This window comes from Panthera uncia, chromosome C2 (genome assembly GCF_023721935.1).
Source record: "Panthera uncia isolate 11264 chromosome C2, Puncia_PCG_1.0, whole genome shotgun sequence".
NCBI lineage: Eukaryota > Metazoa > Chordata > Mammalia > Carnivora > Felidae > Panthera > Panthera uncia.
In genome coordinates, this window is record NC_064810.1 from 123,256,991 (window position 1) to 123,314,474 (window position 57,484).

Sequence of the window (57,484 nt, forward strand, 5' to 3'; positions counted from 1 at the left end):
ATCCCACTTAAGCTCTGGCTTAGCCCTCATCTCAAGAAAAGCCCAGATCCCAGACTAGAGTTGATACTAAGAGGAAAGGGTCTTCCAAGAGGCATAGAGACCCCAAAAAGGTGGGTCTGAGGACAATGGGTAGAGACTGAAGAGTCTGACATTCTTTCAAAAGAAATGTGAGTCCTGGGTGTGATCTGGCTGAGAGTTTTTTTCATCACTTGCCCAAGAGGGTGTACACTGATGGTTCCAGTTTCAAACAACATGCACAAGGGCCCAGGGAGGACACAACAGGCATGTGGAGGGGACATTCTCATTGCTCCACCAGATCCTCTTGGATCTCTTTCACCATTTCTGTATACCTCTCTCCTGGCTTCACCATGCTTTTGCCCTAATGGCCAGCAATCCACTTCTGGAATTCAGACCCTTCACATGGAGGTCAGTTTACAAGTCCTAGGCAGTACTGAATGCTGAGAAAGAGTCTTAGATATTTTCCAGAGCTTGACCCAGACCATCAGAATTCTCTCTTGCCTATAATTCATGTGTACCAGCACTCTCTAACCCTCTCACCTCTTTGGGAATACCATGACCCAACTGGCTGCCTGACAATCAGTGAACCATATTTATGCTGCCTTCTACATGACACTAGGCATAAAATGGTTAAATCAGGAACCCTAGTATCCCCACCACAACCCCACCACCCACACCCTCTTCCTTACCCTCAACTGCTAGGGCCTGGAAGCATATTTAATGGTGTCAATCACACAGAAAGTGCCATGATACCTGTGTTTTGTCCCAGACCCAAGATGAAGACTCTTCTATCCAATGTAATATTAAATGCCCCTCCCATTGTAGATTGTAGCAGCAGAGAACACTAAGCAAGGCAAGGTACCCAACATCCAGGCCCCAAAAACAGGCTGAGTGCTCAGGTTCAGGTACAGAGGCCAAGAAATGAGAGAGAACAAGAAAATAAGAGAATGGGAGTGAGCATGACACACACAACCCCTCCACTCACCCTTCTTGTCAGGCTGGCAACCATTCATTCCACAGTGTCCTGAAGTTAAGAACCCTGCATTCACTCATTTGAAAATGGAGTAATTGCCTATGTGCCTATCCACAGAAATTAGCAAATAAAAATTCAATATTTACAGATTCACTTTGAGTATGTACAGATACAAAGGAGCTTTCTGCCAACAGTAAAAGTAACTAGGTCCAATGTGAGTCCAAAATTGAACAAATTATACCAACTACCTCTTGGTCCACTGGATAAGGATAGCTCATTACCTTGGGGCCCTTGGGGGACCCTTCTTGTTATGCAAATTAAGGCCATATATATTTGGAAAGAGGATGCTAAGACCCCATGGGGATATAAGGTATATAGTACCTCATCGTATAATGCCCTAGAGGAGTGTAGCAGGGCTATATGGTGCAGTGAAGGCAATACCCCTGCTAGTGCCCCTAGATCTGCAGGAAGATGAACTCACCAGGGTAGTTAGAAACATTAAAGCAAGAGGATAGAGTTTTTATTTCAAGTTGGTAATCAGGCTCAAACGTAAAACTCTTAAAACAAAAAATCAATCTTCCAGTCTAAATAGAGTGGATCATGAAAGAGGCCTGGCACAGGCTGGAAGAGAGAATAAAGACTATTTTATTGGTAAACCATTCTAGGGGGATCTACCAGTTCCCCCAAGAACTTTCTACCAGCCCTATACCCATTGTCCTTAGAGGTCGACTGAGACCGCATTCCAGAGTGCCAACCCACGCCTCCACTTCCTCTTAGCCCCGGCATAAGGTCCTAGATTGAAGAGCTACCCCACATAAGTTTAATACTGATTCAGTCAAGCTTCTTCAATCCAGAATAGCAACCACTTGGCAGCCCCTCTTCCCCAACTTCCCCCAGGACTGAGGGGGAATGCTCCTCCGAGTCTGGTCTTCTCTTGCATCTGGGGAAGAGGAGCAATTCGTGGCTGCTGAGAACGAACTGAGAGAATGCCTGGCACTCCGTGGCAGTCCTGGGTCCCTGGCTGTCCCCATAGCACCCTCCCCCCCCCCCCCCCGCCCTCTCTTCAGCGCTGTGAAGCGACCATCTCTGCTGCGCCAAGCCCCACAATTCACACAGGAACCCACGTCGCAATCCGGGGCACAGCATCAGTCGGTCTGCATTACCTCTCCATAATAATCTCATATATCAAATCTGGGAGACCCCGGCTCTGCCTGTGAGCGACTCCGTTAGACGCTGAATATCATTATCAGAGCCCCTCGCTCCCTCGGCTTCGTATGCAAACTCCTGAGCTCCCTGGAGTCCTTCCCGAAGAAAGTGCCCTGCTCCACGGAGGACATTTGTTATTTTGCGGGAGAGGTCGCTGAGGCTCCACGGAGACCGAACGAAATTAACGGCAGCCGCCAGTTGGCGGCAACCAAAACCTACAATGACACCTAGTGGCCTCTCTGGGAACTGCAGCCGCTCTGGCGGGTTGCTTGGAAAGCCGCTCCGAAAGCTGAACAATGCCACTGGTCTAGATATTCACTAATACCCAGAAAGAGGACTGAGTGAGAAACAAATATTCACTTTTCAACACCCCTTTGGTGATAGATAAACCCACCTTTAATGCTAAATATCTTAACTTGTCAAACCGCGCGGGGGGGGGGGGGGGGGTTGGGTGGGCATATATTGAAGCCATAACTCTTTCATCCCATCTCAGGATAAAGCCAGGTCATTGAGAAAGAGAAATGGAGGAATTGAATCAAATGCATAAGTGGAATCCATCTTTACATTGCACATCTCTGTGACTTAGAAATCAGTCCTACACATACTCACACAAATGTGCAAAGATAGCCATCGCATCAGTGTTTGGAATAAATGAATGAATGAATGAGAAAGAGAGAAAATAACCTAACGGCGCCATGTATATATGTTAACAATATGTATGTAACAATATGTACAATATACATGACAAGTCATACATATATACACATTGTACGTGATATGGCATTTTTTTTGTTATCATTACCAAATTCAATTTTACCTTTATTTGGAGTCTCCATTGCTCCTGATAGCAGAAAATGTAATCATGGTCTGTCCTGGAAGAAGTCAGGCATTTTATATTTCAACTTAGTCAATGCAGTTTTCTTTCCTTACCTTGGCTCTTAAATTTAGGGGCCTATTTCATCACATTTTAAGGGGAAGGTGTCTGTTCCCCAAATCTCCAAATGGAGGTTTATCACTGACCCCTCAGTCCCTGAGTCCCCAAACTTGATCTGAAGAGTTCTATAACCCCCTCATATATGATATCTAACCTCCAGGGGAGGGCACATAAGGCTTCCCTTTTAGACACCCTAACTTTTTCGTTACTTCTTCCCCATCTTTCCTCTTCCTCCTCCTCAGCTTGATCTAGTCTGGGGATGGGAGGAGGGGGGAAAACTGTCAATATATAATCTTCTCTATCTTTTCTATTTTATAACTAAGATGAGAACTTTCTAGCTTAAAATCCAAGAATTTGGCATATTTCATCTGATTCCACTGTGACAGCTTCCTTAGAACGAGTATCTCCCATCTACCTTCTTAAATCCTGAGTGGAGGAGGGATCCAGAGTAAAGGCAGTATGGAGTGGGAGAACCATAACTGGTGATACTGCATGTATCATCCCATCTCAGAGAGAAAAGGATCTAGAAGGAGACACACCACATATTAACAGAACTTCACTGCCTCTTCTAGAAGACCTGAATCAGTGGGGCCCCAAACACTGAGACAGGTTGCAACACTTAGAAAACCTCCTGGAGTGAGCCCCTACTGTGTGCTGTACCATGTGTCTGAGCCCTAAATAAGAAGTGCCTCAAGTTCATCACAAGCTACAGAAGGAGGAGAAGCAGCAGAAAGTCTTCTCCCCCTCCCCAATGGAAAAAAAAAAAAAAGACTTGTTTAATCAGTTTACAGAGAAAGAAGAAAATTGTAGAAGGTTATGGAGACTCCAGTCACATGTCCCCTATTCTCCTACCCTGAACCAAGGAAGGCAGGAGACTCTTATAACCCAGATGTTTCCTTTGATAGGAATATAATCTGGTGCAACACTGTTTCACAACTTCACTGATACTTGATCTCCTTTTCCTGTTCCCAGTGGGGCACGGTGCTGCTTGGGAGAGATTGTTTGTTTTTTACTACTTTACCTTCATCACAATCTGTGTACTTTTCAAACTGGAATTTTATTGCAATTATAGAAATGCTTCAGCCATTCCCTCTCCTACGTTCTCACTAGTTTTCTCATTCAGGAACTCTTCTTGGATGTGTGTTGGAATTTCTCAACTACCTTCTGTGACTAAACATCTTATGCATATTTTTCATATTTTTATCTTCTGATGGTATATTATATGAAATTTCTATCTTTTGATTTACTCGTCTCTCATCAGTTATTCTAGCCTGTTCTTTATCCTATTTATTGTAGTTTTTTTACTTCCAATAGCAGTGTTTTTCATAATATTCATGTTTCATAATCCCCTGGTCTCCTTGCAGAGATGCTATTCCCTCCTTACCTCTTCAATATATAACATGATGCTAAACTTAAAAGTAATATTCAAATATTATAACTCACCCATTGACAGGATATAAAAGGGTTGAGTTGTTGGACATTTTAAAGGATTTGTGAGGAAGATGTCTCTGAAGTGCTCCGAGTTTCATTGCCCCCAGGGGAGGGTGAAAGGGGAGCAGTTTATCTCTAAATCCCAACTTTAGGGTTCCATGCAGAGAACCCAATATGTGCTCCTTGCTGTTGGGGAATAAAGGGGATGGGTGCCTGGATCAATTTGAGGAGGCCAAGGGCCTGCGAATGCTGAGTAGATGGCAGCATCTGGGAAAACCAGACACCAAGGAGGAAAACACAGCTGTGTACTAGTTCGGGTTCTCCAGAAAAACAGAATGAGAGAGAGAGAGAGAGAGATTATAAGGAATCAGTTTACATGATTATGTAGGATGAAAAGTCCCAAGATCTGCAGACTGGAGACTGGCAAACTGGAGACTCAGGAGAGCAATGGTACAAGTTTCAGTCTGAGTCCCAGTCTGAAGGCAGAAGACTGATATTCCAGCTTGATGACAAGTGAAGAAAGAATTCTTTCTTACTCAGCTTTCTTATTCTATTCAGGCCTTCAGTGGATTAGATGAGGCTCACATACTTTGAAGAGGGCAATCTGCTTTACTCACTGCACCAGTTAATCAAATGTTAATCTCATCCAGAAACATCTTCACAAACACACCCAGAACAATGTTTTTCCACATGTCTGGGTATCCCATGGCCCAGTCAAGCTGATGCAAAATTAACCATCACAAGTCCACCCCTTGCCAATTTGGCTTTCACATGCCTCTCCTTAAAACATGCTTTATCTCCAGGGGTGCCGGGATGGCTCAGTCCATTGGGCATCCAACTTCAGCTCAGGTCATGATCTCACGGTTTGTGAGTTCAAGACCCATGTGAGGCTCTGTGCTGACAGCTCAGAACCTGGAGCCTGCTTCAGATTCTGTGTCTCCCGTTCTCTCCGCCCCTCCTCTGCTCACGCTCTCCCTCTCTCTGTCTCTTTCTCTCAAAATAAATAAACATTAAAAAAATTTTAAACATGCTTCATCTCCAAATAAAGATAATAAAAGGTCATAATGCCATCCAACATGATATAACTATTCTGCATATAAACAAAACCACACTCTTTCCCCAGAAGAGATAAAGTCCTTGAGTAATGTTTACTTCTCTTTGATATCCCATAACTTAAAATACTATGGGATATAAGGTTAACATTATTTTAATACTGATATACATGATATAAGGTCAGTATATCTTACGTTGCATGATAAAGGAATAAGAGAGGGAAGATTAAAGATATTTCTTTTATATATTCACACACCTATAAACATTCATAACAATAAGGAGGAATAATTGTGATAGACTCCTCATTGCTGTATCTGGTCATGTGGTCATAGCTGGTATTTACAACTACCTTCTTCCGCTACCCATTTCCTTTGCTTTGTTCTTTACCTGCTGAGGTGACTCAAACCCTCATTCCTAAAAGGTCTGGACTGTTAGTGGTCCTGACTGGACTGGATTGTTGTGGTTTTCCATTGAGTTCAATCATAGCACATGGTAACAATAGGAAACACCCTAAGGGATCTCCTATATTCCATACATTTCCTTACCTCCACTGTGGAGTAGGAGTGTAATTTCCTCTGGTAGTCAAAATCAATCACCCAGCATCACAGTAACTCCTTTTTTTGCCTGTTGATTCAGAGGCATGAGGACTATAGAGTAGCCAGGTGGCAGGCTTAACTTCCAGGTCAAGAGTCATTGTTTTATCTCTTGGTGGAGGCTTTCCTCCTGCTGTAACTAAGACCTCTAGGCCAGCAGAGCATAACGTCATGAGAACAGGAAGCCCAAAAATTTTGCAAGTGGGTCACTAGAGGTGATAATGAGTGGTGCCACTGCCATTTCCATCTCTTGATTCTTGGACCTGTGAGCCTCGGCTATGGGAAGAAGGGTACTACTTTATACTGGATATTGACTCAAAGCATAAAGTCTTATGAAGAACACTGTCCTAGCCTTGCAAAGGTATTGCCATCTAGATGGTACCATAACTGAGTCTTTAAAAGACCATTCCATAGTTCCATCAAGCCATGTGCTTTGAAATGGTAGGAAACATGGTAAGATCAATGAATTCCACATAAGCATGGGTTCATTGTGGCATTTCTTTTGCTGTGAAGTTCCTTGATCAGAAGTAATTCTGTCTGTGTGGAATATTATGATAGCAGATAAGGTGTTCTGTAAGCCCATGGGTGGTGGTTTTGGCAGAATCACTGTATACAGGGAAGGCAAATCCAAATCCAGAATAAGTGTCTATTCCAGTAAGAAAAAAGCTCTGCCCCTTTCATAATGAAAATGATCCAATATAATCAACCTGCCACCAGGTCACAAGCTAACCACCCCAGGGAATAGTGCCATCTGGGGACTCAATGTTGATCTCTGCTGCAAAATTGGGCACTAGCAGTGGCCACAGCAAGGCTGGACTTGGTGAGTGGAAACTCATGTTATTGAGCCTATGCATAACCTGTATCTCTGCCACCATGGCCACCTCATACATGAGTCCATTGAGTGAAGACAGAAGTGACTGGGGAAAGAGAACAGAACCCACAGAATGGATCATCCTATTAACTTGATTATTAAAATCCTTCTCTTCAAAAAAAAAAAAATCCTCCTCTTCCAAAGGCACCCTTTGTTGAGCATTCAATGGGACACAAATATCTTCATGTTTTTTGTCCATTCAGAAGAATCTAACCACAGAGCTCTTCCCCCAAATTTTTTGTCATCAATTTTTCTTTTTTTTTATTTAAAGTTTATTTATTTTTGAGAAAGAGAGAGAGAGAGAGCACAAGCAAGGGAGGGGCAGAGACAGAGGGGGAGAGAGGATCCAAAGCAGGCTCCGTGCTAACAGCAGAGAGCCTGATGCGGGGCTTGAACCCACGAAATAGTGAGATCATGACCTGAACCAAAGTCAGGTGCTTAACCGACTGAGCCACCCACATGCCCCTGTCACCAATTTTTCAATCATGTTCCTTCCAAGTCCCTGACCATCCAGCCAAACCATTGGCTACAGCCCATAAATCAGCATATAATCGCACATCTGGCCATTTCTCCTGCCAAGCAAAGTGAACCACCAGGCACATTGCTCAAAGTTCTGCCCACTGGGAGAGTTTCCCTCCACCACTGTCCATCAGGGATGTCCCAGAGAGGAGTAATAGTGCCACAGCTGTCCATTTTTGTATGGTACCTACATAATTATAAACCAGGCTCATGTCTTCACTTCCTCTGTCAACTGATCACAGGAAACTCCTCATAAGGCCAAAGGTTCAGGCTAAAAGGGAGAAGTCAATGTTCCAAGAGTGGGGATCATGGACACTTGGGCTACTTCCTCATATAACTCACTTGTGACGTTAGGGCCTGCTCAGGCCCAATCACATGTATATGCTACTTCCATTTCATGATGGAGTGCTGTTGTGTCCAACTTTATGGCTTGGTGTGTCAAATGATGCCCAGTTCGTGACTGACAGTTCAGGTCACATGGTAACTTTGTTGCCCATGGTTAAGCATTCTGTCTCTACTAAATCCCAGAGCAGGCCAAGAGCTCCTTCTCAAAAAGAATGTAGTTATCTGCTGAAGATGCCAGAGCTTTGCTACAGAATCCTAAGGGCCTATGCAACGATTCACCTGTAGGGGCATGCCCAAGGCTCCAAACAGCATACTTACCTGCCACTGACAGTGCAAGCCCCATTGGATCTGCTGAAGCATATGGTCCAAGCAGCTGAGGGGCTCACATAGCAGCCTGGACCTGTTGCAGAGCTGTCTCTCATCTGGGCCCAACTCATAACTAGCAGCTTCTTGGGCCACTTGGTAAATGGGCTAGAGTAACACACTCTATGAAGAATATGTTACCTCCAAAATACAAAGAGGTCCACTAGGGAGGTGCCTGGGTGGCTCAGTCGGTTGGGCGTCCGACTTCGGCTCAGGTCATGATCTCGCGGTCCGTGAGTTCGAGCTCCGTGTCGGGCTCTGTGCTGACAGCTCAGAGCCTGAAGCCTGTTTCAGATTCTGTGTCTCCCTCTTTCTCTGGCCTTCCCCCATTCATGCTGTGTCTCTCTCTGTCTCAAAAATGAATAAACGTTAAAAAAAAATTTTTTTTTAAAAACAAAGAGGCCCGCTAGGCATTATGCCACAATTATGGTTGTAGGAGAGGCCAGATGCAACAATTTTACCCTTCACCTTGGAAAAGATATCTCAACAGACCCTGTACTACTGGGCCCCTAGAAATTTCACTGAGATAGAAGGCCCCTGAATTTTAATCAGATTTATTTACCACCCTCTAATACATACATATTTTACCACTAAATTTAGAGTAGTTGCTCCTTCTTGTTCACCAGATCCAATCAGCATCATGTTATCAATGTAATGGACCAGTGCAATATCTTGTGGAAGAGAAAGGTGGTCAAGATCCCTATGAACTTCCTTTCCTGGTTGTGGCACTAAGCGGTGAGGAGGTCTTCTCTACATTCACAGCCACAGTGTCCATGCAGGTCTTTAGATGCAAGAAGATGGCCATAGCACTGGTGCACTGCTAATGGAGCAATGGCCTCATCAAGTTGAATGGACAGCCCCTGGAGATGATATAGTCTCACACACTGCAATACAAGCTACTGGACCTTGTTCTGCTTCTGGAAAAGGTGCACTTTGCCAGAGTAGACATCTGAGTCCAAGTAAAGGGTGGTGGTTACATGGCCCAGATGGATTTACATAATCCACCTCCAAAGCCTCAGTGGCCTATTATCAGAAGTACATGGATGAGGCTTCCAAGAAGAAGATCAAAGACATCCTCATCCAGTACCACCAGACCCTGTTGCTAAGTGATCCCCAGCACTGTGAATCCAGAAAGTTTGGCAGTCCTGGTGGCCATGCTCACTATCAGAAATCCTACCGATAAGCCCATCATGAGAATCAGGGTTCAACTTTATAACAAACAACTGTCACAGGGGAAAACAAATCTCTGTGAACTAAATTATGACACAGGGCTGGAAAGTTGATATACCCTTGAGGTAGGATAGTGAAGGTGTATTGCTGGCCTTGTCAGGCAAAAACAAACTGCTTTGGTGATCTTTACTAACAGGTATTGAGAAAAAAGCAATGGGCAGATTAACAGCTATACACCAGGTACCAGGGGATGGGTTGAGTTACTAAAGCAATGAAAACACCTCTGGTACAGCAGCTGCAACTGGAGTTACCACCTGGTTAAGCTTATGATAATCCATAATCCACTGTCATTCCCCAAGATCCATCTGTCTTCCAAATAGGTCAAATAGGTGAGTAAAATGGGGCTATAGAAGGAATCACCACCCCCGCATCTTTCAAGTCCTTGATGGTAGCACTAACCTCTGCAATCCCTCCAGGTACTTGGTATTGCTTTTAATTTACTGTTTTCCTAAGTAAGAACAGTTCTACTTGGCCTTTCCCATCCTAATAGCCCCCATTCCACCAATGATGGAACCAGTGTGGGGATTCTGCCAGCTGCTAAGTATATGTATTCCAATTATGCATTCTAGAACAAGGGAAATAAACACAGGATGTGTTCATGGACCCAATGGGCCCACTATGAGTCAAATCTAAATTAAACCTCCATTAGTCACATGACCTCCATAACTCCCTACCCTTGACTGGTAGGACACAATGACATTTTGGGTCTCCTGGAGTTAATTCAGAGTCAGTATCCAGTATCCTGGGTCAATTCAGAGTCAGTATCCAGTAATCCCCAAAGCCCTGATTATTTCCTTTCTCCAGTGCACAGTTGCCCTCCCAGAGGCTATAATTCCCTTTGGGGAAGGCTGGGAGGAAGACGAGTAGTATAAATTTTTGGTTGTATACCAAAGTCCTTCCTAGAGGGGATCTAGCCTCCCCTTCATTCACAGGGTTCTGGGTTTATAAACTGGCTCACATTTGGGAATTGATTGAGGAGCTGTGACTCTGTTTTTATAATTCAGGTTAAACTTGTTCACTTAAAACTTTTCTTATACAGATCAAGTAAACATTTAGTAGGCTTCCCACCTACTTCTAGGAATACCACGAGCAAATAGCCAATGCCAGAGGTCAGTACGAGTTGGACTGTTCTGATTGCTGCTTTGACTCTGCTGTCCACTACAGTAACCACACTCACCTTGCCTTTGGCAGTTGAGCACCACCACTTCACCCCTGCCACCCCAAGATCCAATTACTCCCACTGTATTTAGGTTTCCCAATTTCATGACTACAGCTCTCACTAGGCCTGGTCTACAGAGAAGAGCAATCACAGAGTTCTACAGCAAAATGTATGTCTTCTGTACCTTCCCAGTGTGAGTGAGTAAATCTTAAATGACAGATCCACTCTAACATTCTAATCTCCCCAAGCTTTTGAATCCCTTTACGTTAAGCCAAGACAGGTCAGTCATTTCTAATTTGCTCACTGTGGGCCGCCTTTTGGTCCGTTTATGTCAACCAAACAGTTACAGCCCTTCCTAACTCCTTGAGCTGCAACATAAATGCAGTATCTCTGCTTAGTGCACCTGTATCAATAAATCCCACATGATCCAAATTAATGTTCCTTCCACTATTACCTCACACCCTCCATTCCCACACACATTCCCCAGATTTCTGTCTACACAAATTAGAAAACTCAAGTAGTTCTTTTGGAGTATAGTGCATCTCCTTATGGGTCACACTTTGCACCTCATCTTTAGGGACTGGTGGGATTTGAGTCTAGTTATAGGTCTAGACACAAAGAAGGGAGGTGGAGGTGGGGCCTAAGGAAACTCACCATTGTCACCATTGTCTGGCAACTGCCTCAGGGGAGGGGAGGCCATTATAGTTTCCTCAGACAAGGCAAAGTTAATTCTCTCAGTAGGGAATCTCTACCACTAGAGGTGGGAAGGCAGCTTCTACTGGGGGGCAGGGAGGCCTCTTCCACAGGCAAAAAAGATTCATCAAAATTTAGGGGCTCAGGGTGCCTGGACGGCTCAGTCCATTAAGCGTCTGACTTCGGCTCAGGTCATGATTTCGCAGTTTGTGAGTTCCAGCCCAGCACTGGGCTCTGTGCTGACAGCTCAGATCCTGGAACCTGCTTTGGATTCGGTGTCTCCCTCTCTCTCTGCCCCTCCCTGTGCGTGCGCACCTGCTCGCTCACTCTCAAGCTCTGTCTCTGTCTCTCTCTCTGTCTCTCTCTCTCTCAAAAATAAATAAACATTTTTTTTAATTTTTCAAAAAATAATTTAGGGGCTCAAATTCCCCAGCTTCATCAGGGACTTCATCCCACACACCTCCAACCCAACTTACAGGATCCCATTCTTTCCCAGTATGCCCTCACTTTAATACCCTGCAAGGCTGGGAGTTCAATTTACATTATAATTCAGCCAATTGCAGGGTAATATTCTGCATTTGATTTTCAGCAATTTCAACTCTTCAGCTATAGTAGATAAGAGTCTCCTTCATGGCACACATAGAAGTTTTCAGGTGATTTACGTGGCATTTGAGCTGGGGATTCAAATCCCTGAGTTCATCCTTTTCTTTTGCCACTTTGTCCAGCAACATTAGAAGCAACCAGCCAATCTCATTAGATTTGTTATTTTTCAAAAAATGTTAGAAAGTATTATATACACAGTTACCCAGTTCCTTGATTAGTGGATGATTAAGAGCATCCAATAAAGATATTTTGTATATCTTTATTGCCAACTATGCCATGAATTATCAGTGTTCTCTTTACTAGAGGAAATAAAGTCATTAGCATCTTTAAATCTAATCAGATTAGAGAACCAATTCCAGAAACCCCAGAACCAATTCAGAAAACTCATCCTTAAAATTCTTTTCTTCTAGAACCACTCTATCAAAATCTGTATTGGTCTGGGAGATAGATGGGTGAATAGATACATAATAAGGAATTGGCTCATGTGATTATGGAGACTAAGAAGTCCCAAGATCTGTACTTGGCAAACTGGACACCCAGGACAGCACTGGTGTAAATTCCAGTCTGAGTCTGAAGGCAAGAGAAAACTGTTATCTCTGCTTGAAAACAGGCAGAGAGAGAATTCTTTCTTACTCAGCCTTCTTATTCTATTTAGGCCTTCACTGGATTGGATGAGGCTCACCCACATTGGGGATGCCAATCTGCTTTACTCAGTCTACCAATTCAAACGTTAATCTCACTCAGAAAAACCTTCACGGACACACCCAGAATAATGCCTATCCAAATATCTGGGCACTCCCATGGCCCAGTCAAGTTGACATATAAAAGTAACCATCTAAAGCTGGAAAAATAAAATTAATTGCCTACATCATGGAGTTACAATCTGAAAACTTCAACAGAAAAGCTTACAAAGAGCTCACAAAAGTGCCCATAGAGAAAGAGTTTAGCTTTAAACCTCAGCCAGTCCCAGGGAATCAAACCCAGCTTTCAACTGTTCCAATCATGTAAACCCTTCCCTGAGCCCCTTCTTGAAATCCAGTATCAGACAGGCCCACAATGGCAGCAGGAGAAGGAGGAAGAAGTAAAAAAAGAGAGATGGAAACAGACCACATACTTCCCTGAAGTAAGGGACCCCACCTGCTAAAGACAAAAGAAGGTTTCACCCTCATATATGTTCAAAGTTTTTATTACTATCTGGGAATAGGTGATTTTAGTTATGAACTGAATTAAAGTGATTGAATTAAAGTAACGATAGAGCTTTCTATCACCGAAGAGTGACCAAAAATGTCATCGATTGACAAGGAAAAAAACTGCCCCCACTAGATAAATTTTAAAAGAGGGTGGGGGACACTCCATGAGTCAGTAGATTTTCAAAGCGATTAATTCCATCTCTTGTGTTATGAATTTTTCTGTTTGCTGAGTCTGTGAAATATGCCTCATAATGGATTCCATCATGTCCTTTGTCATTTTTCTTCTATAGCTCATTCTGCATGGGAGTGTTTTCCTCGAACAAGTCATTCCACGGTAGGTACTTTTGCAGCTGCCTTAGCCCATTCTTCCCAGTTTGCACACCTGGGACCAGGTCTTATGTTCTGGAGTTTCAAGTGTTTGCTCTCAGCCAACAAAATTCCTGGTGCCACACTCCTGTGCAGAACCAGCCAGTTCTCATTTTTTAACAAAGATGTCCCTTTTTCTTCCTGCACCCTGGGCAATAGCACATTTCTGGAGTGTTTTCAGTCACCATTCACTAAGTAGACAAGACAACCAGCCCCAGACCCATGCAGTGAGCACAGGTCCACTCTCCTGCCAAGTGTGAGGTACACTCATTTCCATTCCCACATGAGCTTTGAAGCCCAACCTATGTATACCCAGTTCCTTATACACTTGGGCTACACTTCATCAGCTTACTCCATAGATTTATTCTTCACTATTGGTCCACAAAGACCAAGTGTGTGCGTGCATGCATGTGTGTGTGTGTGTGTGTGTGTGAGAGAGAGAGAGACAGAGAGAGAGAGAGAGACAGAGAAAGATAGAGAGTCCTCTGTGTTTGGAGGAGGTTACAGAGAGGGTTTGTGTGCTCACTCTGCCAACTTGATTATATTTCTTCAAGTCATGCCTCAGACACTGCTGAGCTACTAGACAAGCAGGTTGTATATCCCAGCCCAAGTCACCTCAGTTCAGCAATATAGCAGACAAGCCCATTTCTACAAGTAACTACATTTTGCCTTAGTGATGGGAGGCACTTGCTTATTACTGGCTTTGGCAGAAATCCCTCCCTCTCTTGTCCTGCCTGCTCAGAAGAGCGGACGCCTCTCCATGACAGCTGATATAGGACAGGCTGTTCCACATTCTGGAGAAACACAGTGCCAGAAGCTCCCCCAAGCCCTCCCACGCACAATAAGGAACTTCAGAGGTGACTCAGAACTTTCAGGTAAAATCTCAGATGCAGACGCTGATACCACATAGGTCGGCTGGCTACTCCAACAAGCTCGGAAGGCTCTGAGCCTCCAATGCTCTCACCAGGCTCCTATTCTTTCCTGCAGCTGCACCATCAGCCCAGCCTGGCTCAGCCTGGCTGATCAGCCCAAGCCTTGAAGCTCCAACAAACAGGGTAAGAAAGACAAGAAGAGGGGCCTGAGCACTCCCACTGGAGCAGGTAGAGAGTCCAGACCCAGAGAGGCAACATGGATGCCTCAGGAACCACATCTGCTTGACATAGAATCAGCCCATGGAGTCACACCCCTCAGGCCTCAGCAGCCATACACACCTTCTTTGAGAGCAGAGCAACTGGCCAATCAGCAAGAAGTTCAGCTGACTGGAATCACGGAGTACCAACTATCCACCAGACATTGCACTAAAAATTTTACATATATTTTCTCATTTACTATCTACCCACCATGATTGGGGAGGTAATGTTAGCTCCATTTTCCAGATGAGTAACTGAAGCTCAGAGAGGTTAAGTAACTTGCCCAAGATCACACAGCTATTAAGTGATAAGAGTCATAATTCAAACCCAGGGAGTCTGAAGCCAAAGCAGTGCTACTGGTCCCTCTGCTCTCACTGCCTCTGGCAGTGGGGTTCTCCAGGATGTTGAGCTAGTGCACCCCACATCAGTTCTCACGGAGAGGTGTCTGCTCCTCTGGGAGGGACAAGAAGACACTGGGCCTCTGTCTAGGCAATAGGGAGTAAAGGAAGGCTGCACCATGGAAAGCGAGAGACATTCTCCAACCGTACAGAGTCAGAGCAACAGGACCCCCAAGGATCCCATTTACCCTGGGGTCCCAATGTTCACCTGCAATCAAGGCTCCCAGGTGTCTCATGTTGGAGGGCACCCCAAAGGTCCAGTGCAGCCCTACCCTTGCAAGGCAGTCCAGATGCCCCCAGCTCTGCCTTCAGGGGGAATATGGGCATTTGTGCCATTTAGGGCTTGGAATTAGGCAAGATGCCAGGTAACCCCAGTGGCCTGCTTCTGTGACCCAGTCTCTCCCATAGCTGCCTGGTTGCAGGTCCCTGGCTTCTCTGACCTGCACTGCTGGCAAATGCACAGCCTGCATTGTGCCAGGCAGCCTTTGCCCACAAAGGCACTCCGGACCTTTTGGGTTCAGCCCAGTCCCAAAAACCTACATGGCCCCTGATGTGGAGAGTGCACACTCCCTGAAAATCTTTCCTAGGTGGTAGCTTTATACCAGTGACAGTCAGTCCCCACTTGGAATGGCTACCTGATGTTGTTCTGGGTTTCTCCAGCAAGCAGGTGTCTGTCACCGGAGGGTACCCGAGCAGCCCATGTGCGCCACCACCCCCCCCCCACAGGCAAAACAGTCCACATGCCTCCAGCTCCACCCCCAGGGGGGAATTATGCACATTTGTGCAGGTGAAGGCCTGGAATTTGGCAGATGCCAAGTAGTCCCCCAAATCCTGTCCTGTAAGCCAGCCTCACCTAACGTTGTTCTGTCCCAGGACCTGGCTCCCCCGTCCTGTCCGCGCATGCACAATCACAGACCACAAACGGCACCTTGTTAGCAGACCCAGCACTTGAAGGGGGCACCCCTAGACCCGTGGGTCTCCAGCAGGACCCCACCAACTAAATGGCTTCAGGGTGTAGACAGCCCACAGCCTGAAGATATTTCTGAGGCGCCATTTGAAACTGAGGACTGCCAGTCCCTGCTCGGACCAGCTGCCTGACAGTGTCCTCGACTCTTCCGGCATTTAAGGCCCCCCAAGTGTCTCTTATTGGAGATTAATCTGACCTTCCCACGTGGCCCCACCGTGGCAAGGAAGCCCACAAGCCTCCAGCTCTGTTCCCAGGGGAGCTTGGAGCCTTGTACCCTCCACAGCCCCCAGCAACCTTGACTGGGCCTACGCGACACTTGCCCTGTACCAGGACTCCCCTGACGCGCACGGCTCACACATGCCCAGTAAGCACCGGTCAGCTTGCCCAGAGCAGCCCCGCCCCTCGAGGCCTGTGGAGCTCAGGTCGGTCCCAAACCAGGGTAAAGGGAGCCCAACTCCGCAAAACTTCTCTGGGGCAGCTGCTTTAAAGGAACAACAGCCAGTCCCCATTTGGACTGGCTGCCTGCTAAGGTCCCCGGCTTACCAGTCATCAAGGCTCCCAGATGTCTTTCAGGGAATGGTACCTCGGGCAGCCTGGTCAAGCACTCTAGCCTCCTCCAGCTTCTCTTTCAGGGGAATATGTGCATTTCCGTAGGCTGAGGCTTGGAATTAGGCAGATGCCAGGTAACCCCAGTAGCTCCATCAGGTAACTCAGCTTCTCTCTACAGCTGCCATGTTTCCGGTGCCTGCCTTCCTGCACCTGTGCAGCTCCCGCATGCGCAGTACACAACCCATCAGCCCACCCAGCGCAGCCAGGGCCCTCCAGGCGTATGGAGCCCAGACAAGCCCCAAACCACCTGCGCAGACTCCTGCGTGGAGGGATCCCACCCCCGAACATCTATCAGAGGCAGCAGCCTTAAACTTGCAACAGTCTGACCCATTTGGACTGCCTGATGGGGTCTAGGAGTTTGGCCACAATCAAGGCTCCCAGATATGTCTTATTGGAGGGTACCCCAACTGTCCAGAACAGCCCCCACCCTGGCAAGCAGTCCAGATGCCTCCAGCTCTGCCTTCAGGGGATATATATGCACACTTGTGTAGGTTAAGGCTTGGAATAAGGTAGATGTCACATACCCCCAAGCACCTGCTCCTGTGATCTGGCCTTTCTCTACAGCTGCCCTATTCCAGATGCTTGGCTCCCCTGACCTGCAAGGCCTGGCATACTCATTTCAATCCCATCAGCTTTGGGTAGTCTGGGCACTCCAGGCCTGTAGCACTAGGCCAATCCCCAAACCCCTGTGTCCAAGGTCATACAGCAAGGAACCAGCTACATCATCAGGACAAAAATGTATCTCTAAACAGGAGCAGGCTCCAGTTTAGTGTTTCTGAATCCTAGGCACCTTCTCAATAGTTACAGTCTTTTGTTTTCCCTTTACTTTGTTGTTGTTTGCTTGTGTACTGAACAGCAGATTAGCAACCTCCCGTCCTCCCCCACCCCTCCAACCTTCCCCAGGAAATCCTTCTTCAAGTCATCCAAGGACCCCGCATCTGTCCTTTTTAACATTCCCCCAAGTGACTCTAGCATTCTGGGATCTGCTACTCCAGCCGCTCTTGCTCTCCTTGATTCTTTCCTCCTGTACCCATGCTTTTGGAAGGAATGGGCTGCCTCTTCTACTCTTTCCAGCTCCCTTCAGAGTTCCAGGCAGTGGGGCCTTCAACCCCCACATTTAACACAGCCCTCCTGCCAGACCCATTGGCCTCTTCTCTCCACAGCACAGGATGCTGACAACCACCCTCTCCTTACAGTTCACCTCCCTCAACTTCTAGAAAACTACAAAGATAGAGAGAACGAACTGACCACCTCAGTTCTCTGCTCACACCTCTTAACCTCCCTGTACACAGACAGCCCCTCCCGCTGCAGGGATGGGCTCTGTGTCCTGTGACTGCTGCTCTCACTGCCTCCTGGACACATGGCACCCCAAACCTAATCCCAAAACAAACTCATCATCCCTGCCCCAAGCACAGGCCATTCCACCTTCCCTCTGTCATTCTTCCAGTTTCTTAGACCCTGGACTCGTGTAATTATTCTTCCTTCCTCTGTCTCTTTCATTGGCTAAGCCCATTGACTATAAGTAGGACCAAATACATAGTTTGTGGGTCTCCTGGTGCCTGAAGCAGAAAAAAGTCATTAAAGGCACATAAGAAGCTTTTTGCTTTCTTCTGTGATATTTTTCTATGCTTGTCCTAGTGGTTTTTATTTGCTGTTTAATGTGTTCTAAGTAAAAAAATATTATAATTTTTAAATATTAGCCAAATTTTACTGTTCATTTTTACATCGCAAATACCAGAGCATTTACCTCTTGCATGGAATCACCGAAATGACACAATTCCTCTTTCCTGGCTTGTCCCCAGACAGTGCCAGGAGCTGGCCAGAAGAGGCAGACTCAGGAAGTTTGGAAGGACAGGATCCATTAAACCTCAACTCCTAAAAGCATTAATCTTATGGGTCTTTTTAATACATGAGTATAATCAAAGATACTTTAATTGGAGTTTGATATTTTATGTGGCCTTGTCTGACTCAGGGTTTCAATTGGCAGGGTCAATCCACTTATGTTGTCCTTGAAACATAAAATTCTTTCTAACTGAGGTATTCTTGTGTATGCATTTCTGTTTACTTCATCTATGCAATAGAGAAGACAGTAATACCAACATAATACACTTTTTTAATCTTCTCTTAGACTCCATTATTTAAATGCACTCTGCATACCATTTTAGACTCATGGCTTCTCAGATTTACCCTATGTCAACTTGGCTTGCTCTATGACAGTAAGCCGACACTCTTATTTCTGATGTTCAAGTTGTCTTAACTTTGCCAGTGGAAGCCCCTTTTAGATTGGCTCCAATGTCCTTTTGATTCCATTAATTTATTTAAACTCTCCTGCTTCCTGGTCTTGTTGTTCAGTTGTTCAGGTTCACCTTGAACTTTCAAAGTACAGAATCCGCCATTTCTCCCAAGGTGTTTTGGAGGGAAAAGAGAACTACAGACCAGAATGTGGAAGCTGAGATGCATTGTTGGGTGACATGTCTCCCTGGCCACTTCAGACAAAGAGACAAAAGGGTGTATTTTTAGTTTACTATTTTTATTCTTTTAAAAGCATGAGTTCATATTGATTTTTCCAGCTCAGTTCTAACAATAAAGTATTCCTACTCAAATCCTTTATTCTACAATTGTATATCCTTTCTTTTATGCTAAAAAAAAGTCTAGATTCCTAAAAAAATTAATATAATTGCTTATTTTCTTTGAAAAGAAAATAATTCTAAAATAACTTTACAACATTAATGTAAATTATCAAATTACCTAATAAAGTTCAACTTTTCTAATGCTTATTTTTTTGCTTGTTTTTAGGCCACATTCCACTAAAGATTTGCAAAAAACAAAAAAAAATGTTTGCTCTAGAGTCATTTATAATCTCTCACTCTATTTGGCTTTGTGAGTCCTGGCATAGAGCTTTGATGCAACCATTTTCCTTCATTTTCTCTCTCTTTTTTTTTTTAATGTTTATCTATTTTTGAGAGAGAGAGAGAGACAGAGCACGAGCAGGGGAAGGGCAGAAAGAGAGGGAGACACAGAATCCAAAGAAGGCTTCAGGCTCCAAGCTGCCAGCACAGAGGCTGACGTGGGGCTCAAACCCATGAACCGCAAGACCATGACCCAAGCTGAAGTCAGACACCCAACCAAATGGGCCACCCAGGCGCCCCCATTTTCCTTCATTTTCAATCTGAGAGCCCTAGCATTAGATTAGCCCACAGACCAAAGCTCTTAGTAGGTGGAGACTGGTAGCCACAAGGAGAAAGAATGTCCTCTGTAACACAAGATGATGGAGACACCTCTAGCAGTGTAGTAGCCAGAATTCTGCACAATGATTGCATTTCACCATTGTCTGTCCATCTACAATGGCTTACCCCATAGGGATAATATCAAGACTGGTACACATGATTTCTGGCTGAAAGAACCAATTCTGCCTCCTGTTAACTAACCTATCCAATCTACATTATTTTCACACATTTTGTTGTTTCTTTTTCTTTTCTTGTAAAGTCCTGTTCTAATCTCCTAAGCTTTTTAATTTATCTTGCTCCTTTTATGAGCTACAAGCTCTCACTTCTTTTATAATGTTCAACGTTCCCTTACCAACCTAATACACGGTGTTATGTATTGTTACCTCAAGGTTTGCAGTGAAGAATCAAAACCAATTAGCGGTGTCTTAAGCCCAGAACTAGTCAAAGCTTTTAATTTTCTCGCAAAAGGATCGAGTTCTTTATGATTATCCAAGAACAGTACCTGTAAATGCAGAATCTTGAGATTTTACCTGAAATCCTTTTTGACTTATGGATCAAAATTCAGACTTTATTTCATATACATTATTATTGTCCTTATTTGAATTATTAATCAACATAGAGTAGAACTCCAAATTCTCCAAAGTCTTTGGAAAACACAGTTACCAATTACCTTCATTCTATACAAAATCCAAATTTGCCAAAGCCAAATAAGAACGTCATGAAATACAACTAGATATAGTTCAATAAAGTTTCAATTAAAAAATACATAGCCAGATATATCAAATTATATCACAATTTTTTGATGACTGAAACAACAGATTATTTCACCTTTAAACCATTCTCAAAAAGTTTAAGTGGAAACTTTTTACAAATTAATAAAATTTCCAGATTGTGTAGATTCTCATAGAACCCATTCATAAAAGATATCACTGTTTAGAAATGATACCACAGGGGCGCCTGGGTGGCTCAGCTGGTTGAGTATTCTACTCTTGATTTCGGCTCAGGTCATGACCCCAGGATGGAGCCCCTCATCAGGCCCTGTGGAGCCTACTTAAGATTCTCTCATCCTCTCCCCCTGTTCCCCTCTCCCCCACTTGCATGCTGTCTCTAAAAAAATAAAATTAAAATCATTAAAAAAAGAAATTATAGCACACTGCTCCATAGGACATTAACTAGTTAATGTTAGAGGAGACATCAAAATTCTGCCCAGAATCAAATATGTCATGCCCCAGATTCCTGACTTTGTAATCTGTAGGAGGGACTTCAAGTGAATCACAAATTCTTTGAATTTAGGATAAAAAGATTGATTATCTGGTTTCAGTTATCAATATTGTTGATTCCTCTTTCAAGTTTTGAATGGTATTTAATTTAAAAAAATGATTTTGGAATAAATGTGTTTTTTTTGGGGGGAGGGGTGATTTTTTTAAATGAATCATTAGCCAAAGGAAAGAACCGGCCCCACTTCTGGCATACACCCTGCTGATACCATACATGTCTCCAGAACCTAGGTTTTTTGCTTTTAGGCAGCAGGGTTAGAACCATCCCTCAGATCCAGCTGTTGCCTATCAGTTCTTCAATTTGCAGCTTGTCTTTGCTAACCCCAAATTAAGCTTCTTCTGCAGAGTTTAAAACTTTGTTAGAAAAAGGAATAAAAGAAAGAAAGGGAAGGAGGGAAAGAGGGAGGAAAGGAAGAAGGAAAAAGATGAGGAGGAGGGAAAGGAAGAAAGGAGGCAAATCCTTATATCTGACAAACAGCTTATCTCATAATTTAAAACTGAACTGCTTACAGTCACCCATATTTAAATTTATAGCATCTACTTGCTGCCATCTATCTGCTAACTTAAAACTCTTCACTTAAAATACAGTAATTCTTCACCCCATTGGCAATCCTCCACAATCTAGGCTTAATCTGAGGAGAGGGCGCTATTCCATTTTTATCTATTTCCAATTGCAAAACTCAGACGTGAAGGTGAGAGAGTGGAGAGGGAGAGTTAACTTCATGACATGAGCCTCACCTGGGAAGGCCCTTCAGCCTTGTTAATGTAGGTGGGATGACCTCAGAGGGTCCTAGTTCTGGGGGATGATTTCCTAAGGCTAGAAACCAAAGATGATGTTTATAGACTTAATCTTACACTGAGGCATCTCCAGGAAATGTGGAGACTTGGGGCCACTTCATAGATGACTGGTCTAAAGGACAGGAGCAAAGTGTAGATGTTATTGAGGTTTGTGCCAGGATTTTTAAAGTAGTCATTATAAATTTCCACAAGGGAGTCCAATGGAGGGACCAGGGACAAGTATCTCCTCCACAGTAAGAGGATTTGTGTTTTTGCTCTTGGGACTTTTTTGCAGGTACCCAAGAAGGTTACTGCTCAGTTTTTCCTCCATGGTCCTTAACCGGGTTTTACAACCTCTCCTGGGCTTGCAACCTCTCACAGGGAGGCAGGAAGGCCTGCATCTTCCTTTTGGGAGCATCCTGCTCTCACATGTACATGCTCCCAGTTCAGGCAAGAGTGGGTTTTCCAGGACTTGAAGGTCCCTGGAACCCACAAGACAAACTGTAATTTGGGGTCAATTCTTGTATGCCAGTTTCAAATTTCACAGACTAGGTGTCACAGTAGTTTAACATGGCCTCACGGGGGCGCCTGGGTTGCTCAATCGGTTAAGCGTCCAACTTCGGCTCAGGTCATGACCTCACAGTCCATGAGTTCAGTGTTGGGCTCTGTGCTGTCAGCCCGGAGCCTGGAGCCTGCTTCAGATTCTGTGTCTCCCTTTCTCTCTGCCCTTCCCCTACTCGCACTCTGTCTCTCTCTCTGTCTCTGTCTCTCTCTTTCTCTCTCAATATAAAATTAACATTAAAACATTTTAAAAATAACATGAGCTCATGAACAATGGCCTGAGGAACACTTAAGAAAGTCAGTCTAATTTAGGGATAGGCTAGAAACAGGACACACAGAAGAAGAAACAAAAACAAAACAAAACAAAACAAAACAAAAATCTCTTTTTTTTAAGAGATAGGGAAGGACAGCATAGAAGAAAGAGGGACACCCAAGTAGGGAAGGGAATGCCACATGGGCAGAGAGAAGCCCCTAATGACATGCCGGAGACAGAGCCCCAGTGAGGAGATGGCGTCCACTATATTCTGAATCAACTAATGACAGCGGAGGTTTGTTAGAGGCCAAGCCCATGAAGTTTTGTAACTGAGTTCTCATTCTGGGAAACTTGTCTGAGTTTTCCTTTCTCAATCCAGGAAACTCTAGGCGGTTGGCTGAGTGGGAACACAAGAAGAAATTTTTCCAGAACTCAACACAAGGTGGCGCCAGACACCCGTGAACTTAATGAGGTCCCCTTCCAAGAGGGCTCCAGAAGCTTTGCAAAAGTTCCTGGAAGGGATCAATCAATTCAGACCAGATTCAAAGGAAACTAAGAGCTCTGCACCCACAGAGAGCCTAAGAATAAAATGAGGCATATAGAAAATAAGAAAAAGTATACACATATATATTATACATAGAGGATATGTATATTATATATATACATAACACATATAAAAGATAGGGAAGAGGCTAGACAAACTGAATCTACAAAGCCTCTGTAAAAGGAAAATAAAGGCATGTCACTGGGAATCCCTGGCAGGACAGGAAACAGGCAAGATGGAGGACTGGAAATGGAGAGCAGCCAGTGAAGAGGCTGTTGCAGATGTCCAGGCAGAAGAGAGTTGTGGCTTGGGCCAGGGATTGGTGGTGTTGGAGAAAAATGCCTTCTGACTGAGGTATTTACATTTACTAGTATTCTTCATTGATATGGTGAGTCAATAAGCCCAACATGACTACATAACAAGACTCAACTGAAATGCATTCTATTCATCTTTTTTTGAGAATTCACTGTATTAGCTTTGCTTTTTTTATGTGTTATTATGGACTCATGACATTTCAACTCTGCCAACTGATGTCAGCCAATATTCTCATTCTGATGCTCACACTGTCCCAACTTTGGCTGGTGGCGGCCCTTTTAGATTTCAAACGACCTAGTTATTTAAAGCCAGAAGAAATCTGGCCCAACAAGGTGATAAGTGTTCTGAGATTGCCTCATACTCTTCTGCCCCAGACCAGACATGAAATCAGACATTGTTCCAAGAAACCCTGGCTCCTTTGGGGAGAAAAATAGCATTAAAAACCATAATGCAGGCATTAGTGTGCATTATGGGGTAACATTGCTACTGGGCCATTTTGATGGGGAAAAAGCCAGAAAAGAAAGAAATTTGGGGGCCCCTGCCGGCTCGGTCAGTTAAGCATCCTACCCTTGATTTGGGCTCAGATCAAGATCTCACAGTTTGTGGGCTCGAGCTCACATCAGGCGTCATGCTGACAGCCCAGACCCTGCTTGGGATTCTCTCTCTCCCTCTCTCTTCCCCTCCCCCCGCTCTTGCACATGTGCACACACGTGTGCACTCTCTCAAGATAAAAACTTACAAAAAGAGAAATATATTTTTAATAAAGTGTTTTACAAAGGCATGACTGTGTATTGATATGTTCAATTCAGTTCTAACAATACATTGCTCCTACTCAAATTTTTGAGTCTACAATTGGCTTTCTCTTTCACCAATCCTGAAATCTAGGTTCCTATCAAAATAAATATAACTATCTACTTGCTGTATCTGACAACTTAAGAGAATATCTCCAAAAACAAACCAAAAAAACAAAAAAAAACAAAAAAAAACCACTATCAATACAAACAGTACAAATACTAAATAAAGTTTTCGTTTTGGAGAGGATACTCCTCAAGAGTTCTTCCCAAATTACTCCGTTCTAGAACTAATGGTAATCTCCCTCCCCTGCCCACCCCCCACCCCTGGCTATGTAAGGATGTAACTAACAGTTGTGGTTCAGTTGTTTCCATTCACTTTGATTTAGAGGAGGCTGCAACTTGCCCCCATCCCCATTTTCTGCTCTACCTTTTCATTTTTCATTAGACTTCCACACCCCCAATATGCCAGATAAGTCACTTAAAAATAATAATTACTATCATTACTTGATTTTGTATTATCTTATTATTCGTCTTTCCCCCTTCCCCTGTGGAAATGTAAACTTCATGGAGCGGTGGGTTTTGTTCACTGGACTCTGGCATTTCCCTGAGGGCAGGGTAAGAAAGCTGGGTTTGGGGGCACGTGGGTGGCTCAGTCGGTTAATTGTCTGACTTCGGCTCAGGTCATGATCTCAGTTTGTGAGTTTGAGCCCCAAGTCGGGCTTTCTGCTGTCAGAGCCCGCTGGAGCGTGCCCTCTCTCTCAAACAAAAATAAACATTTAAAAGAAAAAAAAAGAAAGAAAGCTGGGCTTGATTCTGGGGATAGGGGCATTCCATGGGGTTGAGAAACACCAAGGACTGCAGATGGTCAGTCTTCCTGTTCTGTTGTAGTTATAAACTGTGCCCTTTTCACTTCTTAAAGTTTTTTGTTTTTTGTTTTTTTTTTTTTAATTTTAAAGGGAGAGAGAGAGTAAGCAGGGGAGAGGGACAGAAGGAGACAGAATCTTGTTTAAAAAAATTTTTTTTAATGTTTATTTTTGAAGGAGGGACAGAGCGTGAGTAGGGGAGGAGCAGAGAGAGAGAGGGAGACACAGAATCCAAAGCAGGTTCCAGGCTCTGAGCTGTCAGCACAGAGCCCGACGCGGGGTTCAAACTCACTAACCGTGAGATCATGAGCTGAGCCAAAGTCTGTGAGCCGAAAGAAGTCAGACACTTAACCAACTGAGCCACCCAGCCTTTTATTTTAATCTTTTTATTTTAATTTTTTTTTTTTAATTTTTTTAAGTTTTTAAATATTTTTTTTTAAGTTGGGGCACTTGGGTGACTCAGTCGGTTAAGCGTCTGACTTAGCTCAGGTCATGATCTCGTGGTCTGTGAGCCCTGCGTCTGGCTCTGTGCTGACAGCTCGGAGCCTGGAGCCTGTTTTGGATCCTGTGTCTCCCTCTCTCTCTGCCCCTCCCCCACTCATGCTCTGTCTCTCTCTCTCAAAAATGAAAAAAAATTTTTAAAAATTTTAATATAATAAAATTTAATATAATATAATAATAATTTTAATATAATAAGTTTATTTATTTTGAGAGAGAGAGGGAGAGCAAGCATGCATAGTGGGAAAGAGTAGAGAGAAGGAGAGAAAATCTCAAGCAGGCTCTGTACTGTCGTCACAGAGCCTGACATGGGCTTGAACTCATGAACCATGAGATCATGCACTGAGCCCAAATCAAGAGTCAGATGCTTAACCAACTGAGCCACCCAGGGGCCCCAAAGAGAGAGAGAGAAAGAGAGAGAGAGAGATTGAGAGTTCCACCACTCTCAGCGCAGAGCCCAATGCAGCACTTGATTCCATGACCCTGGGATCATGATTGGAGCTGAAATCAAAAGTCTGTTGCTCAACCCACTGAGCCACACAGGCAGGCCCAAAGATTTTTTTTTATTTTTAAGTAATCTCTATACCCAATGCAGGGCTCAAACTTACAGCACAGAGATCAAGAGTCGCAGGCTCTACTGACTCAGCCAGCCAGGTGCCCCTCTTTTCACTCCTTAAAGTGTCACAGTTCAAAGAACCAGGTGATGGGGGTAAATGGATTGGAGGGGAGGAGAGGAGGCCTCAGGAGTCAGGATATAAGAACTCCAGGGGAGAGGGAATGACCAGCTACAGAGGAGGCAAGCCCTCTCCTATTGGGGACTAGCTCAATGTCTAGTGCATGATTGCAATAACCTCAGGGGGTGCATGTTTGGGAACTGGAAAGACAACAGAATAATCAGGAGAAATTTCTCTATACATATACGTGCCAGCAGGAATGGATACGCACTGGGACAAATTGTGAGAGGGACTCAAGCAGAGGGAAATCTTAACTGATTTCTGGATTCTAGTCCTGGACAGGTGACAGAGGGACAGCAGCCCCAGGGTGGAAGCAGGAGGAAGGAGAGTGATGACCAGTAGAGTAAGATGGCCTTTATTTTTACAAACTGAAAATATGTCTCCAATTTAGGCTAAATATAAAATCAACACATACTCTTCATGAAAGAGTCAAACAACACAGAAGCATATAAATGGTACAAAGGAAAAGATCTTCTGTAATGTCATCTTTCTGGAGAGTCCACCTCTAGCTACTTGAGACCCCACCGGGTGGAGAGGGAGTTGTAGGCCTCTATCTTGTAGGGGAAGCTATCTGGTTGAAACAGTTAGATTGTCCCCACCTCTGGGCTGGCTGGAAGGCGCCCAAGAATTTGGCATGGAGACAAACCAGGTCTGAGGCTCCAAAGCTGGGAGGGGGTGGGGGCTAAGAAGGGAGGCACAGGTCTTGCCCATCAAACCTTTTACTTCTCAAGAAACTTCCCTCTTTATTCCTTCTCTAACCCTGACTCTTTTCCTCACCTGGTAGGGAGAAGGGCAGGAAGAGGCTTCCAGAGGTGAGTCATGGATGAACATGCTGGAAGGGGCTGAGGTCACCTTGAGTGAAGCTGTCTTAGGCAGGAGAGGTACCCAAAGGGATTTCCTGTAGAGCAAGGCCTCCAGGAAGATCCAGGATCACCCTGACCAGGTAAAGCTGTGGCCGGCTGCATCAGTCAGGGTTCTCATGAAGCCAGAAGCTGCCTGCTCTCCTTCCCTGTCCCATCCCCTACCTGAGGTCACCCCCACAACTCCTGACCAACGGTGGTCTTCAGGAGCCTCTCTGGACACAAGGTCGATAATGTAACTAGAACCCCAAAGACCACTTTTTTGGAAGAAGCCAAAAAGATTACCAAGGTGACCCTTTTTTATTTTTAATTCTATACTTTAACAACTCTACAGGTAGAGGGAACACAGCAAACATCACACATTATTGACATCCTCCTGCATTCTCCTCTCCTCGTACACGTACATTTTACCTGCCTTTAGTGTGCACACATTATTTACTCTTTACAGTATCTCATGAATCCACAGCATCCCATTTTCCATGGGCCTGGGGCCTCCCTCTAGGTCATGTATTGTAGAGCTGGCTGAGCCATTCACCTCCGCACAGGCATTTGGCTGGAAGCAAAGTCAACACTGTTGTGCCCATCCTTCCTTTCCTCTTCAAGGTTTCCTTTAGGAAAGTGGGATCTCCAAGCCAGCTGGTGTGAAGAGTTTTTACCATTCTTGTTACACTCTTGTTATATTCTGCAGAGAAGGTGAAACAATCACAATGTACAGTGTTGCCAGTTTCCCAGAGCTCTGCAAGTGCTGGATACATATATATATATATATATATATATATATAGTGGTTTAACGGTTGTATAGTGAATTCCCCCATTTCAAGTCACTTTCTCCAGGTCATTCGCTCAGTGAGTGGCAGACAGATCCAGTTCTAAGAGGCCACGTCTTCTCACCCCAACTCAGTGCTCTGTCTGCCAAACCACTCTGCTTCTGACAGTCGCTTCTAGACATGGACCCAGCAGGCTCTTCTTGCTTTTCTTGTCCTTTGTCCATGGAGGAAAACTGAGCCACAGCCTTTCCCTTCCTTATTTCTGTGCCATGCCAACCAGCTTCTCAGTTTCAACTGGGCCCTTCCAAAGCCTGCTAGATCCAGGTCCTGAAGGGTTCCTCCAAAGACAGCATGGCAGTGACACAGGCTTCCACCTCTTCCCTCCTGCAGCTGATTAACTTCTGGGGTGAATTGGTTATTTTCTGAAAAAATAATTTTCATTAATATTCATTCATTATCATGTCATAATATTCATTATGGTAGAATATTATACTACTGCTACATTATAGTAGCAATAAAGTAGTAGTCACAATCATAGAGAATATTGCAGAAATCTCAGCTATTTGATTAATTAACTTTCAAGCAGGAAAAAAAAAAAAAAAAAAAGATAATTTTAACCCCAGGATCAGGGGTTTCCAATATTTACTGAGATCATCCTCGAATTCACAGACCAGCAGATCTCTTGGGGCCCTGCTATGTCCATGCTCATCTCTCTGGGACACTGCCCCACAAAAGCCCAGAATGTAATTCTGGTCAAAAAGTCTAACCTCCTTCCACCAGAGAGCTCTGAAAATAATGACCTTGTGAGATGCTCGACATACAGCATGTGGCAGGGTGCCCAGTCCAGAGGAGGTGCTCCATAAATGGGAGTCCCTTCCCACTCATATTCGTGTTGTTACCATCTTCTCCCAGCGCTCCAATACGTATTCCTAACTGGCTGTAAAAGTGCAGGTGTCAGCATTTCAGAGGGACTCTCCCCACTGCTCCACCAAATTCACTAGGTTCTTCCACAGTTGTCTCCCACGACCCTTCCTGTCGTCACTCCAAGGAGGAGCACATGGGCACAGCAAGTAAGCAAGGGGTTCCTCCACCTCAGTGCCCAGGAGAAATCAGCTTCAGGGAGCCAGGTGCCCTTGATCCTTGTTTGCAAAGAGGCGGCTGCAGGGCTCAGTCCTAGTGTTCACAGGCATGCAACGGGGAAGGACAACGTACAGGGTCCACCGAGGGGGGAGTGCTGTGTGGAGCCCACCACCAATTCCCTGCTGCTGGTCCAGTCAGATCCTTAGGATACTAGCTACCTAAATCTGCAGCGATTACATTTGATTATTTAACTCTAGAGCAGCACTGTCCAATGGAAACATAATTTGAGCTATATAGACACCTTAAAATTCTCTAGTAGCACATTTTAAAAAGTAAAAAGGAACAGGTGAAATTAATGTTAATGTACGTTCTTTTTAAAATAAAATATTATTTTAATTTATGATCTACATAAAAATATTAATGAAATGAGTTTTCAAAGTCTATTGCATATTTTATATTTACAGTACATCTCAATTTGGACTAGCCACATTTCAAGGGCTTAATAGTCACACATGGATTGCGGCCACCATGTTGGAAAGTGTAGTTCTAGAACATGAAAGTAAAACAGCACAATCGCAGAAGTTCAGAAGGTATGAAACTCTCCTCCTGTAGGCTAGAACAGACTTTCAAGCAAGGCTCAGTTGATTTGGTTTTTAATCTGGATTAGTTTTCCACATTTAAAAATCAGATTTCCCATAAACATTTAGAGTTCTGGTTCCTCATTTAAAACTTGGAGATCCAGTAACACTGGTTCACATTCCCTCTCAGCAACAACATGCCAGAGCTGAAAAACAGCTGCCTTCTTTAGCTGGGACATGTTTGCCATGGTCCCCACCATCTCTCTGTCGAATTATGTTCACTGCAGTGCACTTTTTTTTTTTTTTTTTTTTTGTACCTGTCTGGGCCCCAGAGGCATCTGAACACATAAACTCCACTTTCTACAAAGCACACTAAGCCAAACTTGGGATGGCCCACTGAAGAATGACTACCTTGGGGCCACCTTTATGCATACCCATATTCCTGTGGAATGGGACAGCAAGAAGAGAAAGAATAGAATAAAGTCAGTCATAGAAAGGAAAGGAAGACTCTTTCGCACCAAAGTCTCCATCCCTATGAAGCAATTATGGATGAAAGGCAAGGAAAAGAAATAATACTTTAAAATAGGGACTATACACTGAGCATTCTTTTTTTTTTAATTTCTTTAAAAAAATTTTTAATGTTTGTTTATTTTTGAGAGAGAGAGAAACAGAGCATGAGCAGGGGAGGGGCAGAGAGAGAGGGAGACACAGGATCCAAAACAGGCTTCAGGCTCTGAGCTGTCAGCACAGAGCCCGACGTGGGGCTGAACCCACAAACTGTGAGATCATGACCTGAGCTGAAGTTGGACGCTTAACTGACTAAGCCACCCAGGCACCCCATTTTTAAAAATTTTTTAATATTTATTTATTTTGAGAGAGACAGAGTGTGAGTGGGGGAGAGGCAGAGAGAAAGGGAGATATAGAATCTAAAGCAGGCTCCAGGCTCTGAGCTGTCAGCACAGAGCCTGACACGGGGCTTGAACTCATGAGCTCTGAGATCATGACTTGAGCCAAAGTCAGACGTTCAACCCATTGAGCCACCCACGCGCCCCTGAGCATTCTTGATATAATTCTCTTTGCATATATATTTTTGTTTTAGACTGTTACTTGCTGATATAAATTTGAATGGAAAGAAAATCTTAATGGTGTATTTTAGAATTCAACCATCACCAACCGTGAAATTATAGATGTAGACATGAAGTGTTTAATCCAAACAGATAAATTAAACACTTACAAACTCCATAGGGCTTTTTGAAGAATTGTCAAGGATTTCCACTTGGTAATTTTCCAAAGTTTGATTAGAAAGATGTGTGGGTTTTGCAAAGATGGCTGGAAGTTGCTTTTTAGTACTTTAGAAGATTATCACTAAGGCAAATGTTGAAGTACAGCTAGGCTGTACTAAAGTCAAGGCTGTGGTAGGAGAGAGGGTGGTGGTGACATACAGCTCCAGAATCTGTTTGGGATTTAATGAACACTAGTGATTGAGTTCTCATACAGCACTATGGGAAATATACATATACTCAGAGAAATTGTTCACTGAAAACATCTAGGGAGAAAAAGAATAAAAATTAAAAACCTTATGGAAAGGAATGTGCACAGGAACAGACACCAGAATGATGTAGGGAGGATGGTTAAGAACAGAGAAGGGAAAGGTAGGCAAGGATAGTGGTATCTATCTCCCATGGATAAAAGTGGTCATATTCTCATAGAATATCCTTATTTCTGGTCTCCTCTAAAGTTGTTTGGTTTTCTCCAAACGCTAGTTAAAAAAAATTTTTTTTAACATTTATTCTTTTTTTTCTTTTTTTTTTTTTTTTTGAGAGACAGAGCGTGAGTAGGGGAGGGGCAGAGAGGGAGACACAGGATCCAAAGTAGGCTCCAGGCTCTGAACTGACAGCACAGAGCCCAACGCGGGGCTCAAACTCACAGACTGTGAGATCATGACCCGAGCCAAAGTCAGTCACTTAACCAACTGAGCCACCCAGGCACTCCTAGAGTGTGGCTCTTAATGCATTAGAATTCCTAGGACTTCTTGCCATTTGAGGGCTCTTCCTGTGTACCTGAAATTCTATAAGCAACTGACCCTTTACATGGTTCTTTCCTGGCCCTTTGCTCTGTCACTCACTTTGGGTCTTGGAAGGATCCTATGTCCCTCATCCTGCAGTAAGGAGGGACCTCTGCTGGGCTGCTGAATGTAGACTAGAAGAAGAAAAATGAGAGAGTGTGTTAGGAATGGAATACCCTGTGAGTAGAGGGTGAGCATGAGTAACAGAGTTGAGAGGAAAACCACAAAAGATGGTTTGATGGAGTCCAGCCGAGGAAGGCTAAATTTTTTACCACATGTGGAAAAGAAGAGCTATGACCTGCCTCAGACAGGGATGCTATCCTACCGTTATCATTTTGGATTGGTCCAGGACCTTCTCTTTCACTCCACTTATGGTGGAGGAGCACTGATAAGACCAATCCTCCTACAGATAACAACTTTAAAAATTGGTCAAAACATGGGGCATCTCGATAGCTCAGTCAGTTAAGCATCTGACTCTTGGTTTCGGCTCAGGTTATGACCTCATGGTTTCATGGATTCAAGCCTTGCATCAGGCTCTGCACTCACAGCACAGGGCCTACTTGGGATTCTCCCTGTTTCTCTGCCCCTCCCTCACTCATGCTCCCTCTGTCTCTCTCAAGATACATAAACTTAAAAAAAACTGATCAAAATATAAAATCAACTTCCTTAGGTCACTGGAGAGCAATGAACAGTTGACACTTGAAAGAAGATAACATCACTGGGTGAGTTTCACATTTTTTACAGTTCCCCGACTGAGGGCAAGTCTCTCTTGGTGCCATGAACAGTGACAGATATGGACACAAACACAAAAGTTAGATGGTGAGAGGACCAGAGTTCAGTGTTAATGGACTGAACATTCCAGCTAAATGGCAGAGATTATTGGAATGGATTTATTAAAAAAATAAAATTTTAAGACCAACATATGCTGCTACAAGAGACACACTTTAAATATGAGGATATGGATAAGTATAAAGTAAAATGGATAGAAGATAGGCTGTTCAAACAGTAAATAACAAAAAGTTATACAGATATCAGGATAAGGAATATTGCCAGAGATAAAGCAGGACACTTTATGATAATAAAAGTCTCAATTATTGTTTATATATTTTTTAAAATTCATTTTTGAGACAGAGACAGAGCATGAGCAGGGAAGGGGCAGAGAGAGAAGGAGACATAGAATCCGAAGCAGGGTCCAGGCTCTGAGTTGTCAGCACAGAGCCCAAAGCAGGGTTCAAACCCATGAACCATGAGACCATAACCTGAGCCTAAGTCAGATACTTAACTGACTGAGCCACCCAGGTGCCCCTAAAAGTCTCAATTATTAAGGAAGACATGACAATTATAAATATGCATGCACCCAAAACAGAGCATCAAAATACATGAAGGAAAAATTGACAAACATAGACACATCTACTCTCCTAGTTGGAGATTTTGTTGTCTCACTCTCAATAACTAATAGAACTATACCAAAATATCTGAACAGTATGATCAAATATTTTGACCCAATTGATATTTATAAAACACTACTCCAACAACTGCAGAAGACACATCTTTATTTTTTTGAGAGAGAGGGACAGAGAGAGAATGAAAGAGCACGAGCAGAGGGAGGGTCAGAGAGAAGGAGAGACGGAATCCCAAGCAGGCTCCACACCATTCCTGCAGAGACCTGATGCGGGGCTTGTGCTCAGGAACTGTGAGATCATGACCTGAGCTGAGATGAAGAGTCAGACGCTTACCCGACTGCAGCACCCAGGCACCCCCAGAATACACATCCTTTAATGGTCCCACAACTTTGAGCCCCTAGGGTTCTTGCTGAAGGGGGATAGGCCGGCCCTGCCCCCCTGTGTTTGCTATACCACGGTGCCTTCCTGTTTGGCAGTGAACCACTTAGTCATTCAGAGTGGGCTGGTGGGGCGCTGATGAAATGCACATTGGTAAGCAATGATGGAAAAGGGAAAATGAAATGAGTCAATATATTTAAAGACTTAGAACAGTGTCTGGCACTTAACTCTGCACTAGTGTCAGCTAAAGTTAGGTCTACGTAGAAGCGCTAGAAAGAGAAAGAGCTGGTGTTAGGATGACAGGGTGGAGGGTGTGGTGGAGACTGGGTCACAGGGAGGATTACTTCCACGTGCAGGGAGAGCATGGCCTGTGCTCGCAGGGTCATGCAGATATCATAAGAGTAACTCCTTCCAGAGTGACTCCAGGCTAATAAAGAACCATAGGCACTTCTGATTCTAGTTGCCTCTGAGAAGCTGACTGCTAACTCCCTCCTGCCAGGAGAGATCTGTGAGAAATCCCTGAGGTGACAGGGATGGGTTTGTTTTTGTTTGTTGTTGCTTTGTTTTGTTTTGTGCTGCTTTAAGTGTTGAGGTCTAGGTGGCATGGGGGGGCACAGGAGTTAGCAAAATGGCACATAGGGAGATACTGGAGGCCTGCTTTGGCTTTCCTACCACCCTGGCATGGGCATAGGACCTACCCCCATTGGAGACTCAAACCTGCCTTGGCAAGGAGATGAGAAAACAGGTGGGGACCCCTAACCATGGGTAGTCTCTGGCCAGGTCCAGACTGTCCCCCAGCCCCCAGCCAAAGGCAAAGCATGGTCCATGCTTCACACACATGCACTATGCCCTGAGAACCAATGAGGCTCTTGGCATATGAGTTGAATATGTTGGGTTGGAACATGAATGGATGTAGCTGCTGTTTTAATTATGGCAAGGGACCAAGAATGCTCGCAGGTCAATACAGAAGTGTAAGATTGTGCGTGACTCTTGAAATGCCGAGCATCCTGAATGGTGTAACACACCTGCTCTCTTGGCTGTGCCAGGTCCTGAGGGCAGAAAGCAGTGGCCTGATGGGAGCCTGAGGAAGGCCACCACTCCCCAGAGAAGAAGGTTCTCTCTCAGCCCCTCTAATTAGAAGTGAATTCTAATTCACCTGGGTGGCTCAGTTGGTTAAGTGTCCGACTTCCACTCAGGTCATGATCTCACAATTTGTGAATTCAAGCCCCACATCGGGCTCTCTGCTGTCAGCACAGAGCTCAGATCCTCTGTACCCCTCTCTCTCTCTGCCTGCCCCCACTCTTGCATGCTCTCTCTCTTGAAAATAAATAAACATTTTAAAAAAAGAAGTGAATTCTTATAAATCCTCTTCTCTCCTCTTTGTGCAAATGCTTGTAAAGCCACAGAATGTGTGCCCACGCCAGACTCATCAAACTCCATCTGGTAAGCGTCATGCTGAAAGGAAAAAAGAATATCATTACCAAGGTGTCGGGAAGCACCACCACGGGGCAACAGGAGTGCCGGAGCAGCCGGCCCATTTTCCAGATGGAAAGGGGCACAACCACGAGGATCAGCATGAAGCCAACAAACCCAAACAGGGCCAGCGCCAGGGGGAGGGTCTCTCCTGGAAATGAGAAGATAAGAACAGGCTTAGGAGACAACAGAGAAGGTGAAGTCCCCCACCCTGGCCTCCCTTGCTTTTTCCTGGAGTTGGCTCTGCACATCGGCCAGGACGGCAGATGCCAACATCCTGAGATTTGACATCTGCCTTAGTGACTAAAATTACTACCATTAAAACCATTTTTCTTAGAATCCAGATTAAGGCGTTGTTTTCAGAAAGCCCCAGGGAAGATTAAAATCTTTTTCTTGGGAAGGGAAAGGGAGGAACATCATGTGTTAGGCCACTAGCTGTGTTAACACGTACCTCGGCGCAGCTGCCGGGAGGAAGGCAGAGTGCCAGGACACCGGCAGGATGAGGGGGAGGTGCCGAGAGAGAACAGCACAGAAGGGAGCTGGTGGTAACTGAAAACAAAATGTGTTTCACAATTTGCTCTTGGCATTGACTTACATTATGGAGGAAAATACTGACCTCAGAAAACAGTCACATTATAACTACGATATATCGAGCCCCTGCTATCGTTAAGTGACTTACCCCCGGTCACACAGCTAGGGCTGGCTCCGAAGCCCAGAGTCATTGTACTGAGCATGCTCAGTACATGCATCAGAAAGTGCCAGGTGTGAGCATCTGCAGATGCAGAAGGGGTGATCGGTTATGTTCCCACCTTTCTGTTCTGCGTGATGTGGAGCAACTCACTGGGCCCCTCTAGGTCAGACCCCTCACCCACGGTGTGAAGGGTGGCACAGCCAGCGAGGCCACAGAGAAGGCTGTGGTATCAGGTATATGGCTGGGGGCACTGTGCTCTGTTTCAGTGATTTTGTAAAATACTTCGGCAGTACACATCAAGAAATGAATGTTCATACCCTTTCATTTACTCCTCTGAGTGGATTCCAAAGAATAATTTCAAGGAAGGAAACAGTTATATGCAGAAAGCGGTTCATGGCGACATCTGGACTAGGGCAAACAGCCCCATAACCAGTCTCCCTCCGCACCTCCCACCACCTCCATGTATGCTCTGGTGTGTTTTGTTCATAGCACATACCACCAAGTGAAACTATCTCATTTGTTTACTTGTTTATAGCCCGTCTCCCCAACTAGAGAATAAGCTCCCATGAGGGCAGGGGCTGCCCTGCTGTATCCCAGTGACTAGGCCAGTATTTGGCACATAGTCAATGCTCAGTAAGTAGTCACTGAATGAATGAATGAATGAATCAATCAATCAATCAATGAACATCATCATCAAAAGCAAATGGAAATAACCTAAAACACAGAAATAGATCTAAATACCCCAAAATAGGAGACAAGTTAATATATTATGTGACATTGGCATGGTAGCTTAGGAATTCAGCTATTAAAATGGGAATTGGGATATACACAAATTTGTTCACTACAGCCTGATTTCTAATGGCAAGACTGGAAAGCACAAATATATAATATACATTATAATATCATATATATTATATATATTGTTATATATATTTTGGCACACTGATTAATTCACTTATTATACATCTTCTTTAAAAATGAGGTAGGTCCGGATGCCTGAGTGGCTCAGTCGATTAAGTGTCCAACTCTTGATCTCAGCTCAGGTCATGATCTCACAGTTCATGAGTTCGAGCCACACGTCGGGCTCTGCACTGATGCAGAGCCTTTTCTCTGTCCCTCCTTTGCTTTGCTTGTGCTCTCTCTCTCTCTCTCTCTCAAAATAAATAAATAATCTTTAAAAAAATGAGGCCTGTCCACATGTACTGACATGAAAAGATGTTCACAATATACTTCTAAGTGAAGACAAGTAAGGTACAGAATGGTAAGCACAGTACAGTCCCATTTTTGCCTATGAGTATTGGCATCACACAATGACTGTAAGATTCAACCACAAACTTGCCAAAGGAAACCTGAGTGGTGTGGGGGAGAATGGAGAACATGTACCTCTCACTTTATACACTTCTTTGTTGTTTGGATTCTTCACCAAACTTGAATCATATGAAAGTACTAAATTTTTTTTTAATTTTTTTTTTTAACGTTTATTTATTTTTGAGACAGAGAGAGACAGAGCATGAACAAGGGAGGGGCAGAGAGAGAGGGAGACAGAGAATCTGAAACAGGCTCCAGGCTCTGAGCTGTCAGCACAGAGCCCGACGCAGGGCTCGAACTCACGGACCTTGAGATCATGACCTGAGCTGAAGTCGGACGCTCAACCGACCGAGCCACCCAGGCGCCCCAAAAGTACTAAATTTTTAAAATAATTATTTAAAGATGAAAATGTTACACAAAAATGTCATTTGTGGTGCTTGAGTGGCAGAATCATGGGATATGGGGTATTGTTTTGTTTCTTTTCAAAGGATTTTTTTTTAACACTGTAAGTTTTAGACTATAAAAAAGTCAAGGGAAAAAAGGTCAAACCAGAGGATTCTGCAGACTTTCCATCAAGTCCCTTCCAGCTGAAAGTAGCGGTGATATACAGTGGGGTGCCTCCTTGCAAGGTCTGACTCTCATACCTCTCTGGCACCCTCAGCCCACCCTGGTTCACAAGTGCTTGCAACATCAGGCCTCAGGCCTAGGGAGCTTTCAAGAGGAAAGTGTTCTAGACAGGTGCTCAAGTGACCCCAACAAGCCCCAAGGTGAAATCTTGCTTCTAAGAGAATTACAGGAAAGTATACTTTCACCACAGAAACCCACCCAGCTCGGGGGCAGGTCAGTGAAACCTAGGGCAAACTCAGAACTAAAGGAACCCAGCAGACAACCCAGCATCCACCAGGAGGGGCCTTCACCTATGTAGGACTCCAGGAAACAGGCAAGCCATCCGTACCTTGCACCTTGACACATTCTGCCTGGCTGAAAGGGCTGTGTCTCCCGATGGCCTTCACGAATGTCTGGACCTTCACACAGTATGCAGCCCCTGGTTCCATGGTTTCCAGGTGCACCGGAATGCCCCTGCTCCTCACCACTTTGACATGTTCCTTTAGGAGACCAGAAAACAGTTACACCCTGAGGGAAGCAGGACAGGACAAGGCAAGAAGAGCCAAGGAAGTAAAGTTCTAGATATTTCCTTTCTGAGATGCATATAAAATGTTCCCTCTCATTTACTCATTCATTCATTCTCATGTATTTATTAAGTACCTACTATGTGCCAGGTACTATTGTAGGCACAGAGACATAGCATTGAACAAAATAAAGTCCCTGCACTCATGGAGCTTACATGGGGGACAGAGACAATTATAGGCCACATGGCAGGTGGTGATAGAGCTGTGAAGAAAAAGGAAGTAGGGCAAGGAGGTAGAATTATGAGAAGGGACTAAACAGAGTGGTTAGGGAAGTTCTTTCTGACAGGGTAACATTTGTGCAAACACCTCAAGTTCAGAAATCTGACTGAGCCGGGGGACTTGGCATGGCCAGTGTAGCCAAAGTGATCAGTTCACAAGAGCACTGGAGCCAGTAGGATATGCTTCCTCACCCATCCATCTATTTACCCATCTGACCACCCATCTGTATACCCCTCTACCTCCACCCACCCGGTGAGGCCTGTGCTCCACATTTGTACCTGTAGAGGCTTGTCTGGGCCAAGCCCCAATGACTCAGAGTACATGCTCCTCTCTCAGCACTGGCCCTGCCAGTTTCCAAGGGTGGGGAATGGGCTCCATCCCAAAGAATCTGAGGGAACTGCATGCTCCCTCCTGCCTAGGCCCTGATCTATCCCCATACTACTCCCTCTGCCTGGCTGGCAATGCCATGTCGTACCACTGAGCCCTGACCCAGCACAAGTAAATACTGGAAACCATTGTTATTGCCTGCCCCACCTACACATGTCACTTTTCAGGGGAAAATACCCAAATTACAGCCCCTGTTGAGTAGATGGTAGGGCATGTGCCTGGCCCCCCAGATACTGCTGTGAGGTCAGGGGCACCCTCGGACAGCTCTGTTCATAGACTCTGTGAAAGCTCTCTACTGCCTCCTATCCAGATTTATAATGAAGGCTGTTTCCCTCATGCTGCCTACAGTAGCCTTTGTAAGTCATCTTGGATGGGGGTCTGTGGTGGGTCTGGCTATCCCTTAGTTCCCACTCGAGCTCTAGCCCTTCTGCTGCTTCTGTTTGTTTGGCCATTCACTCTGGGAGTGCCAACATCCCACCCAACCCAGTCTGCAGCAATTATCCCACAGTATGATGGGGCAGTGCCCCATCTAGACATTCTGGGTGGCCAACTGGCCGCTAATTAGACAGGTTTATTCACAAGCCAGTTCCTGGCTCTCTGCCCCAACTTCTGCACCCTACCCAGATACACACCCTTAAGAGGATTGTGCCAGTCTCATATGCTTTTGAAATCATCTATATAATCTAGAACACTCTGGTCTGCTGTACCTAAACATACCAGGGAGAATGGCTGAGGAGACAGGCTGATGAGGAATGAGAAAGGCACTGAAAGATATTATGGATCGTACTATGTTAGAGTTTAGAGCAAAGAGGCAACCCTCACACCTCAGCAAATCTGGCCCGAGAAGGCTCCAAGCCAAAGCGTGGGGTGGACCAAAGCAATTCTTTCAAGAGGAGGCTCTAGGATTGTCAGTCTACTCCCATCTCTCCTTTCCCATCCTCCACCTAGGCCTGTTCATGCTCGGGCCACCCCCAGACAGTGAGCACTTTAGGGGCCGGCTTTCCTCGCCCACCTCTCAGAGGTCTGTGACTCCGTCCCTGAGGCCCGACTCCAAGGCCAAGGCCAGAAGTCTCACCTTGGCACCAGGCTCCCTCCTCCAGTAAGCCACAAGGAACTCAAACTGGGACCCCAGGTCTTCCAGCTTAATAACCAGATGGAAGCCGTCCTTGGTGACATCCATCCCAGGTGGGGTAAGGATGGCTGTTGGCAAGACAGGGGGAGAATCAGAGCCAGCCCCAGACAGGACTGATTTCTGTCCTGAGAGACCAGAACCAAGTCATCAGTAGAAACATGCTAGGGTTGTAGGGAAGGGAGGGCTGTGATGTCACTTCTCAGCATGCAGAAACTATACCATCATCTGCCGTGTCTGAGATTTTGCTTGCCATGGTTTCAGGTACTTGTGGTGGGGAGGGAAGCAGATGATCCTCCTTTTGATATACAATGAGAAGGTCAGTAGTTAACGCTACGTCACAGTGTCCATGTCATGCACCTCATTCCATCTCATCCCTTAGGCATTATACCATCTCATATCACTACAAGAAGAAGGAGGGCCAGTATGGCACATTAAGGTGCTTTAAGAGAGGAGAGACCCCATTCACAGAACTTTTATTACAGCATATTGTTGTAATTGTTCTTCTGTTATTAGTTATTGCTATTAATTACTTACTGTGCCTAATTTAAAAATTAAACTTTACCATAAGTATGCACATATAGGAAAAAACATAGTATATATAGAATTTGATACTATTCTCAGTTTCAGGCATCCACTGGGGGGCTTGGAACATATCCCCTGCAAATAAGGGGGACCTCTGTATACCAATACTCTCTTGTACTTAGCAGGTGCTCAGTAAATGCTTTTTGAATAATGAGCAAAATAAAATTTTTTAATGACAAAGACTTACTATAATTCTCTTTTTCACTCTTCTCCTTGACCATAATAAAGTCCTCTGCTCTGTTCTTCGGAGGCATACATACTCAAGAAAAGTGACTCAGTACTCAGATAAACACTTCTTTCTGTTTTAAAATTTTATTTTATTTTTTTAAATCTTTATTTACTTTTGAGAGAGAGAGAAAGAGACAGAGTGTGAGCGGGGGAGGAACAGAGAAAGAAGATACAAAATCTGAAGCAGGCTCCAGGCTCTGAGCTGTCAGCACAGAGCCCAAAACAGGGTTCGAACTCACAAACAATGAGTTCATGACCTGAGCTGAAGTCGGACGCTTAACCGACTGAGCCACCCAGTCACCCCTCTGTTTTAAAATTTTATAATCCATGTTCTTCTTTTTACTTTTTTGGCAGAAATTTCTCCTCACCTTGACTCATCTAAGTGAGCAGATGCTATTTCATAATGCTTGCCAAACACCTGCATGAATTCAGTTCCATACTGAACAGTTGGGTCCATTCTTTGCCCCCCTGGAATGAACATACCCGGCAGGGACATGTGTATCACCATAACTCAAATAAATCAGTGATATATACTGGCTGCTGATGACTTTCAAGCATCAGGAAATCAGCAACCTGTGGACGGGTTAGCCATTCTATTCTTGGTCCAAGAATTCTTCATCTCGTATTCTTACTAGGGATGCTGGAAAGTCAGAGGGCTTTACAAATTCCAGTAATCAACTCCAGAAATTACAGCTTAAGCACAAACTCCCATCTTTCATATGGCTGGATCCCAAACAGGGCAGGAGCAGCCCCTGTGGATTCTTACCCATCAGCAGACCAAGGACAGAAGGGTGCACATAGTCAGCCTCCTGTCCCTGGCCGCTGATGACGGATCCATACTTGCCTATCAAATCTAGACACTGCATGACCACAAGGGCCACCCCAATGGTTGGCTTTGGCTTGGGAAGTACAGTGGTGTGTGTTCTGGGATAAATCCCCCTGCACTGAGGTCAGTGGATACTCAGAGGAAAGGCAGTTCCTAGAGGGAGTTTTTGGAGAACAAAGCATTTCCTGGCATTTGAAGAGCTGCCTGGATAGTGGACAGGAGAACCGGGAAGTCAAGGACCAACTGCAAAACATAACCAGTTCAGAAGCTTCAGTTTTAAGTAAACATGATTAATATTGGATCCTCTCTTCTCCAAATTTATTGAGAATAGAATTAGAGAAAGTGACCTAAAGTCATTTCAGTTCAGAGGATAATTTTTTGACAGTGTTGAGGCAGGAACCTCTGTCCTGTACATTCTACGTACTTATCTCATTTCATCCATCCAGCAAGCTTAGGAAGGTGGTACAGGTGACGTAATTGAGAAGTCAGAGAAGTTATATGACTTGCCCATAATTACATAGTGGCCGGAATTTGAGACCATGCCTTTCCATATTTCTAGACTCTTGTGTGGGGATATTTAGTCTCTCTATGAGTTGATCTCAAAACTAGCTATATATGAGAACAACCTGAGGAAGTTACAAACTCCCAGTGAACAAAATGCACACTAATTATTTAAATCAGACTCTCTGGGGATGGGCCCCAGACATGTGGTTCTAAAGCTCTGCTGTGACTGGAATGTGCAATCAAGGTTAAGAACCTCTACTCTCAACAAGGCTTCCCCTTAACTGGGGCGCCTGGGTGGCTTAGTCGGTTAAGCATCCAACTTCGGTTCAAGTCATGATCTCACTGTTCATAGGTTTGGCCCCTGCATCAGGCTCTGTGCTGAGAGCTCAGAGCCTGGAGTCTGCTTCTGCTTCTGTGTCTCCCTCTCTCTTTCTTCCCCTCCCCCACTCACACGCTGACTGTCTCTCTTTCTCAAAAATAAATAATCAATGAAAAAAAAATTTTTTTAAATAAGGCTTCCCCTTAAGAGTAAGAGAGCTTTTTCAGAAGAGCCTTAAAACAAGATTTTTCACATGCCTGGGGAGAAGTTAGGGTGACCCTTTTCAAAGGCAAAAGAACAGATTTAATACCCCTTTCGGAGTCATGATTCCATCCTAAATCTGTAGCTAACTCCACCTACGCAGCGATCACAGAGGATGACATCTTCTACCTTCTGGTGCAGGTATAGAGGCTCCTTCCTGTTCCTCAGCTGCTCCTGCAGTAAGACCTTTTCCTGTTTACACAGGGCTTCTTGAGCACAAGTTGTTACTGCACACCATTGCCCACATAGTTTTATAAGCATTTTCTTATCTCCATCTGACCTATGCCTTCCTTTCCAACAATAGCTGCCAGTCCCCAGCGATGGTCTTGGCTATAGTCCCAGGATTCTAGGAGCTGGAGAGAGGTGGTGCTGGGTGCTGCCTGGGCACTGCACCCTCCAGTGACCCTCAGCCTCCGCCAGTGCCTCATACTGGGATCCCACTGCCCCCACGGTATCTGCTCTCAGTGCCCGGGGAAAGAGGCCTGGGCAGAGAAGCCCACATTTTGCACCAAAATTCCTATTGATATCCCATTCTGGGGGTCTCACTCCTGCCCCCACCTCTTCCTTTCTCGTCTCTCTGGCTCTCAACTCTGGGCATCCCCGAGGTAATAATAATAATAATAACACTTACCAGTAGCTGAGTGCTATGATAGGACAGCACTGCCCTGAACACTTACATAGTACACCTTATATGGTCCCCACAACTACCCAGTGAGGCAAACTGTTGCCCTTCTTATGGGTGAGAAGGCAGGGAGCCAGCTATCAAGTGGCTGAGCTAGGATTTGAATCATACCACTCTGACTCTAGAGGGCCAACTTCCCTTTCAAATCTGTCTTCACCTTCCTCAGCCCCTTCTACCTTGGCCTCCCTCATGTTCTGATTTCTACCCAATCCTTCCATGTTCCCCACCACCTGCAGACCCTGACAGAGACAGCCAGGAATGACTTCCAAAGTCTCTTCCAAAATGAGAGGGCATGTGGGAAGCAGTGGCAATTTTTATTTATTTATTTATTTATTTATTTATTTATTTTAGCGGTTGACAATTTATTTTAATAGACCAGTTAGGGGGCATCTGGGTGGCTCAGTCGGTTAAGCATCTGACTCTTGATGTCATCTCAGGTCATGATGGAGCCCTGCATCAGCCTCTTGGCTATCAGCTTGAGATTCTCTTTCTCCCTCTCTCTCTGGCCCCTCCCCCACCCACACATGCACACCCACTCTCTCTCAATATAAATAAACATTTACAACAAATAAATAAATGGACCAGTTAGGACTGTTTGTGTTGAAGGCTAATTTGATGCTAACAAGAATTCTGAAACTCTCAGTGAATTTGGTTCCTGAAGGGGAGGCCAATGGGGATGGGGGAGTAAGAAGAGAAGTGCCTTACTTGAATTTCGATTGAAGGGAGGTTTCAGGGTGCTCCAGGCTGAGGTCTCTGAGCCCTGGGTGGCCCTGACACGGAGATTGTACGGCACAGTGGCAGTGATGTCATCAGTGATGTCACACTCAGGACCTTTGGTGGGTGAGCACCAGCTGCTGGGGATCCAGACGTGGCTCATGTACAGGCTCTCGTACTCTCTGGCCAAGGAGAAGAGGACATCGTGTCATACCAGTCCCTTCTACCTAGGCTCAATGATGGGTGCAAGTAACTGCCTCATTGACCTGCTTTTTATGGATCAGCAAAAGAAGCATTTGCTCCTTTCTCCAGTTCCTCCATCCACCTCCTTCACCCACCATCCATAGTTTCTTACTCCTTTTATCACAGGACAAGGGAAACATAGGCATAAACCCCAATCTGTCCTGGCCTCTCCATCTCCACAGCACCCCCTCAATCTTGACTACTTTCATCCCTGGCTTTGCTGTGGTCTCCTGACTCAGCTTCCACTTCTGGTGTTCTTCAAACCATTCATCACTCAACAGATCGTAACATTTCTCTTCTTAATGGCTTCCAAAGCACTTAGAACAGAATCCAAACTCTTCCCTGGGACCTGCAACACTCTCTGGCCTTCTCTGCCCCTAAACATGATGTTCCCTCTACACTGGCCTCCTTGCCATTCCTCCCATGCTGAGCTCTTATTACCTTAGGACCTGTGACTACCTGTTCACTGTGGCTCAAATGTTCCATCCCTGCTGTTCACAATGCTCCTCCTGTCCTTCAGATACCGGCTTAAACATATCTGAAACCGCCTAGAGCAGTGCGGCCCGATAGAACATTTTCCATATTGGTGTTGTTCAATATGGTAGTCACTAGCCACATGTGGCTATTAAGAACTTGCGATGTGACTCGTATGACTGAAAAACAGATGCTTTAATGTGATTTTAACTGATTTAAATTTAAGTAGCAATCTGTGTCTAGTGCTACCACACTGGACAGTGTAGACCTAGTGTATTTGATTCTTTACCATTTTACTGTCTGTCTCCTCTTCTAAATGGAAGCTCCCTATACCTAGAAATCTTGTCATCTGTACCCCTGAGCCTAGAGAAATGTCTACACACATAGGTGTTCAGTGTGTATTTACTGTTAATGAAACATATTGAGAGCCTTCTCTGTCCCTGTCTCTTCTCAAGAGCTCTCAGAGCCTGGGCACCTGAAGAAGAGTAGATCCTGCCTAACCCCAGGTCCTGCTAATCTTTAGGATCATGGTTTGTTTTGGCTCCTACAGGCAAGATCATAGTCAGGAAAACTGAGGCCTCCCCCACCTCCAAAAGATCTGTGACTCCAATGATTTATCCACCTCAAGTCAGAGCCAAACTCATTTCTTAAGATTTTCTTTAGCATTGGACAGTTGGCTCACCGTTGAAAAGAAGCTCTACCAGAATGTGTTTATACACACTTGTATTCCCAGAGAGCTCACTGTAAAATCTACAGCACAATTTCCCTTGCTTCTTCAACTGTCCCAATGCCCATGCAAACAGAGGAGGCAGATCGTGGAAAATAATCTATCCCTGGGCTCACCAAGCCTCCTTCAGCTCTGGCATGACGACTGTATCTCCAGGAATCAACTACTCTTTAAGGGAGAAAAATTAAAAACAAAACAAAACAAATCAAACTCACCCCTGGTACTCAACGAAATAGTATATTATTTCTCCAGGCACCATCACTGGGCTCCACGTCAAGAGATGCTTCATGTTGGTTGATTGTACAGAGAGGTTCTGAGGGGCAGGCAGGATGGCCACTCCATCTGGGATTGAGGTAGTTAGACAGGCTGACACTTGAACTCATATCAGGGGAATGTCACAGCTTCAAATTAGTATCTAATGAAAGGCCTCACATGTCAATAAAACTGAAACAATTCTAATTTTATCATACTTGCGTTAATGCTAAATTGTTGCTATCGTCATTGTAATTCTTCCTTTGGTGATAAATGGCATATTAAGAGTAATTATAATGGCTGATATTATTAAGCACTTACCATGTTCTATCTAGGCCGTGTGTTACATTGTTACATGATTATCTCACTTAATCCTCATGATCATACTGTGAAGTAAGGACCATTGGTTTCTCCACTGTATAAATGAGAAAACTAAAGCACATTATTTACAACTCTTATGTCAGATCCACCTAGATGCAGGCCTTGACTCTGCCACTGACCATGTGACTAAACCCATGCAGGTTCCTGCCCCTTTCTCATTACTTCCTTCCACTATTGCCACTCGGGTACCAAAGCACATCCCTTCACATCCCCCAAAAGTCAAATGGGGAGTCAGCTGCCAGCTGGGAAATACAGGCTCAGGTCTGCTGTGGAAGGAATCCAATCCAGAAGGGCACCAAGCCAGATGGTAGACTCCACTCCAGGCAGACTGCAGGCCCCTGAGGCAGCTGGGACACAATCATCTGCTCACACAGGTGTGTGGTGTGCCCAGGGTGTGCACACAGTGGGTCTATGGTTTTCACACAGAATCAAAGAGACCTGTGAAACTGAAGCTGCACTCCTAAGGAGGTGGGCAGTCCTGGGATTCATCCCTGCATGCAGCCAAGGGTGCAGTCTGGATCTTCTGCTGTGGTTCTTCTCCTCCCACTTTGACACGCCTCTCTTTTAGTCCCTAACACCTGCCTCCCTTTGCTGTTACAACCACAGTGATAACATCAGTAGCACAGTGTGGGGGGAACTGGGGCCCTCACCAGGGGCCTTTTCATCTCTGTGCTTGTGTCCAGATTGGCACCTGTTGTTCATTATCAAGCCCTGTGACCATGAGGGGAAGGGGGGCTGATGCCCTTGCTTCTCTAATGTAGGATCCCAGTGATACACCTCCATCCTACTCTTGGCATCCACGACCTGCCCTGCAAGGAAACACCTGGGGTACCCACAGGAAGGCCTCTTACCCTCCCCACTCAATTTTGCAATCACCCCAGGGATGAAAAGAAAAAGAGCCAGCTGCAGTGGGGTGGCACAAGAGGGTGGGGCATGGTTCTCTCTGACATCCTTCCTCTGCTAAAGTATTCAAAATATTTCTCTAGTCAGATATATAGGTATCACATAGCTATGTAAATATACAGCTATAATTCATAACTTTAAGACTCTCAAAACTGAAATCTCCAGGCAATGGTTTCCCTGGAGAACACTACCAAATTTTTTTTTAATTAACACCAATTTTATACGACCTCTTCCCACAAAATAAAAGAACTTTCCAACTTATTTTATGAAGCCAGTATTACCCTGAAACCAAAATCAAAGATAGTATATATTTTAAAAACAAAAACAAAAACCAACAGAACAATATATCTCATGCACTTAGATGCAAAAATCTTGAACAAAATACTAGCAATCCCAACTCAATAATGTATAAAAAAGATTATACACCATAACAAAGTGGAATTTATTCCAGGTATGCAAGGCTAGTTCAACATTTGAAAATCAATTAATGTAATCCACCATATCAAAAAGCTAAAGAAGAAAAATCCTACAGTCATATCAATTGACACAGAAAAAGTACTCATAATATCTAACACTCATTCATGATTTTAAAAAGAAGACATCTCTCTTCATGTTAAGAACAGCAGGAAGGGGCGCCTGGGTGGCTCAATCATCCAACTTTGGCTCAAGTCATGATCTCAAGTCATAATCTTGCAGTTCGTGAGTTCAAGCCCCATGTCAGGCTCTGTGCTGTCAGCTTAGAGCCTGGAGGCTGCTTAGGCTTCTGTGTCTTCCTCTTTCTCTGCCCCTCCTCCACTCATGCTCTGTCTCTCTCTCTCTCTCAAACATAAATTTAAAAACGTTAAAAAAAAAAAAAAAGAACAGCAGGGAGTTATCTCAATTTGATAAAGACCATCTACAAAAAACCTACTCATAATACCTTACTTAATGGTGAAAGACTTCAATGTTTTCCCCCTAAAATCAAGAACAAGGCAAGGATGTTCATTCTCACCACTTTTTTTTTTTTTTTTTAATTTACATCCAAGTTAGTTAGCACATAGTGCAATAATGATTTCAGGAGTAGATTCCTTAATGCCCCTTACCCATTTAGCCCATCCTCCCTTCCTCAACCCCTCTAGTAATCCTCTGTTTGTTCTCCATATTTAAGAGCCTCTTATGTTTTGTCTCCCTCCCTGTTTTTATATTATTTTTGCTTCCCTTCCCTTATGCTCATCTTTTCTGTGACTTAAAGTCTTCATATGAGTGAAGGCATATGATATTTGTCTTTCTCTGACTAATTTCACTTAGCATAATACCCTTGAGTTCCAACCATGTAGTTGAAATCACCACTTTTATTCAACATAATACTGAAAGTTCTAGCAACTGTCATGAATCAAACAAAAGAAGTAAAAGGCATTACAGATTGGAAAGGAAGTAATAAAACTCTCCCTGTTTGCAGATGACATGATAGGCTATGTAGAAATTCCCATGGAATGAGGGTGTCTGGCTGGATCAGTCAGTAGAGCATGCGACTCTTGATCTCAGGATTGTGAGGGTGAGCCCCACATTGGGTGTGGAGAATACTTTAAAAAAATAAAGGGGCGCCTTGGTGACTCAGTTGGTTAAGCATCTGACTTTGGCTCAGGTCATGATCTTGCAGTTTGTGGCTTCAAGCCCCACACTGGGCTCTGTGCTGACACTACCAAGCCTGCTTGGGATTCTCTTTCTCTCTCTCTCTCAATCTGTCCCTCCCCAACTTAGGCACTCTCTCTCTCTCAAAATAAATACACTTGAAAAAAAATAAAAATAAAATAAAGTCTTAAAAAAAGAGAAGATCCCACAGAATCTGCAAAAACAAAAACAAAAACCTCTTACAACTAATAACTGAGTTCAACAAATATTATTATAGGATACAAGATAAACATAAAAAATTAATTGTATTTCTATATATTAGCAATGAACATTTATATACCAAAATTAAAAATGCTATTTACAATCACTCAAAAAAATGAAATAGTAATAAATCTTAGGTATAGAACATATCTAGGATTTGTAGAGAGAAAACTCCACAATGCTGGTCAAGGATTTCAAGGCCAAACTAAATAAATGGAGACACATACTGTGTTAAAGGACTGGACAATTCAACATAATTAAAATGGTAATTTTCCCCAAGTTCATATACAGATTTAATGTAATTCCTATCAAAGCCCATCAAGGATTTTTGTAGATAGAGATAAGCTTTATCTCAAATATATAAGAAAACAATTTTGAAGAAGAATAAAATGAGGGAATAAATCTACCCAATTTCAAGACTTATAGTAATTGAGATTGTGTGGTATTGGCCAAAAAAAAAAAAAAAAAAAGACACATAGATCAATGAAACAAAATAGAGATCCCAGAAATAGACCCACACAAATATACTCAACTGATTTTTGGCAAAGGCACAAAAGTAATTCAATAGAAGATGAATAGCCATTTCAACAAACAATACTAAAGCAATAGGACATCTGCAAGGCAAATAATAATAATACATCTCAACCTAAACCCTGCACCTTATTTTAAAATGAACTCAGATGGACCATAGAGGGGTACCTGGGTGGCTCAGTTGGTTGGACATCAGACTCTTGATTTCGGCTCAGGTCATGATCTCACAGATGGTGAGATTGAACCTCGTAGGGCTCTGTGCTAGGATTGGAGCCTGTTGAAGATTTTCCTCTCCCTCTCCCTCTGCCCCTCCCCCTCTCACACACGCATGTACATGCACTCTCTCAAAAAAAAGGATAGACTGAATGTAAAATGTAGACTCTAAAACTTTTAAGAAAAAACAAAGGAGAAAATTTTCAGGGCTAGGCAAAGAGTTCTTACTCTTGACACCAAAACCTAGATTCATAAAAGGAAAAATTTATAGCTGAGCATCATCAAAATTAAAATCTTTTTTTTTTGGTTTATTTATTTATTGACTGATTTTGAGAGCGAGACAGCAAGAATGAGCAGGAGAGAGGCAGGGCAGGGGGCAGGGTGGGGGAGAGAGGATCTGAAGCAGACTCTGTGCTGACAGCAGAGAGCCCAATGCAGGGCACAAACTCACAAACTGTGAGATCATGACTTGAGTTAAAGTCAGACACTTAACCAACTGAGCCACCCAGGCCCCAAGATTAAAATCTTTTGCTCTGCAAAAGAACCTATTAAGAGAAGGAGGAGAAAAGCTACAGAATGGGAGAAAATATTAGAAAACTACCTATCTCACAAAGGACTCATGTCTAGAACATGTAAAGAACTATTAAAAATCAACAGTAGAAAAGCAAATAATTAGAAAATGGGCAAAAGACATGAAGAGACATGTCACTGAAGAGAATGTACAGATGGAAAATATGTACATGAACAGATGTTCAACACCATTTGCTATTAGGAAAATGCAAGTTAAAACCACAATGAAATAGCAACACACAGTTATCCAGATGGCTAAAATAAAATAAATAATTAAAAAAAAAAAGACAAAACCAAATCCTGGTGAGGATGCAGAGAAAGTGGATCACTCATATATTGCTGGTGGTAATGTAAAATGGTATTTGCCATTCTGGAAAATACATTAGCAGTTTCTTGTAAAACTAAACTTATAATTACTATACAACCCAGCAATTGTACTCTTGGGCATTTATCCCAAAGAAATTAAAACTTCTATCACAAAAGATCTGTACACAATGTCCATAGACAAACTGGAATCAACCTATATGTCCTTCAAGAGCTGAATGGTTAAACAAATTATAGAATATCCATCCATAGAATACTAAAAGGAACCAATTAGTGACACACAAAACAACTTAGGAATCTCCAGGGAACTTTGCTGAATAAAAAAAGCCAATCCCAAAAAGTTACATACTGTATGATTCTATTTATATAACATTTTGAAATTATAAAATTTTAGAAATGGAGAACAGATTAGTGGTTGCCAGAGGTTAGAAACAGTGGGGAAGTGAGGGTGGTAAGAGGGAGCTGGGTATAGTTATAAAAAGGCAACAGGAGGTATCATTGTGATGTCTGAACTCTTCAGTATGCTGACTGTGGTTGCAAACACACAAACGTATACACACACTTGTCCACACACACATAAACTAATGTGTACAAGTAAAACTGGAGAAATCTGGGGCGCCTGGGTGGTTCAGTCGGTTGAGCGCCGACTTCGGCTCAGGTCACGATCTCGCGGTCCGTGAGTTCGAGCCCCGCATCGGGCCCCTGTGCTGACAGCTCAGAGCCCCGAGCCTGTTTCAATTCTGTGTCTCCCTCTCTCTGACCCTCCCCCATTCATTCTCTGTCTCAAAAATAAATAAAAACGTTAAAAAAAAAAAAAACTGGAGAAATCAGAACAAGACAGAATTGTATCAATGATGTCAACATACTGGTTGTGATATTATGCTACCGTTCTCCAAAATACCACTGGGGGAAACTGGGGTCCCTGTATTATTTCTTTTATTTTTAAGTTTATTTATTTATTTTGAGAGAGAGAGAGAACACATGTGTGCATTCTCATGTGAGCGGGGGAGGGGCAGAGCTAGAGGAAGAGAGAGAATCCAAAGCAGGCCAAGTTGTCAGTGCAGAGCCCAACACAGGCTCCACCTCACGACTGTGAGATCATGACCTGAGCCGAAATCAAGAGTCTGACACTCAACTGACTGAGCTACCCAGGTGCCCCAATCCCTATGTTATTTCTTAAAACTGAATGTGAATCTAGAATTTCCTCAACACAATTTCAATTAAAAAATACAACCATAATATCATGACATATTAATAGTATTAATTCTGATTATATGAATGACAGGATATATTTTAAAAGATCATGATGCGTGCCTGGGTGGCTCAGTCAGTTAAGCATCGGACTTCAGCTCAGATCATGATCTCACAGTTTGTGGGTTTGAGCCCCGCATCAGACTCTGTGCTGACAGCTCAGAGAGAACCTGCTTCAGATTCTGTCTCCCTCTCTCTTTCTGCACCTCCCCTCCTCAAGCTCTGTCTCTCTCAAAAATAAAATAAACATTAAAAAGAGAGTTTATCATGATGGGATAAATTCAAAATGAAATGCATCTAAGAAAAATGTGAAGTTCTATAATTAGGTCCAGTCAATTAAATCAGTGAGGGAGACCTGTTTAGGGAGGGTAACCTGATGATTAGGTCACTTAAGGATTTAAGCAACACACTCTGAGGTTGAATTACCCAGTATGTCTTTCTTCATAAGAAGGCACCTGGGGCAGGAAAACAGCAAGAGATCTCCCAACCTTTAGGTGGTTCCATTGTGTTAATGCAATAATTTGCACTTGTGTGACTCTCTTCTGCCTGTGGAACTTCACAGAATCCATTCACAAATCCATTGTGGGCAAAATACTCAGTCTCATTCCTGTATCAAAATGAAAACTGCTGCTTCTTTTTGAGCCCTAAAGGTAACGTCTTTAATATCCTTATGCTATTTGTATAGTGTATTCCAAATATCATCTCTGTTTTGCCCAGGTTTATATAACACATGTACACTGGGTGTGAGATGGAAAAACAGTAATGCCCATGAACTACTGAGGCCAGGCAACATTTAATAGAGTTACATAGAAAGTACCATGGCACTGCATGAAGAATGATTCCTTTTCTGCTAGGACACTAACCAGGAAATAGGAAATGACTCCCTGAGATGGAAACTCAAGCCAAAAGTGATTCTTCCCACCTTCAAAGTGTTAAAAAAAAAAAAATCCTCTCCAACTGTTACAGAATATGGTCTTGAGAACACAGTTAAGGGGAGAAAAAGAAAACTTTGTTATCCACACAGCATTCTCCTTTATAAGAATTGTCCTCAGTCATGTGTATTGAAGTCAAGTCTCTGAAGAAACCAGTTAAAAAAGACTCTACCTGATGTAAATGTGCAAGTGCAAAAACAAAGAATACAGTTGACCCTCAAACAACAAGGGATTGAACTGTGCACGTCCTCTCATACACAGATCTTTTTTGATAAATACAGTACAGTACTATAAATGTATTTTCTTATCCTTATGATTTTCTTAATGGCATTTCTTTTTCTAGCTTACTTTATTATAAGAATACAGTATAGGGGCGCCTGGGTGGCGCAGTCGGTTAAGCGTCCGACTTCAGCCAGGTCACGATCTCGCGGTCCGTGAGTTCGAGCCCCGCGTCAGGCTCTGGGCTGATGGCTCGGAGCCTGGAGCCTGTTTCCGATTCTGTGTCTCCCTCTCTCTCTGCCCTCCCCCGTTCGTGCTCTGTCTCTCTCTGTCCCAAAAATAAATTTAAAAAAAAATACAGTATATAATACACGTATTATATGAAATGTGTTAATCGACTATTTATGTTATTGGTAAGGCTTCTGGTCATTAGTAGCCTATTAGTAGTCAAGTTTTGGAGAGTCAGAAGTTATATGTAGATTTTCTATTTCTCCGGGATTGGTATGTTGTTCAAGGCTCAACTGTATAGTCAAGGAGAAAGTAAGAGTAAACTTGGAAGTGTGGACAGGACAAAGAGATAAGCCACATTGAGGAGGGTGCAAAGTCTGGAAGAATTCGATCTCTAGCCATGATGGATAGGAATTTGCGCCAGAGTTGGAGAGAAATCCTGGAACCCTCTGTATAATCTTTTGGTTCCTTGTAAATATTTATGCTTTTTTTGCATAAAGAAATTTAGCATCTTAAAACAACACACGTTTATTATGTTACAGGTCTGTAAGTCAGGAGTCTTACACAGGTCTCACTAGGCCTATGAGTTGGCAGGACTGCATTCTTTCTAGATGCTCCAGAGGAGAATCTATTTCTTTGCCCTTCCAGCTTCTAGAGGCTGCCTACATTCCTGCTCATGGCCCCCTTCTTCCATCTTCAAAGCCAACAATGGCTGATTGATTCCCTTTCATGCTTCAAATTTCTCCTTCCTTCTCTTCTGTCTTCCCATCTCTCTCTCACTGCACCCAGAAAAGGTTCTCAATTTTTCATGTATTAGATTGGGCCCTCTCTGATAATCCAGGATAATCTCCCAGTCTCAAGGTTCCATAATATTAATCACATCTTTAAAATTCCTTATTCCATGGAGGGTAACCTACCGCAGGTTCCAGGAATTAGAGCATGTACATCTTTGGAGGACCATTTTTCTGCTTACGACATGGGGTTTACACTACAGAGGATATTGGCTCTATAAATGACACTATGCCCTAAAATTCCTCCCTCAAATACAGTCAATTATTGTAAGAAAATTACTCTGTATATGAGCAGAAGAAGAAAAGGCCAAGGCTGAGCGAGGACATGGCTGCTGAGCAGGCTGCTGGCATCACTCGCTGCTGCAGTAACTGGTGCCTACAACCCAGCTTTAAAAGGTACGCAAACAAATTCATGCCTCAGGAAAGTGATAGATTATTTCATAGTCTTAAAGTATGGTCTTTGGATCAGCAGCATCACATTACCCACAAGCTTATTAGAAATGCAGACTTCAGGGGCGCCTGGGTGGCGCAGTCGGTTAAGCGTCCGACTTCAGCCAGGTCACGATCTCGCGGTCCGTGAGTTCGAGCCCCACGTCAGGCTCTGGGCTGATGGCTCGGAGCCTGGAGCCTGTTTCCGATTCTGTGTCTCCCTCTCTCTCTGCCCCTCCCCCATTCATGCTCTGTCTCTCTCTGTCCCAAAAATAAATAAAAAATGTTGAAAAAAAAAATTAAAAAAAAAAAAAAAAGAAATGCAGACTTCAGGCTACAACCTACATTTTATTGAACCGGAATCTGCATTTTAACAAGATCCCCAGGTAATTCATACTCACATTAAAGTTTGAGAAACATGGGTCTAGAGGCTATTCTCAACCATGGCTGCCCCATTAGAATCATGAGGGAGATGGTTTGATTTTGTTTAAGTTTTGTTTTAAAATAATTTCAGACTTAGAGAAGAGTTGCAAAATATAGTACAGAGAGCTCCCATATACTCTCTACTTCATATACCCTTCTACTTCAGCCATCCATATGTACATAAGCATAGTACAATTATGAAAATCAAGATATTAACATTGATACAATATCATTAATTAAGCTTCAGGTTTTATTTAAATGCCACCAGTTTTTCCCCTAACGTCCTTTCTTTTTTCCCAGGAACCAATCCAGGATCCCACATTTAGTTACCACATATCTAGTTAGTCTCCTCCAGTCTGTTCTTGGTCTTTATCTTTATGACATTCCCTTTTTTAAAGAGTACTACTCAGTTGTTTTGTAGACTATTCCTCAGTTTGGGTTTTTCTGATGTTTTCCCATAATTTGACTGAGGTAATACTTTTTGGCATGTATTCACAGGGAGTACATGATGTTAGTATGTCTTATTCCTGGTGGTGTTAGGCGTCTCTAATGTAAAAAGTACCATTTCCCCCTTTGTAATTAATAAATAACTTAGGGGAGATACTGTGACACTATGAATATTCTGCTTCTCCTCAAACTTTCATCCATTAATTTTAGCGCTTACTAATGGCTAGTATTTGCAACAATTACTGCTGGGATGTTCTAGTTAATGGTGATTTTTCCGTTTATTAATGAGAATTCTGTAAGGAAGAGCTGTTCCTTCTCCTCTATTTATTTATTCATTTATTCCTTCGTTCAACTACTTATATTAGTATGGACTCATGAATATTTATTTTATTCTATTGTTACTTACTTTGTTACTCAAATAATTCCAGCTTTGGCCATTGGGAGCTCTTTCAGATTGGTTCCTGCGTCCTTTTGACTTATTCCCACTCCTCACTCTCTTTTTTCATGTTATTTTTATTAATAGAATTTTTATTTTTGGAATTATTTTAGATTTACAGAAAAAAACTGCAGACAGTACACAGAGTTTCTATATATCCTTCACCCAGCTTCCCCCAATACTATCATCTTACATAACCATGATATATTTGTCAAAACTAAGAAACCAACATTGGTGCATTACTACTAACTAAACACACTTATTTGAATTTTGCCTGGTTTTCCACTAATGTTCTTTTTCCAATCCAGGATTTAATTAACGATACTCATTTCATTTAGGCCTCCATCCTTTTTGGAGCACTTTCTTACCACAAATGCTATAGACTTGTATTTTCTCTGCCCAGTCCTGGAACAAACCACTTCTCTCAGAAGGCCCATCCAGGGAGTTTTGAAACATCCCAATCGCCAGGAAGCACCCTAGATTAATTAAGTCAGAATCTCTGGCTGTGAAACCCAGGCATTTAAGAGCTCTCCAGGTGATTGCAATGTGCATTTGAGTACCACTAATCCAGACCTTACCCCCCCACCCCCCGCCCCGTTGCCAAAGAGTAGTTGAAACTATAATAGTAAAGTCCCAAATGCCAAAGACTTAAATGTATTTCCCAGCAGGCCTTTAGGTTTCCTAAAGACAAGAGACTTCAATTTGTCCATCTATAATCAGCGCCTTGCCCAGAACCCAGCACATAGTGGGTACCAGAAGTGCCAAGTGATGAAAGCTAAGTAAGTGAAGCAAGGCTTGGCTCCCTTCATGAAATTAGCCTCAGCCTGACTTCCTTTTTCCTAATCCCCTATGTTGCTTTGGATATATTTGCTGTTAAGTAAAGGCTGCCCACCGCAAAGCCCCTGGGCAAAGTTTCCAGGCAGAAATCCTTGTTTCTCCTCCCTACAATGATGCCATGCTGGCTTCCTCCCACTGGGTCTGCTGTCAGCTCCCCTCATTTGGGTTCCTTTCTGCCACTTTCACCTCCAACGGTCTTTATGGCAAATGCTCAGAAAAGGTAGTACCATTCCTTTATTCCCTGTATTTTGTCCTCCCTTTTCCTGGTGTGCTTCAGTGTCTCAGCTGCTTCTGCAGAGAAGTGCAAAGGGCACAGGCTCTGGAATCAGCCAAACCAGAGTCAAATTCCAATTCTCCCGCTTACGAGATGCATAAACTTGGGCAAATCACAGAACCTCTTTGAATCTCTGTTTCCTAGGATGTAACATGGGGATAACACCACCTACCTAACAAGATTGATGTGAGAAGTCAAGAGAACATTTTTGCTAATCTGGAGCACCGTGTGTGCTCAGAAACGGCCAGTGTGATTGTTGTGGGCATTATTAATGTTGCTGTTGGTGGTAGTAGTAGTAGCAGCAGCGGCAGTAGCAGCAGTAGTAGTATGGGAGTAGTAGTAGTGGTGGTGGTAGTAGTGGGAGGGGGAGGAGGAGGGGGAGGAGGAGAAGGAAGGGGAGAAGGAGAAGGAAGGGGAGGAGGAGAAGGAAGGGGAGGAGGAGGGGGAGGAGGAGGGGGACAAGGAGGAGGACAAGGAGGAGGAGGAGGAGGACGACGAGAACGAGGAGGAGGAGGAGGAGGAGGATGAGGACGAGGACAAGGAGGAGGAGGAGGAGGAGGACAAGGAAGAGGAGGACGAGGACGAG

General features: G+C 43.8%; 1 protein-coding gene and 1 pseudogene across 6 annotated transcripts; one reads left to right on the forward strand and one right to left on the reverse strand.

Moving 5' to 3' along the window:
- Positions 1 to 8,895: 8,895 nt before the first annotated feature.
- Positions 8,896 to 9,735, forward strand: LOC125922144 (40S ribosomal protein S16-like; annotated as a pseudogene).
- A 16,251-nt stretch (positions 9,736 to 25,986) lies between these two features.
- Positions 25,987 to 53,178, reverse strand: IL20RB (interleukin 20 receptor subunit beta). Of its 6 annotated transcripts, XR_007457373.1 has the most exons (7): positions 45,801 to 53,178; positions 44,133 to 44,323; positions 39,969 to 40,093; positions 38,053 to 38,203; positions 35,107 to 35,249; positions 31,014 to 31,232; positions 28,462 to 28,543 (listed from the first exon to the last, which is right to left on the reverse strand). XR_007457373.1 is itself a non-coding variant. In XM_049628786.1 (6 exons), exons 1-6 carry the CDS (start codon positions 45,872 to 45,874, stop codon positions 28,436 to 28,438), a joined length of 765 nt encoding a protein of 254 aa, XP_049484743.1. In that variant the 5' UTR covers positions 45,875 to 53,178; the 3' UTR covers positions 25,987 to 28,435. The 6 variants fall into 6 exon arrangements, 5 of the variants coding, with proteins under 5 accessions (XP_049484743.1, XP_049484742.1, XP_049484740.1 ...); XM_049628786.1 differs by lacking the exons at positions 31,014 to 31,232; positions 39,969 to 40,093 and adding an exon at positions 35,550 to 35,647 and having other exon boundaries at positions 25,987 to 28,543; XM_049628785.1 differs by lacking the exon at positions 31,014 to 31,232 and having other exon boundaries at positions 25,987 to 28,543.
- Positions 53,179 to 57,484: the final 4,306 nt, after the last annotated feature.

Bases quoted from the DNA above. Each gene is read 5' to 3' on its own strand.
- IL20RB (XM_049628783.1), bottom strand. From the start codon at position 45,874: ATGAAGCATCTCTTGACGTGGAGCCCAGTGATGGTGCCTGGAGAAATA. The intron at 44,324-45,800 runs GTGAGTTTGATT...CTCCTTGGCCAG, and splicing joins TATTTCGTTGAGTACCAGGG to AGAGTACGAGAGCCTGTACA. The intron at 38,204-39,968 runs GTGAGACTTCTG...GGTCTCCTAAAG, and splicing joins GGAGGGAGCCTGGTGCCAAG to GAACATGTCAAAGTGGTGAG.